Source organism: Camelus ferus, chromosome 3, assembly GCF_009834535.1.
Source record: "Camelus ferus isolate YT-003-E chromosome 3, BCGSAC_Cfer_1.0, whole genome shotgun sequence".
Taxonomy (NCBI): Eukaryota; Metazoa; Chordata; class Mammalia; order Artiodactyla; family Camelidae; genus Camelus; species Camelus ferus.
The window spans coordinates 114,697,626-114,769,714 of record NC_045698.1 but is presented as its reverse complement, the minus strand read 5'-3'; the positions used below and the strand labels follow the sequence as shown (position 1 = coordinate 114,769,714).

At 35.3% G+C, this 72,089-nt stretch overlaps 6 protein-coding genes and 1 pseudogene across 6 annotated transcripts; all 7 read right to left on the bottom strand.

The window, feature by feature from the left end:
• Positions 1 to 2,279: 2,279 nt before the first annotated feature.
• LOC102512259 (olfactory receptor 2L3) lies at positions 2,280 to 3,287 on the bottom strand. The gene has a single exon (XM_006178028.2). It carries the CDS (start codon positions 3,228 to 3,230, stop codon positions 2,280 to 2,282), a length of 951 nt encoding a protein of 316 aa, XP_006178090.1. The 5' UTR covers positions 3,231 to 3,287.
• Positions 3,288 to 14,734: 11,447 nt separating this feature from the next.
• LOC102522359 (olfactory receptor 2AJ1) lies at positions 14,735 to 15,679 on the bottom strand. The gene has a single exon (XM_006177993.2). The coding sequence runs from the start codon at positions 15,677 to 15,679 to the stop codon at positions 14,735 to 14,737; it is 945 nt and encodes a 314-aa protein (XP_006178055.2).
• Positions 15,680 to 24,313: 8,634 nt separating this feature from the next.
• Positions 24,314 to 25,277, bottom strand: LOC102512018 (olfactory receptor 2T8). Its single transcript, XM_032468868.1, is given in 2 exon segments — positions 24,314 to 25,120; positions 25,122 to 25,277. Coding segments are annotated over 2 exon segments (963 nt in total).
• Positions 25,278 to 37,815: 12,538 nt separating this feature from the next.
• LOC102522106 (olfactory receptor 2L5-like) lies at positions 37,816 to 38,807 on the bottom strand. The gene has a single exon (XM_014553543.2). It carries the CDS (start codon positions 38,805 to 38,807, stop codon positions 37,869 to 37,871), a length of 939 nt encoding a protein of 312 aa, XP_014409029.2. The 3' UTR covers positions 37,816 to 37,868.
• An 18,797-nt stretch (positions 38,808 to 57,604) lies between these two features.
• Positions 57,605 to 58,575, bottom strand: LOC102511777 (olfactory receptor 2AK2-like). Its single transcript, XM_014553537.2, is given in 1 exon segment — positions 57,605 to 58,575. A coding segment is annotated over 1 exon segment (945 nt). The 3' UTR covers positions 57,605 to 57,630.
• Positions 58,576 to 65,772: 7,197 nt separating this feature from the next.
• Positions 65,773 to 66,361, bottom strand: LOC102521865 (annotated as a pseudogene).
• Positions 66,362 to 67,510: 1,149 nt separating this feature from the next.
• Positions 67,511 to 68,658, bottom strand: LOC102511528 (olfactory receptor 2AK2-like). Its single transcript, XM_014553536.2, is given in 1 exon segment — positions 67,511 to 68,658. A coding segment is annotated over 1 exon segment (975 nt). The 5' UTR covers positions 68,486 to 68,658.
• Positions 68,659 to 72,089: the final 3,431 nt, after the last annotated feature.

The window sequence follows — 72,089 nt, the reverse complement described above, 5'->3', positions numbered from 1 at the left end:
ATTTCTCATAGTTTTATAAGTGAATTAACTACACCTTTCATTTGGAAAAGGGAAATACTGAGCCAATTAAATTTTAAAATATGTTTAAAAAATGATTTTAAACATATTTGATTCCTGAATTACAGTGTGTCTCAGTGAAAACGTCTTTAATTTAGAGTTCTCCGGGCTTCATGGAGCTAGATGTCTGTTTCTCTCCCCAGATTTGGGAAGGATCTTTTTATCATTATTACTTTAAATATGCTTTCTGTCCTCTTTCTCTTATATTCTATTATATCATATTATAGGAGCCTATAATATGATTCTGATGCTATAAATAGCACCCTGAAGGGAACAGTGGTACCTTCACAAGACTCGTTTCAGGATCATATTGGCCAGTCCTCATGACTGAAGAGTCTTCAGACATAATTCACCTAATTTCTCAAGATTTTATAGGTCTTTCAATTATTTTTAGTATTATCAGTTTAAAATGGATTGACTTTGTCTTTTTCTAGTTAAGAACCCTAGCTGATCATATTAGGTTCCAAATCCCATTTTGAGTCAGTAGGAAAATCTTGCTACAAAATATTCTAGTAAAGAGAAGGTGAGAACCTGGAGTGAGTCAGTCATTACAGCCATTGAGAGGGATCTTGAAAATGTTCAGTTAGAAAACATCAGACTTTTTATGATACATTGGTTTGTTGCAATGAAAGAATAAAAAGTTTATATTAGCTTGAAATTGTCATACTGACTCATCATTTTTGTGAGCTGTATCTTTGTGTCCCCCACAACATACGAAGTGCTTAGTAATTATCTGGTCATTGGTGTTAAGCAGCAATTGTCTTTTTTTGCTCTTTAAATATTTTTGTTTTAAGAAATATTTTTTTAGATTTCTCCAAATTTTAAAGTAATGTAATTAAGTGAGATGAGGGAAACTGTTGAACAGCAAACAACTGTTACATTTTTCCAGATTGCTATGATATTTTCATCGGTTTCTTGCGATGCAAAAAAAAATTCCACGTTAAATTTGGTGAGAAGCAAGTTATAACCAATTGGCGTTCTATGAGCTAAGCTTTTAATCAGTTAGTGCCCTGGTAGACACTAAATGCTTGACTGACATGAGTAAAAAGTATCCAAATTCAAATCACCACTTCAGATGTCTCTCACTCACTGGACTACAAATCTGTATAGTTATTATGGAAAACAACATGAAGTTTCCTCAAAACAAAAAAATATTGAACTACCATATGATCAAGTAATCTCACTTCTGGGTATATATCTAAATCAAATGAAATCACTATGACAAAGAGATATATACACTCTCCTGTTTATTCCACATTATTCACAATAGCCAAAACACGAAAAGAGTCTAAATGTCTATCAGTGGATGAATGGATAAAGAGAATGCGGTAAACACACACACAATGGGGGTACCATTAAGCCTCAGAAAAGAAGGAAATTGTGTCACTCTGACAACATGCATGAACCTGGAGGACATAAGGCTTAGGTATATACACCGGACACACAAAGACACATACTGCATGATGTCACTTACATGTGGAATGTAAAAATGTCAAACTCCTAGAAAGTACAACGGTCTTTACCAAAGGCTGGGGAATGAGGGGAAATGTACAAACTTTCAGATATGCAAGATGAAAAATTTCTGAACTTTAATGTGGAATAGAGTGAGTTTAGCTAATATCACTCTATTATATACTTGAAATTTGCCAAGACGGTAGGTTTTAACTATTCCCATCAAAAAAGGAACAATGTAAGGTAATGGAAATGTTAATTGGTCTGATTGTGGTGATGACTTCACAGTGTGTATGTATGTCAAGTCATCACACTGGAAACCTCAAAGTGATGGAATTTTTTTGTCAATTAAGCTTAATAAAACTGAAAAAAAGTGTACCTTAATAAAATATTCTTTTCTTTACAATTAGATCTCGTCCATCCTAAATCATTTATTGTTTTCAAGACCTAATTTAATAATATTGGGAGATTATAAAGTATTGCAGAACAGATATGCTGAATGTTGTCATTATGTTATACATTTTCATTTCCATTTTGATGTTAAACTTTTTTTTGCCCATAAGTTAACTAAAAATACATTTCCTTTACCTTGATAGGAAAAACAGATCACAAAGAAAAATAAAACCTATGCCTCAGAATATAAAATTATTATGTAAAACTTTAATTTTTAATTCTCTAGATTAATTTCAGTGATGTCACTTTAGGCATGGAATATTATTTCCCTTCATGATAACACACAGGTGAATAGATCTATAACTGAGGGCTGGGGACTAAGATAAATAGTTTGTATCCATTTTTACAAAACAGATTCTGTGAATCACTCTTCTCAGAGCCCCCTTCACTTCCTTGTTTCTCAGGCTATAGATAATAGGGTAGAGCATTGGGGTCAGGACGGTGTAGAAGACAGCCAGAGCTTTGTCCTCTGCTGGAGATCGAAGGGATCTTGGGCGCAGATAAGTGTAAGCAAATGGCACATAGTAGAAAGTCACCACAGTGAGGTGGGTGCTGCAGGTTGAATAGGCCTTCTTCCTCCCTTCTGCTGAGTGCATGAGGTAGACAGCAAGGAGAACATGGCCATAGGAACATGCAATAATGACAAAAGGCAGCACGAGGAATAGAGTGGTGCTCACAAACACGGTGTACTCGTAGACCCACGTGTCCATGCAGGCCAGAGTCAGCATGGCTGGGACATCACAGAAGAAATGATTGATGGCCCTGGACCTGCAGTAAGGGATGTGGAGGGCATACGTGGTGTGGGCACAGGAGTTGATAGAGCCCATTATCCAAGATCCTGTTATCATCAACACACACACTCTTCTGCTGATCCTGTTGGGATAGTGAAGAGGGAAGCAAATGGCCATGTAACGATCATAAGCCATAGAGACCAATAGTAATGCTTCTGCACCTCCTAAAGTCAAGAAGAAGCTCTGAACCCCACACCCAATGAAGGAGATAGACTTGTTTCCAAACAGATAATGGGAAGTCATTTTGGGGACAATGGTGGAGATGTAGTTCAGGTCAATGAAGGAGAGCTGACTAAGTAGGAAATACATGGGGGTGTGGAGATGGGTGTCCAGGAGGATGAGTAGGACCATGGACAGGTTGCCAAACCAAGCCATAAGAAAAAGGAGAATGATGAGAATGAAGATGAACAGCCCAATTTTTGATGGTAGGAATAACCCCAATAAGATGAAATCAGGTGTTTCGTTGTAATTTTCCATGGGGTATTCATTTAGTTTTCCCTAAAGACAGACATACATTATGTATAGAGAAATAAGTTGTTTTTAATTTATTATTTTAATCAAATTGTGATAAACAGATAAAACATTGCAGCTTTTAAATAAAGAACAATCTAACCTATTTTGGAAAAAGAAATATGACCAGCATCTGCCTCATAGTAAAATCTTGGTCAGGCAAACATCTGTGTCCAAAATATTTTATAGAAATCTGTGAATTTGTAAGAATAATATATTACTCTAATGACTTAATTAGGACACAAATACTTTATTTCCCTACATAAATTCAGGTTATCATCAAATTCAGAACTGATACTTTAAATGTATGCATAAAAAATCAATGTAAGTGCATAAATTATAGACCCATATTTGAATACATGTTCATGAACTTTACAGAATGACTTTTTTTTTAATTTAAGTCATAATATGGCCTGAAACTGCAGTCGTTTAACAGCTCATGTTACAGATCTATATTCCCTCTTAGAGTTCTTGTGAAATAATGACAAATCAAGCTTCACAGATGTCAAGTATTATGATGTGTTTCAGTTTTTCATAAATGTCATTGCCATATATCATTTATGCAAAGTTATTCTCTTCTGCCTCCTTACCCAATTTCTGAACGCAGTAGTTAAAGTAGACCCTTTTCTTGAGTTTCTCTACTTCAGTTTCACTGTAGATTCAATAACTCTGCTCAAGCTCTCCTGAAAGGTGTGCATTCTGTCCATCTGCTTCTCATGGCTTATAGAACATATTTTGCTTCATGATCCCTTTTCTTACTGGTTCCTCTTTTTTCCTATTTTGTTTTCTCCCGTATTAAAATTGCTTCCATTTCTCCTAAGTGTGGGAGTATAAGCATATACTTTTAACACCTTTCCATAATAAAACTCAACTCACACAATAACAAAGAAAAAAGAATAAAAAATGGGGAAGAAAGCTGAGAAGGGAACCATGGATGAAAGAGTTTAGGAACTTCTGGAAGTAGAAACTTTGAAAAATACCCACTTAAAGGGACAGGGGGAACTCCAGAGAGTCTGCTAAGTGGAAATGAATGAGCGTATTCGCCAGAGAAGTGTCCATCAGTGAGCAAGCTCAGGATGCTTTACCCAAATAGGGGCGGTGATATTTGCAGTCTTGTAATACTGCTCTGAGACCGAAGCTCATCAGAGTTTTGAGGAAAGTCTTCAAGTCAAAGAGACATATACACACACATACTGAGTTAAAAAAAATGACTGGGAAAATGTAAGAAACCTTACATGTACCGTGTTGCAAAATGGTTTTCAATGTTTCTGAAACAGATGGAGCCGACACAAGATAATTCTCCACAGTATCCTCTGACGGAATCTTACATGAAATTCCACCTCTTCTAGTTTTTCCACAACAGATTATACTAAAAAGGGGCAAAGAGTATATAGTTTGCAATACTTCAGTGACTTAAGAATTAATAATCTTATCATCCAATATTTAAGTAATACTTATTTTAATTGTGTAGAAGGATAAAGTGTAAGAAGTATAAGTTTTTGATGCATAAAGAGATTTAGAATACACAATATTTGTACATGCAACTTATATTGAATTCATAATAAAGGTAAAATAATAATGGCTAAAATTGAGACACATTAAGGCAATAACGTATTTTCTACATTTAAGGAACATCTTGAGGAAATTATTCAGGTATTCTTAGAAATGGTGGATATGTTACAATTATCCAGATTTTTTATGTATGCCTCTAAATTATATACCGTCATGAAATTCTGTGATACTGAATCAGCATTAACAGATAGAAAATAGAATAATAGGTAGACTGATATATTGAGAGATAAATAAAAATGATTACTAGTGTATATACTTTGAGATTGGATTCTGATGGGAGGTGAATTTACTCTACTTTATTGAACCAGCATGATAATGATAATTTACAGTCAAAATTAGATCTAGTACACTTACTAGAAATGTAAGCTTGCATAGTGAATTTAACTCTCTGAGCCTGTATAGTATGAATGAGCAAGTCAAAAACCACAATAAAATATAATTTCACACATGTTACAATGGCTGTTACCAAAGAACAAAGTTAACGATCTTTGTTGAGCATTTGGAGAAAAGAGAACCCTTGTTCACTGTTGGTAGGCATGTAAGTTGATACAGTCACTTTGGAAAGCAGTATAAAGATTTCTCAAAAAATTAACACTGGAACTGCCATATAATCCAGCAATCTCACTTCCAGGTATATATTCAAAGGGAATGAATTAGCATCAGGAAAAGACATCTGTCGTCTTACTGTTAGTGCAGCATTATTCACAACAGCTAAGTGTCCATCAATGAATAAATAAAATTTTTAAATGTAGAATGTAAAAGACATTATGATAAGTAAAGAAGCCAGACACGGAAAGGCAAATACTGCTTGATGACACTGATTTCTGGAATCTAAAAGAGTCCAGCTCACACAAGCAGAGAGTTAAACAGCAGTTGTCAGTGGCTAAAGGGAGTGAAAAATGAGAGATCTGGGTCAAAGACGACACTTTCCACCATGCAAGATGAAGAAATTCTGGGGATTTGACACAGTGAAATGGAAATGTAATCAACAATACGTTAATATACACTTAAAATGTGACAGGAGAGTAAATATTACATGATTTAAGCAGGAAAAAAAGATAACTAAGTAGGTTGATTATGTTAATTAGCTTGATTGGATGATTCTTTCAGAATGTGTACATATATCAAAACATCCACTTGTATACCTTAAATGTATACACTTTTTATTTGTCAATTATACCTCAATAAAGCTGGGAGAAAAACAGGAGTTATTACAAGATTGTATGAGGTAATGTACACTGGAAACAGAGCATGCGCCTTGCATAAGTTATCACTGAACTGCACCTGTGACATTTACCATCTTCATCATCCCCACTGCCAACACCACCAACATAAGCATATCATTTCCATCCACATAATTTTCATCTGTAAATTTCTCAGCAGTATTGGTCACAAATTGTTCTAGTGTACCATTCCTGCTGGGTTTTGACAAAGCATCCTAGATTGCAAACACTGATTTCATTACCATTTCACTGGAATTTTAGTGATATGCACAGAGAGTTAAAAATAAAATGCAAAAGTTAAACACAAAAAGCAATACAATTAGCACAATTTGTGTTTGGAAAAAAATGGATAACTGTAACACAATTTCTATGAGGACCTGAATAATTTCCACAAGATGCTCTGAATATTTTTTTAAATGTACTATTATTACCTCAGCTATGTCTCATATTTAGCCATTACTATCTCACCTTTAGTATAAGTTTCATTTTATATTTTTGTATAAAATTTGACAAGAAACAATTTAGTTGGAAATAACAGATTCATGTAAGTTAAAAGTGCATTTGCAATTATAAGTTTACCCTGGAATCATGTAACTACTGTGCTCATAGGAAAGCATACACACCCTCACATACAAATGCAAGTACACACCCTCACATACAAATGCAAGTAAGAAATATAAAATTCTACCTAATACAATCATTGTTGAGGATCTGGACTCATATGTTAGCTTTGTTCATCAAACTCCCTGTAAGCCCATCAAATATCTATATTCAATATGACAATATGATTCCAGCTAATCTCTTACAAAGACCCTCATTTCCCTTCCCATCCAGATAGAACATATCCGAAATGCTTCCTGTTGTAAAAAGTGCAGGAATTCACACTTAAAGGCCCTTAATATCTTCTGATTCTGGACTTGACCAACTTTCACTTAGATTAGGTCCCTAATTTCCCAAACTGATCATCTCTAATCTAGAATAATTTTATTCCAGACAGTAATCCACACTACCTAAAGCATTAATGCAGTAGAATCAACAGCTGGGTGATTACCTCATATGCTTGCATGAAAATAGCTTTACTCCTGGAGAATATAATTTATTTTACACATGCCGTATTAAATAATTCTCCACTTAGCCGAAATCTCTATCTTCAGAGGATTTATTACAGACTCTGAACACAATGCGCATTCCTTTCCTCCATCAATACTATTTATTTTCAAATTCAAGTGTTTTTCAGAAATATCTTGTTTCAGTTATGGACAAATACATTCTTCTCAAATTTGAATTTCCATTTGCATTTAAATAAAATTTTAGTATATAGTTTGTCACGTGGGCTCATTATTTTTAAAGTGACCATATTTTTATTAATATGGTATCATTTAGTATAGACCTTAGTGTTATTTACCAGAAATCCAGGAAAGACATTCATGAATAATACCAACTATTGACTATAATATTAATTTCACTATTTTTCTCTACTATTTCACAGTTGATTATTAGGATTAACACCACTTCTTTCTGGAATTGTTTAACAATTTGTGTTTCACGTTTAAAGAGAGTTTCATGTCTTAAAAATGCATACACGTATGTAAGCAATCCATTCATATTTAATTGCATACACACATATATATGATCTTTTAAACTAATTTCAATTAAATTCTTTTTTTTTCCCCAATTCTCTAAATACTTAGATGCCTGAATATATCAAAGGATCAATTGTTTATGTCAGTTCTTCATAAAAAGCAGTTATTAATTAATTCTAATAAAAACTCTCTTAAGAACTTGCAGAAGATGCTTATTAGTAAAAATAGAAATTGAATTAGTACCTGTGCCTTTTATTATCATCCCACTTTGATGCCACCACTGTATTGGATAGTTGACGGCGGTCCTACAATCATCAGAGGATCAAAATTATTTTTCTAAGTGGTCTTCTTTGAATATTTTACAAACAAATGTATACATTCAGCTCTTACTCCTGCACTTGACATTTTGGATAATTTTATGAAGAATCAGCAGCAGCCAAGATCCCTAAACTTCTTTACCTGGAGATGAAGGATAACGCTTATTTTGTGTGTGTGTTCACCTGGGAAAGTCCACTGAGACGTCACTAATGTAAGTTAAATCACTGATAACTCAGATTGGCCTCAGGCCAAGAACGGGGAAGGAGTTCTGATAATTTCTTTAAATATTTTCACAGATGCGCTAAGTGTCGATTTAGTGTGGAAATGAAGAGATGTATTTATTCAGACTCTTCCAATGTTATTATGTGTCTAAAGTTTTATGGAGTCATATATTTTATATTTTATTATTTGGTAAGTGCATTAAATACAAGCATATATCTTTTATTGGGCTTTATTTTATGTACTTCAAAAATACTATGATTTTTACAAACTGAAGTTTTCTGGCAACCCTGTGTTGGAGAAGTCTCTCAGTGCCATTTTTCCAATAGCATTTTCTCACCTCTTGTCTATGTCACGTTTTTGTAATTCTTTACATATTTCAAACTATCAACCAGGCAAAAGAATACAACTGACTGAAGGCTCAGATGGTGGTTAGCACTTTTTAGAAATAAAATATTTTTTTAAATTAAGGTATGTGCATTTTTAATAGACTTTATTCTTTTAGAGCAGTTTCAGGTTCACAGCAGAATTGAGCAGAAAATACAGAGTTGGCAGCCCTTCCCACCCACACACATATACTCCCCTACCCTCAGTATCCCTCTTCAGTGTGGCATATTTGGTACAACTGATGAAACAACATGGGCACATTATTATCAACCAAAGTCCATAGTTTACATTAAGGTTCACTCTTGATGTTGTACATTCTATGGGTTGTGAAAATGAAAAATGACATGTAGCCACCACTATAGTATCATATAGAACAATTTCATTGCCCTGAAAATCCCTTGTGCTCCATCTGTTCATCCCTCCCTCCCTCCCTCCCTCTCCCCAGACCCCTGGAAACCACGATGTTTTTATTGTTTCTGTAGCTGTGCCTTTTCCAGAATGTCATTTGGTTGGAATCGTACAGCTTGTAGCCTTTTCAGACTGGCTCCTTTCATTTAGTAATATGTCTTTTAAGTTTCTTCCATGTCTTTCATGGCTGGATAGATCTTTTTTTTCACTGCACATATATTTTTAATTTACATATATGTACTGTTCATTGTTTCTAAGAACGTTTAGAGCTTTAGCTTTTTAAACTTACGTAGTTATCAAAGAAATAAAGCCAACACAAAAGAAGAATTAATTCAAAAAGATACATCCACCCTGCTATTAATAGCAACATTATTTACAATTGCCAAGATATGGACGCATCCTAAGTGCACATCAATAGTTGAATAGACAGTGAAGATGCAGCATATACATATGTAATGGAATACAACTCACCCATGAAAAAGAAGGATATTTTGCCATTTGCAGCCCTTCATTCACATTTTTTTAACTTCAAAAACCAGAATTTTATAACTGGCAGAGACATTTCTATTACATCAAAAACCAAAAAATTACCTAGAAATAAGGTGGTTACCTATACTCTGAAAACCAAAATGACACAGAGAAATGGAAAGATTTCTTGTATTCTTGAAGAATCAACACTATCAAAATGGCCACACCACCCAAAGCAATCCACAGATCCAATGCAACCCCCATCAAAATACTCGTGACATTCCTCCCAGAACTAGAACAAACAATTCCACAATTTATAAGGAACCACAAAAGACCCTGAAGAGCCAAAGCAATCTTTTGTAGGTCTTTTTTTTTTTTTTTTCTTTTTTTTTCCTTTTGCTCTCTTTTCTTATGGTTTGATGACTAGAGAAGTTCCTTTAATATTTGTGGTAAAGCTGATTTGGTGGTGCTGAGATCTTTTAGCTTTTGTTCACCTGTGAATTCCATTTCTTTGTAACATTTTCAATTTCCTTCATCAGTGTTTTATAGTTTTCAGAGTATAGGCAACCTCCTTAATTAAGTTTATTTCTAGGTATTGTGTTGCTTTTGATGCAATGGAAATGTTTATGCCAGTTATAAAATTCTGGTTTTTGAAGTGAGAAAAAAAGTAAATGAAGGGCCACAAATGGTAAAATATCCTTCTATGTTATGTTATGTATTCCATTACATATAGTTGCTGCATCTTCTTTATCCTTTCATGTATTGATGTAAAATTAGGATGCTTCTGTATCTTGGCAATTATAAATAATGTTGTTAATAGTGGGGTGTATGTATCCTTTTGAATTAATTCTTATTTTTTGGTTGGCTTTATTCTTTTGATAACTATGTACATTTAAAAAGTTAAAGCTCTAAACATTCTTAGAAACAATGAACAGTACATATATGTAAATTTAAAAGTTCAATATATGGTGTATATGTATTTACATGCAACATATTGTATGTGTGTAGTCAAATTGTAACAATTCTACCTAATAAAACTGAAAAATGGAAAAAAATGATATACAGATGACCACCAGGTACAGGAAATGGTACTTAACATTACTAATCATTAGGGAAATTCTAAACAAATCCACAAGGACATATCACTTCACACCTGTTAGAATAGCTATTTTCAAATTGATACACGATAATAAGTGTTATCAAGGACATAGAACCTGAGGAACCTTTGTGCTATATTTGCGGGGGTGTAAAATGCGTCAACCTTTATGAAAAACAATGTGGAAATTCCTCAAAAATCAAAAATAGAATTACATTATGTTCCAGCAATCTCACTTCTGGATATATATCCAGAGGAAATAAAATAGGATCTCAAAGTGATATCTGCCCTCTGATATTCATTGCAGCATTATTCATAATAGCCAAAGTATAGAAAAAAGCTGTGCCAATCAAGACACCTGCACCCCAATGTTCATAGCAGCGCTATTTACAATAGCCAAGACATGGAAACAGCCTAAATGTCCATTAACAGATGACTGGATAAAGAAGAGGTGGTGTATCTATACAATGGAATACTATTCAGCCACAAAAATGGCAACATAACGCTTTTTGCAGCAACACGGATGTCCCTGGAGAATGTCATTCTAAGTGAAGTAAGCCAGAAAGAGAAAGAAACATACCATATGAGATCACTCATATGATTGGAATCTGGAAAAAAAAAAAACATAAATACGAAACAGAAACAGAAACAGACTCATAGACATAGAGTACAAACTTGTGGTTGCCAAGGGGGCAGGGGGTGGGAAGGGACAGACTGGGATTTCAAAATTTGTAGATACTGACAGGCATATGTAGAATAGATAAACAAGATTATACTGTACAGCACAGGGAAATATATGCAAGATCTTGTGGTAGCTGACAGCGCGAAAAAAGATGTGACAATGAATACATGCATGTTCATGTATGACTGAAAAAGTGTGCTCTGCACTGGAATTTGGCATAACATTGTAAAATGACTATAACTCAATAAAAAATGTTTAAGAATAAAATAAAATACTAAAAAAAAAACTGTGTCCATCAATAAATAAATGAAAAAGAGACTGTATATGTGTGTGTACATATATAATATTGGAATATCATTCAGACATTAGAATGGACATCCAACCACCATTTAAGACAACTTGCATGACCCCTGAGGACATTATGCTAGGCAAATACATCAGACAAAGACAAATACCATATGATATCTTTTATGTGTGGAATATAAAAAGCTAAATTCATAGATACAGAACATCAAATAATGGTTACTAGGGGATAGAGAGTGGAAGAAATGGAGAGATGTTGGTCAAAGGATACAAACTTCTAGTTATAAGGGGGATAAGTTCTGGGGATCTATTTTACAGCATGGTGATTTTAGTAATAATACTGTATTATACTCAGAAGTTCTAAGTAAATCTTAAATATTCTCACCACAAAAAAGATACGCTATTGGGTGATGTGTGATGGAAGTGTTGACTAATACTACGGTGGTAATAATTTTGCAGTATGTAAGTGCATAAAATCAACATGTTGTGCAGCTTAAACTTATACTAAATTATGTCAGTTTAATTTCAACGTATCTGGAAAACCTATGTATCATGTGATATATTGAATGTAAATGCTAGTATCTCCAGTCTATTTGAATTTCTCCTAGTGATACTTAACAGTAGTTTGTATCTGTCAATACTATTTTCCTAATTTATCCCTTTCCCTTCCTTTTTTCCCTTTGGAAACCATTAGTTTTTTTTCTAATCCATTAGTCAGTTTCTGCTTTGTATAGAGTTTCATTTGTATTATTTTTAGATTCCATATATAAGTGATATCATATAATATTTATCTTTCTCTATCTGACTTACTTCGCTTAGTATGACATTCCCTAAGTCCATCCACATTGCTGTGCATAGCAACATTTCATTCTTTTTATAGTTAAGTAATATATATATACACACATACACCACATCTTTGTAAAGCAATCATCTGTTGATGGGCACTTGGGTTGTTTCCATGTCTTGGCTATTGTAAATAGTGCTGCTATGAACATGGGGGTGCATATATCTTTTTGAATTAGAGTTTTTGTCTTTTCTGGATGTATGCCCAGTAGTGGAAATGCTGGAATTGTTCAGGATATTCTTATCAAATACTGTATTCACCCTTCTAGCTAAGGACAAGCACTGAAGTCCACCTTCATCTGAGGTTTCACTTCCTAAGGTTTTAGTTACCAAAGATCAAACATGGCCTGAAAATATTCAATGGAAAATTCTGGAAGTAAACACTTCATAAGAAGTTTTACACTGTGAGACCACATTCACATAGCATTTCTACAGTATATGGTGATAATTGTTCTATTTCTTTGTTAATTATTGTTGATCACTTACTGTGCCTAATTTATAAATTATATTTCATCATAGGTAAGCATATGTAGGAAACAAACATTACATTTAGGATTTAGTACTGTCTGTGGCTTTAGGCATCTATCAGGGGTCTTGGAACATACTCCCTGTGGACAAGGCGGGACTACTCTACCTTGATTTTACCACAAATAGTGTATATATGCACATATATGTATATACATTTATCACTACACTAACAAAGATTTTAAAACAAAGCAATAAATAATGGATATTTTAAGCAAAGTTTGTAAATTTTTCTTGTTTTGGAAACTTCCAGGAGAGGACAGAATGATAGATGTGGTATTGTTGGTTTGTAATATTATGTAATCAAGCATTTTGTTGCCCTAAATTCTTCTCCAATTAACCTGAGGTGGGGGCAGGGACAGAAATTGCTTGTACTTAGCAAAGTGTTGCTGGACCCTCTCTACATCATTTCTTCCATGCGGAGGTGCCGCCCTCTGCCTTGGACATCACAATAAAGAAAGATTCAGGGATGCTGGCTGTGACAAGGATGGAATTAAGGTATGGACATCCTTACACACAGTAGTTGCTTATTTTGTTGTGCAAGAAAACATGGGTTTGAGCATTTGAAAACTAAGTCATTTCTATATTTAGAACCCATGTTGATAAAGATTAAATGGTACTTGTTAAATACCTTTTAATAAATGTTAGATACTGACTGGTATATGTAAAATAGATAAACAAGTTTATACTGTAGAGCGAAGACAAATACATTCAATATCTTGTAGCAGCTCACGGTGAAAGAGGATATGAAAATGAATATATGTATATTCATGTGTGACTGAAGAATTGTGCTGTAGGCCAGAAATTGACACAACATTGTAAACTGACTGTAACTCAATAAAAAATAAAAATAAATAAATAAATAAGTAAATAAATCCCGTGTTAATAAAATTAAATGGTACTTATTAAATACCTTTTAATAAATGATATTCTTATGACATTAATGTTTAATTAAATACTATTAAATGAATATATTACTAGTTATAATTATTATAAATAATATGCATTGAATAAATATTATTTATTTAATAATAGTAATCATACATTTAATTTTTTCCTATTGCATTGAGATAAACTGACATATCATTGTATTAATTTTAGGTGTAAAACGTAACATTTTGATATATGTATATATTGCAAAAAGATGTCCACAATAAGGTTAGATAGTACCCATCACCACACATAGGTACAATTTTTTTTCTTCTGATGAGACCTTTTAAAATCTGCTCTGTTAACAACTTTCAAATATACAATATAACCTTGTTAACGATAGTCACCATGCTGTTCACTCTATACCCAGGACTTATTTATCTCATAACTTCAAGTTTGTGCCTTTTGTTCACCTTCACCCTTTGCACCTATGAATTTTTATAAAATTTTGATAAGTTATTGTAAGCTTTTAAATATCATTTAACAGTTTCATACAAATATAGAAAGTATATATATTTCCCTCTCTCTCCATATATATATGATATATATATATATATATATATATATATATATATATATATATATATAAAATGTGATTTATAGAAGATAATTTTTACAAATTCATACAATTTTTGCGGGAGAATAATGGAAGCATGAGTCACCTTTTACTTTCTTTAAGTGGCTCTGGTGATTATAATTGATAATATAAAGGGATAGATACAATATTAGATATATGTAATTATAAAACAAAAATCTGGGACAACTTTAGTATTATCAGGGTTTTGGAAACATCCATTTGTTTCCACACTTGATGAGATTAAAAAAAAAAAACTTTAATTTTTTTTTCCCCAAAGATATGAATAACAGATACCTCCAAATATTTAATATAAAAACACATACTTCAAGCATTTTCCCTATAATTTTTTATGGAAAATTTTACTTTTGAGCATATTTTTCATTGCCTCTAAAACATCTCTATTTCTGATGCTGTAGATAATTGGGTTGAAAGAGGGTGTGAGGATGGTATAGAATATTGCTAGGAACTTATCCTGGCCTGGAGTGTGGTACTTTTTAGGTCTCATATACGTGAAAATAAATGGCCCGTAGTACATTATGACCACGATCATGTGGAAGAAACAGGTAGAAAATGACTTTTTCCGTGCCTCAAATGATTGCATTTGGAAGACAGTGAGGAGAATTTGGACATAAGAGGCAGAGATAAGAGAGAACGGAACAAGCAGGAAGATGATGCCACTCACATAACCTCCTTGCTCGTAGCGTGTCGTGTCCACACAGGACAAAACCAACATGGCAGGGACTTCGCAGAAAAAGTGATCGGTGGTTCTTGAGGCACAGAAGGGAAAGTGGAGTGTGAAAGCCGTGTGGACTATGGAGTTGACTGCCCCAACAAGCCAGGATCCTCCAGCCATGAGGACGCTGACGTTGTCATTCATAAGAATGGGATAGCGCAGTGGGTGACAGATGGCTATGTAGCGGTCATAGGACATCGCCGCCAGGAGGAGGCACTCACCACCCAACAGGGTGAGGGATAGGAATATCTGGAAGCCACAGCCTGCAAATGAAATAATTCTGCTTCCTGCCAGAAAGTCAGTGATCATCTTGGGAACAGTGTTGCTGGTATGCAGGATATCCATAAAAGAGAGATGGCTGAGCGGGAAATACATCGGAGTGTGAAGCTGAGATTCCCTGCGGATAAGGAGAATCATGACTGCGTTTTCTGTTACAGTCATAATAAAAATGATGAAAATCAAGGAGAAGAAGATCAGACTTGTTTGGGAAGAAGAGAAGAGTCCCAAAAGAATGAAGTCACTGCTGAAAGTCTGATTCTCACGTCCCATAATGTGTTCCTCCTTTGACCTAAAAATAAATAAATGAGTAAATGAATCAACAAATAAACAAGAGGTAAATTGAAAAGGGAGCAAAATTAGCCTAAGTCTCAAACTCCTTTACATTTAATTGCAATCAAATAAGCATATTTCTATTTTGCAGTATTTTGCAAGTAAACCCAAGACTCTCAGCCAGCTTTTGAAGTGGGCATGTTTTACAAGATGGACATTTACTTGTTGAATCAACTAATACCTTTCTTCATTATGAAATAAACAAACCCCTTAATTCTATATTTAATGCCTTGGAATGTTAACAGTGTTTTGCCATAATTATAAGAATTTTAAAAGATCAGCGTAGGAATGAGTTTTGCAGATGTTTGCATGTGTAAATAGTTCTGGCTCTTTTGAATGCTTTGACCTACAGCTCAGTAGAATTTAAGATTTAAGGTTGTGGTGTCTCCCATGAACTGGTTGATTATAAATTACTCTCTAAAATCAATGAATATTACTGACAACTCAAATTTAATATATCTGTATCTAAAATTGTTTACTTTTTCCCACTGTCTAGAATCATTTTGTCCTTCAGGTTTTTTTTTTTTCCTAATGATTTGCTTTGATAGAATCATCTTAATTCAAAGCTTAATACGTCACTTTAGTGTTAAGAAGAGTGGACAGTGTCTATTCACATTGAATCCCCATTGCTACACAGATCCCCTGGCCCAATGTAAGTTCTCAAATGCTTATTAAAGAAATTACTGACTTATGCTTCTATGGCTTCTCATATTAATGTTTTTTCAATGAGGCCTCAATCATATTTACATTTTTAAAGAGTTTGTGTTGTCTCCACAAGAATGTGTATCTATTCCTTTGTCTTCAGATATTGGATGCACTCCATAATATATCCCCTAACTCATTGATCATCTTACTTTTGTCACATTTCCCACACCCTGCCCCCACACCCATGAGGCATCTACGATTTTTACAACCACCTATTATAACTCTTGGCTTAACCAGTCAATCAGGCATCTGGAAAATCCTCCCATGGTACTGGAAAGATAGACAAAACATTATTACAACATCTAAGATCTTCAATGAAAGTTGTTCTAGAAGCCAAAGTGCAATGATTCAGTTGTCAGCTTCCTTCCTCTAAGCTAAAAAGTTGAGAAAACTCATGTCACATATCACATAGCCTCTTCCACATACATACAACTCTTACCCAAGGGAAAATATTTCTCTCTCCATCTAGTATCAAATTTTCCTTGTTTAATAAAGCTAAATTTCAGAAAAGAGATGTCGCATGTACTTTGTATTGCTGTATCTTCTAAACGCCTGGAAGCTAATTGTAAAAAATGCTGTAATTTTTAGATATACACACAGTCATATCTCAATTCTTCCTCATAAGAAAAAAAAAGACTTGTATTCTTTATGCAATGAATACACTATTTATTTATTTATACACTACTTATTATAATACTTGTAATATTCTTACCACTTTGCATTTATCAAGGTTCTCAAAATACTATATATCCATTAAGTTTGGCTTCACTAGAATCAAAATACTTTTTTCATTTTTCGACCATATTTCTCCATAATATAAATTAAGCTCATAGAATTTTTCTAGAGGTCAGTTATTCACAAATCTTGTTATGATTTAGATTTAACTAGAGGCCAGTTACTCACTAATTTTGTTAAGATTACACATTTATAAGTTAAACGATTGTTTCTATGCTGCTATATTTTGTCTTTACATCAAAGATTTGACTATAAAGGCAAACAAAAGAGAAAACACGAAATCCTTTCTTTCTGAAAAAACTTTTATTTTGAAAGTTGTTTGACATGGAAATCCTTGGCAATGTTAAGTCTGAGGTGCACATTTGTATTTGATACCATTTGACACTACCATTTTTATTTTTTGAGCTTTTCTATAAACTTATAATATCAGTGACCCACTTGACATAATAATGATAAGCTCTATCATGAGACTTCAAATATCAGACTTGCTTGGTGTACAACTGACTCAAAATAACTGGTTGTTGCTAATAATTCAATTAACTGCAATGGAGTTTCATGAAAGATGCAATCGTCAGACATTGAATTGTCTTAAACACGGATGGAATAAAATCATTACTCATGTTTAAGAAGTTGATAGCCTGGTGGTCAGTGTACTATTGACTCAAATAATTATATTAACAAAGTAGAAATATAAGCTAAAATTTCCCCAATGCTTTGAAGAGATAAACAAGAAAATACAATTCACGTGCATATTTTTAAAATATTTAATTTTATGTCTCATCGTAATACAGAACACTAATGAGAAATGACATCATACCTGAAATGAATTTCTATTAAATCAGGATGATGGTGTTACCTTTCTCATAGGGTTGTTTTGAAGATTAAATAATTCACATTAAACAACATATTAAATAACACACTCACATATATACGTGCACATACACGCACACACGGAACGAAGCCTGGCACATGGTAAATACCAAAAACAATGATTATTATTGTTTCTGTTATTACTATTGTTTCTATAATTAGTCTGTTCTTATGTTATATTATATCTATAATTAGTCTATTTCTATATTAGTCTATTCTTATCATTACTGTATTATTTCTTTATAATTTCAATATGCACTTAAGCAATTATATTCAAAATAAACAGAGAGAGAGAGGGAAAGAACCAAGTTATGCAAGAATATTACCATGTTAATAGAAGTAAATTTCAATAAGATGAATCTGAAGTTCAAGTTTACTCACTATCTGTTAAAACTGATCCCGGAGGTTCTCTGGGGGAGAATTCAACTCAACATGTTCAATGAAAATGAGTGGGTTGGCTTTCTCACCTGTCTACACACAAACAGGTGTATATGAGAAAGTGAAGCAATGCTTCTTATTCTGAAATCAATCAGCTGAGCTGCTCACAATTTCATTTTATAACAGTCAGTGATGTTTTCATTACACATGTCTTGCCCTTAGACTTTTCAGGGCACTGTATCATGCCTCAAGGAATCATTGCAGGGTGATCATAATTCTGTGTCTTTTTGCTGCCTCTCCATTTGTGACCAGTGTCTCACATCCGCATGAAATTCATCATGTGCAACACTGAAACTCCCAAGTCCCCTGAAATAATAAATTGCATCACTATGTGTAATGGCCCAGCCAGCAATCAGAAAATCATCTGACTTCTCTTTGTGTCTGCCTTTTCCATGTGCAAATCGCCATCTCCTACCTATTTAACCCATGCAAATGCCTCTCCTGGGATCCTCCTTCTCATGGGCTGCATACCATGAGTGGCCGTGGTGGATTTGAGGCATTCATTCTACTCTTCTCTTCTAATTAAATAGACCATTATGGATGTAGCAAGACCCGCATAGTTTTGCGTGCTTTTCAAATCTCCTTGAAGCCAGCAGTGTGTAGCCAATGGAGTAAATTTGGATGACAGAACAGTCTTGGGACTGGAGGCACACGCCTTTCTTGTACCTTCATCTTACTAGTTGGAATTTGCATGTGATGATGCGTGGTTCTGCGTTCCTCCTGGAAGAGTTGTACAGGGAACAAAGCCCAGGGATTCAGGAACAGAAAGCTGGGAGCCACCATACAATTTACTATTGATCATGACAATGTGGGGGTATTGGTATGAAATAACTCATCATCAAATTGTCCCAAAAATTGATTTTAGAAGGGAAAAATCAGAAGAATAATATTTGTGATAATTATTTGCCATCTTAACATTCCTATTAGATCATAAATTTTTGAAGATCATGAATTTAGCATAATTCTGGTATGTTTTATTCAAAATGTTTAACATGTGTTTCAAGAGATAGAAACTGGAAGTATTATAATATAATGATAATTAAAGTAATTTTCTGCCTCCAACTAGCCCCCACATAAATATAATTTGCCCTATATCAGGTTATTCTTTTTAGAGCAGTTTTAAGAATCCAAATAATTCACTGGTTTACATTCCATGTACATTCCCTGAAAGAGAGAAAAAAGGAAAAGAAAGAACAGAAAAAAAATATCTCCCATCTTTAGTTTTCATTTCTAATAAAGCTGAAATACTCATTTTATATACAGCATTGTCTTTCTTGCATTTTTGCCCACACCCACATCCTTTCTCCCATATAAATGTCTTCCCTACCATTTCTTAGGGCTTTGTGGACTTCCACCCTCTAATATTTTATGTTAAATCCTTCTTCTGTGATTCCCTTTTTCTCTTTAGATCTTTCTTCCTTGGTTTTCTTTCCTGCTGGGAACTAGATAGCTCTGTCAGGATATCGTATGTGATCAGTAGCTGCGTTGTCAATGTCTAGTTGTGCTCTCTGCACACTGAACATGACCTCTGCATCTCTTCTTCACTTGGTACCCGAAGTCTCCCAAAGCCCACAAGTCTCAAACCATTCCACTTTATCAGTAGCCCCCGTCCCCAAGACAGAACATTCTTGCTGAGTCTTTTCACATCTAACACACTAGCCTCACCAGCACCTCAAGGATACAAGCAACACCCTCCACCATGGTGACTGGCTTTTTGCTCACACCATTCAGGAGTCTGCTTCGGTATCACTTCCTCCAGAGTGATTGAGAGACGTGGGGTGATGCCTAACTCCGTGCATTTGCTTCATTATAGCTAAGGGTTTACAGGGAGGGGCGGGACGAATGTTTTGGGAGGAGGAAGGACACATGTAGCCTCTGGGAGACAAAAGAGCTTCCCCTTGATAGGGCAACATGGGAAACCATGTCTCCATGGGGAAGCCGAAGAAGGAAGCAAAGGAAACATGACGAAATAGTTTGTGTGGAGAGAGGTGTGGTCACTGAGACAGACCAGGATTTCCTCTGGGTGCAGCAGAAGAATCCTCTTGTCACAGGGATAAGGGATCTATACCAGCATTGCCTATACAAAGTGAGATTGAACATTTGATGCAGGGGAAACCAAAAACTGCCTTCTCTGACCACTTTCCTGTAATTCCTCCTTTTCTTAGCATATTTTATTTCCACTCTTCAGGGCCTGAGAGAACACTGTCTGTTAGAGGATCTATGCACAGCCTGTCCCTTACGCTAGGTAGGCGCTCCAGGACAGGCCACTTGGAGGGGTTTCACTTGCTGCAAAGTTGAGAGTCTTCTGGGTGTTTGGGCATCAATAGAGAAACCCAATTATTCCACAGACTGCCTATTACATGGAGGCAAACTGAAAAGATGGACTTTCTGTACCTAAGTGATTCTGCTTGTTTTCATTTTGAATAGATTCATGAGTCCATCAAAGGATCAGCCAATAAATTAAGTGTGTAAGTGAACGGAGTGTTAAAACACTCAGTCAATGCACTTCCTTAACACATAATTATTTTGGCAGCTAAAACTCATTGGGCAGTTTTAAATGCCACACAAGATTTCAAGCATCTTCCATTCATTAGCATGTTACAATTATTACTTAATCATCAAGAACTGCATGGGACCCACAGGCATCAAGCAGCATTTTCAGGGCTGTTCAGGTTCATCAAGAATTCAAGTCCTGAAGTTCTGGTCTCCCATTTCACATTCTAAAGTACTGTTTCCTGAAAACTTCTTCTATTTCACCCAACAAAGGGTCTCAATTTGCCAATATCTTGTTCTTTCTTTAGGAAAGATAAAAAACAGCTAGTTCACTTAGGTGTGTGAATTGCAGGGGCAAGGGAATGCCCCAGTCCTACTTTTAAAACTGGCCCTTTCATATACATAAGCTTTTAAAAATCAAACAACTGAATTCAGATCTGCGTGAAGGTGGGCAATGGATTTTGCCTCATAAATGCTTCCATGTTTCAAAAATCAGGATGTAAAACAAACAATGTTGCCTGCCACACCAATTCTATAAAGATCAAGGCATTAAGACACTTCAATTGCCTCCCAACAGTGTTTCCAGAGGACAATTCAGGACGGAAAAAACAGGAAGTATTCTGTGCTTTGGCTATACTGGCCTCTACATAGTTAAGATATGTATTCAAGAAAATGAATTTCAGATGACCCTAGATTCTTGCATCTTCCTATACATTGTGTCAAATGAAAAAAAAAAAATGCACAGCCTTAAAGTTGAGAATCATATTTCATTTGGCAGACTTCCTGAGGATTTCAAGCCGAGGAGATAGCCCTTCAGATAGCTCTAAGGGACTGCTCCAAAGAGGTAAGGGAGGAGCCAGGATATATGGCAGTTTTTACAACAAAGATCAGGTAGTTGGAACATCCAAAGATTACTATTAAAGAAAACCAGATATCTCAAGATAAGGAATTTAGCACTTTTTTATGTATGGGAAAATACCAGAGTCTGGGCTCACTGAAATCACTTCTTTGATGCGCACCTAGCTATCTAGGGCCAGCATCCTGTTCTCTGCCATCCTGAGTCCCTCAGGGCACATGGTTGGGGGTGGCTAAGTGGCTGACTGCTTGATGGCGGGCATCCTGTTTCCATCCTGAGTTCCCTCAGGGCTCACCATCAGGGGTCTACTGCAGTGTGATGGCTGCAGCATCCTTTGTTTACTGATATGTGGGCAATATTTTGTATTCACAATAGAAAAACACTCAAATCAGTAACCTGAGATGCCTGTTCTTTGTAATTAACTGTCATCTTTTAATGCTTTGCTACATTTCCCAACCAAAAAAAAAAAAAAAAAAATCACATATAATGTCACTCCACCTTAGTGGATATTACTTTAGTGGATTAGTTAATAGTAACTTAAGGGGACTATTAAAATATTTACTTAAATTATCTATTGATCAACGTATGACTATGTTTAGAGGAACAAACAAGGCTTAAAATACAGCAAAATGGAATTTAATGGCTAAATTCCATTATAGAATCTGAAACACAGCATTCAGGTATGGACAAATACAGCAACTAGCCTTTCTCCTAAATCTCTAAGTGCCACTTGCAAAATATCCCAGGAACCTGCAAAACTGGTTCTGTCCCATGATCCCTGATATCATCTCCTGTCGATCATTCTCCCTTTTAATTCATGTGAGATGGAGAAAACTATTTTGACTAAACTGCGATTCAAAAATTCAAAAATTTTAAACCACTGTCTTATACTTGACTTTATATTCAAATGCTTTATTTTTGGAGAGCACATGCATACACATTTGTAAATATATAGATGTACTAAACAAATATATACAGAACTATTTTCTTTGCAAAACCAATGGCATCTTTAAATGTACCAAAGAACTTGGCTGAAAATTATTGTAAGTATATCTTCATTTACCAGGAAAAGATAAGAAATATGCCATGAACACCCAAACCTTAAATTTTGTAACCTAATTTTTTCCTTCAACTTTGGGCAAAATGTACCTACAAGAAAAAAATTCCTTCAGATTTCAGTGGGATGATTCCACCCATGGAACTGGAATCTTTTGTTATAATGAAAAATTAAAATAAACAAACAAACAAATATACCTACAGTTTCAAGCCCAATGAAGGTGGTGGAAGAGATTCATTATATACACACCCAGTTCAAAAAGAATTAATATTGAAGAGTTAAATAATAACAGAAATGTAAGAAAATATATAATAATAAAGATAACCCAAGATAATGTTATTTAAAAATGCCAAATATTGCTATGAACATCATATATTATCAATAAACAACCAAATTGTCTGTGCCTTAAAATGTATCTATATTTTTTTTCCAAGTCATAATGGATGATTCACAAGAAAAATACACAAATAGGCAATAAATTAATGCAAAAGTCCACAGCGTCATTACACATCAGGGAAATACAAATTAAGACCAAATGACTCACTACATGAGACAAAATGAGACAAAATGCAAAAGGTTAGTAATACCCACAGTTTCTGCCAATTTGAAGCAACTGCTACTCAAGTGCTTTGCTGATGGGACTTTAAAATCAGACACCTACTCTGAAAAACAGATTACTAAAAAGTTAACCATAAACACATATGCTCACACACACCAAAAAATGGCTAATAGCAGTTTTAGTCATAACTGTTCCAGATGGAAAAGAGCCCAGATGTCTATCAACAAAACAGCGCCTAAAGCAATGGGGATACTTGCCAACAAAGAAGTGTGATTCAGCAATTAAATAAACAAAAGCACACTGCTGGTAGAAGTAGAACTGTGGAGAAATCTTCAAAAACATATTAAGCTGAGAGAAAGGCACAAGATGCAAGAAAAATGCCTACTGTATGTTTTCACTGCTAGGAAATTCTAGGAGAGGTTAAGCCAATGGAGAGATACAAATGGCATCAATGTTTGCCTCTCAGTTGAGGGGTTTTATCGGAAAAGGGCATTTGGGTGTGGTTTGCTATGGGGATAAGTTACGAGTGCATGGACTGTTGAAACTGATTGAAAGGCACCCTTCAGATGTGAGTGTTCTGGTGTCTGTAAATTATACCTCAATTTTAAAAATCAACAAACTTAACATCATTTGACCACTCTATTTACTCTTTGAACAGATATTTATGCTGAGGGGTGGTGTAGACATATCTTAATAGTGATTTGCGATGAACAGATTTTTAACAATCCACAGTTTGATTTGCTGATGACAGAAGAGTAAATCATCCCAAAGCTGAAGGTCCACCTGCATTTTGAAGCAAAGCAGAAATAACAGGCAGAGAAATGATGTATATATAACCTCAGTCAGGAAAATCCGCTACATTCACTTCTTACAACTTCGAACTTTGGGGCAAATACTTAAGGCAGCACACTGATCCATACACTTTCTCAGGGCTCCCTTGACCTCACTGTTCCTCAGACTGTAGATGAGGGGGTTCAGCACAGGGGTGAAGACCGTATAGTAAACTGACACCACCTTATCGTGGTTCGCTGACCTGTAGGATTTGGGTCTCATGTAGGTAAAAATGGCAGCTCCAAAAAAGAGTCCCACCACGGACAGATGTGAGGAGCAGGTGGCAAAAGCTTTCTTGCGGGCTTCGTTAGAACGCATCTGGAGAACGGCAGCGAGGATGAGGCCGTAGGAAGTCAGGATGAGGGAAAGGGGGACCAGGAGCATCAGCACACAGCAGATGTACATGACGTACTCAAAGGCTGACGTGTCAGCACAAGCCAAACGCACCAGAGTGGGGGCCTCGCAGAAGAAATGGTCCATCTCACGTGCACTACAAAATGAGAAACTGAGGGTAGCAGCAGCCTGCATGAGCCCGTCAGCTGCACCCAGGAACCAAGACCCCAAAATCATCCTCAGGCATGACTGCCTACTCATGAGGACTGAGTATCTCAGTGGGTGGCAAACAGCGACGTAGCGGTCGTAGGACATGGCTGCTAAGAGGAAGCACTCACCCCCTCCCAAACTGAGGAAGAAGAAGATCTGCAGCCCACAGCCAGCCGGGGAGATGGACTTCCTGTCAGTCAGGTAGTCAGCAGCCATTTTGGGCACGATGGTGCACACCAGCAGCAGGTCCATGAGGGAGAGTTGGCTCAGGAGGAAGTACATGGGCCTGTGGAGCCTGGGGGTCCAGGAGAATCAGGACAAGTATGAGGGCGTTGCCCACTAGGGAGGTGAAGGCCATCATCAGAACCATCACAAAGAGAAATAAATGGGCTCCTGTGTGGTTAAAGAGACCTAGGAGAATGAAATCTGATGTCGTATTCCAGTTTCCCATGATTTCCAGCAAGATGGAGAAATAGATGAGGTTACACGTACATATAACATAGCAAAAAAAAGTTTAACTCTATTAAAATCGGTCAATTCTTGTTGACATCCATTCATCTAGGGAGGCATTTTTACTTTGCAAACAAGAAAACTTACATCCTTAGTCCTAGGAACTGTGAGTACCGAGGCTGCAGGTAGAAACATAAGTTTACTTAGAATTGTTAGTGCATTTAGTTTAACTTTGCCAAGCTATGCATTGAAAACAGTAATGATCTTCTTAGAATATGTTCCCCCAATATAACCCTCTAACACTGAAGGGAAACTGTAACTGTAAAATGACGTTTTGTGTAATGAGATCCGTCCTGGTCAAAGTCATAGGAAACATAATCTTTACTGCGTGAAGAAGAGAAAATAAAACTCCTTACTTCTTCACCCAACCACAGAAATAAGTGGTTCTTCTTCAGTTCTAAGAGGACCTCAGTCCTTAAAGGTATGTTTATCTCTGATCTTCTGGAGCTGAAACTGCCCTAGCTTGTTGAATAAATACAAACATACCTGCAGAGGTGAGGAGGATGCTAATTCAGTATCAAAGATACTGGTGTGATTCAGCGATGTTACAGGGCAGAGGGAGTCCATCTCTTCCACCTCCCTTTACCCCCACTTTTTACATTCATCCCATACTTGACTGCCAATCACGATGGAGAAAGGAAGTGCGAAAAGGTTCACTCAACCCCTAACTCCACTGCTTCAACACCACCACTGTACTGACAGCATTCTACTTGAGGGTTTTAGTTGGTTGTTTTAAAGTTAGATGTCATGGAAATACACTTCCTCCTTGTCAAATGTATTTCACATTTGCCAAAACTGTGTAATCTGCACAATCTCATATATCTAACATGCATTTTGAACCACTAGTAACTATATGCAATTTCTAACTATAGATCTCAGTACTGCTCTTCTGAAGGACTTCAAACCCTTCTAACTTTTTTTTTGACTCAAGACCTTATATTCCATTATTTCCAGCTCTTTTTATTGTTGAATATTGACAGAATTTTAAATCTATTTAAAAATTAGTAGGTAACTAAGTATAACTGGATGGTGTTGGGCAAGTGTGTTAAACTAATTTTTCGATGCCATCTTACCCATTTTTAAGTTTACTGTCAATACCGTGGCATTAAATATTTTCATATATTTGTGAACCCATCACCAATATGAATGCTCAGGACTTTTTTCATCTACTCAGACTGAAATCCACTGAACAAGAACTCCCCATTCCCCCTTCTCCCCAGGCCATGGCAACCACTGTCCCACTTTCTGTCTCTATAAGTGTGACTATTCTAGGAACATCAGATAAGTGAAATCATATAGTATTTGCTTTTGCTTTTGTTTTTTGATTGGTTTTTTTCACTTGTCATTATGTCCTCAATGTTCATCTATGCTGTATCAGAATCTCCTTCATTTTAAGGCTGAGTAATATTCTTTTGCATGCACGTACTGTATTTCACTTATTAATTCATTCCATCTATGGATACGTGTGTTGCTTCCAAACCAGTTTTGTAATTAAGTATTCATTTAGTGGGATATTTGATAACATATATTCATTATTTTTTATTTTGATAAGGTAAACATATATAGCCTAAAAATACAGCAATCTGAGATAACTTTCTGCTTAAGTCATGCAAGAGAATTTCACATATTTTAGGTAATAATTACAACTTACATGAATTTTCAATTTAGAAAAACACATTTACTTTTTTTTTTTAAATTTTATTGAGTTAAAGTCAGTTTACAATGTTGTGTCAATTTCTGGTGTAGAGCACAATTTTTCAGCCATACACAGAAAATACATTTTCTAATGAAGTTTCTACTTGTGTTTAATATCTTATCAAATATGAAATAATTAGGTCAACTTTTCAGCAGACATGAGTAATATATCTACACATTTTTTTTTTAGGTGAAATAAATGTATAAAATAATCAGTCAGCACAAATGTAACTGACTAGTCAGCATACTAATAGCATTTAGATTACTTAACGGAAAGGTCAACTAAATGCGTCAATAAGTGGTACATAATTATGCTTTCCTAAGATGTGACAGTGTTTGATTGATTGTTTAATTAAAATTCTTATCTACCTTTTCATATTACGCAAGTGAGACTAGTTGCTACTAATTAGAATGTTTGTAAACCTATGCAAAGAGGATTCTCAGGAATAATTTCTAACAAATTGACAACGGATACGAAGTGTGGTAAAAATCCTAAATGAGGAATTAAGTCATCTTGCAAATAAAATATTTACAATGACACTAAGTGGAATCATAAATCTCACCTCTAACTACAGGAATAGGAATGTTTAAGACTGCAAAGATAAGTATTTCCTTCTTTCTCTTGATCATGGCTTCAGAACACTAGACATTTTTTGTCTTTTCTTCTTAGAACGGTGCTAAAATTGTGATGTCTTTAAGTTATAAACTCATCTCTTTTGCAATGCTACCATAAGGCACAAAATATCCTTTCTGTTTATTTTTTCATGGAGTAACCATAGACTATTTAGAAAACTGCCTATAATTTTTCTTTCTATATTTTTCTGATCCTTGTTGCCCTCACTTCACATTAAAACTATAATTTCTCCCCAGGATACTTGGATGATTAATCAAACTATTCTTTAAAGAATAAAATAGTAGCAGTCAAATCATCTATGTGACAGAACTGACAGATTCTTACAAGTGTTTTGACCTGATGTATGTGTCAGCTAACATTTGTTTTAGTTCTGCAGCTTGTAGGGTAGATAATAGAATGGATTTTATTTGTAAAACTATACGGAGAAGGTGGTAAAACTGGATTTTTCTGGAGTTCAAATTTCATAAACAAAACTAATATTTTTTAATGACATACTCACATAAGATAAAAATAAGGAACTCCAATAGCCTGGGTCTGCATCCCCTCTGAGCGGCATCCTCCTAATGTCCCTCTTGGAATGGAGAAAGCTTCTTTTAATCTTGCAGCTTCAAACCTGCTCATATTAGTGTTGGGAGTCACCTATTAAGGGGTGGGGCCTATTCCCATCTTATGTTAAAATTACTGTCCTATTACTATGTCAGAGCTGCAAAACCATGACTCTTTGGATACCAAAGATACTTAATTTTCAAGGATTTTCTAGATTTCCAGAACTTCAATATACTTTCCTTACATACATTCAGAAGGTTATAATTTATTAAAAATAAGAAAAAAAAAAAACACTTATAAGAAAATGTGAAATGTAAGTAGATGTCTTCGGAAAAGGCTGATGATTTAAAAATACATTAAGCAGTGGCTTAATCTGTTTCTGCCAATACTTGTTAAAACTTTGATACACAGGGAAGATTAAAGAGTGTGTCGTTGAGAGACAACCTTTGGTCAAAAGTAGTAATTAAATTAATAACGCCTATGGTAGGATTTATCTATTTTTTATTTTTGAATCTTGTTTGATAGAATTGCTATGAATTATGTTTCTATTAATTTGTTTCTTTGTAACATAATTTTATATTTTACAGGTTTATTTGTGTCTGAGTAATAAAATGCTTGATAATTGCAAGGACAGTAACAGCAGATTACATCTTTGAAGCCAAGAGCCGTGCAGTTTGATTCTATCTGGTCTAAGTTTTATGATTTTATTATTATATAACTTTATATTTTCAGTTCCCAGGGAAAGCGTGGTTCTTGGCTCCATTTTTACCACTCTTGTGACCTTGTCTTTTCAAAGAGCAACTATAAGCATCATATAACATAACTATAAAAATTTTTTTAAATATCTCTGTCTCACGGAATAGTTGATGGGAAATGCTGGAAGGAAGTACACGCCTGTTACTCAGATATTCTCATTAGTGCTGACCAGGTAATTTCAGACTGACTGGTTAAGCTTATATTTCTTGGACAGGCTGAAACTGCAATTAGAGTAGATATTAAGTCTCAGTTTGGTGACATGTGTTTAGCACAAATACCCAACTTTTGTTTGTCTCTTGTCTTCTTTTTTCTTCTTCTTTTCTTCTTTATTAACAAGACTTAACTATGAAATTATGGAAATTTAAGACACTAATTACAGGAACTGAAAAGTAAAAAGGATATTTAGAAATATTTAGGAGGTAAAATTATGATGATTTTGTGATTACTTATCTATGGAAATGAGACAAGAGGTCAGGTTGGGGCCCAAATATCTCATTGGCTCTAATTTATATGACACATATGTGTTTACTCCTTATAATGTATAATAAATAATATATAATCATATATAATAAATAATCCAAAAGCATTTAATGACTGATAGTCATTTGTTCCAAGAAGCAGCTTTTTTTCCTCCTCCATATTTTAAAAGTGAGAAAATGTGTAGCAGAGGTTACCTAAATCTTGCAATAAGAAGACAATTATTTTTTTTTCACATAATTGACCTACACTTTGTTGTATGAAGACACTACTCATTCATCAAAATAGGAAGAGAGGGAGACATACTCTTTCCCCTTTCCATAAATCAAACTTTGTTAATGAATCTATAAGAAAAATCTAAAAGCACACAGTGTGCATTATAGAAGCATCCAAATAGATACCATTTGATTCAAAATTTGCCTCTTCCGGAAAAAACACATGGAGACTAAACAACATGTTATGAAAAACCAAAGGGTCAATGAAGAAACCAAAGAGAAAGTCAGAAAATATCTCAAGACAAATGAAAATGAAAACACAACTCTCCAATATCTATGGGATGCAGTAAAAGTAGTTCTAGGAGGCAAATTGATAATGATATAGGCCTCCCTCCAGAAAAAAGAAAAATATCAAACCATTTAACCTACTGCTTAAAGGAATTAGAAAAAGAACAAAGCCCAAAGTGTGGCAATAATAAAGATTAGAAAGAAGTAAATAAAATAGAGAGACAAACAAAAACAATAAGAATATTAGTGAAACCAAGAGCTGATTTTTTGGAAGAAAAATACAAAACTAATAAAACTTTAGCAAGGATCATCAAGAAACAAAGAGAGAACCCGAGTAAACACAACAATAAATAAAGTTAAGAAATGAAAGAGGAAAAATAACAATATCACGAGATACAAAAACTTATCAGAGAATACTATAAATAGTAATATGTCAACAAGCTTGACAACGTAGAAGAAATGGACAAAAGCCTAGAAATTTACAACTTGCCAAGGTGAATCAAGAGGAAACACACAATTTGAACAGAAGAATGACTAGTAGCAAAATTTTTAAAAAGTCAAGTAAACAGTGGCCCCAAACTGGACAGCTCACAGAGGAATCCCGCCAAACATATAAAGAAGACGTAATATCTATCCTTCTCAAAGTATCCCCCCCCCAAAAAAAAAAAAAATTGAAGAGGACAGAGGATGGAACACTCCCAAAATTATTCAACAAAGCCACCATTTTCCTAATACTGAGACCAGACAAAGATACTATAAAAATATTACAGGCCAATATCTTTGATGATTATAGGTGCAAAAGTCCTCAAAAATATTAGCAAACCAAATACAATAATATATTTTTTAAAAAAATCATACACCTTGATGAAATATGGTGTACTCCAAAGATGCAAGGATAGTTCAATATTTGAAAATAAATCAATGTGATACATCACATTAAAAAGGGGGAGGATAAAAATTACATCATCAAATAGAAGCAGACAAAGCATTTGACATTTTCAACATTCTTTCATGACAAAAACACTCTTCAAAGTTTTATAGAGGGAACATATCTGAACATCATGAAAACTGCTTATGGCAAACCTAGAGCTCACATCATACTCAATGGTGTGTGAACAAAAAATACTGCAAACCATACCATATGTAAACAAAGAGTGCTGAAACCATCAAGTCATCAGCGGCTGCCACCATCCCCCAGTGAAGACAAGCCTGCAGCCCCAGCCTCTGCAGCCACTCACAGTGGTGCACCCTGAGGGGACTCAGAATAAGAAAGGACAGGACACTGGTCCTAGATAGCTAGGTGCTTGTCAAAGGAATGAATTCAGTGAGCCCAAATGTTTGCTTCCTCCATACATAGAAAAGCTCTAAATTCTTTAACTTGAAATGCCTGGTTTTCTTTAGTTAACAAGTAATCTTTTATTGTTCCAACTACCTGGTCTTTGTTGTAAAATTCCTATATATCCTGGCTCCTCCACTACCGCTTTGCAGCAGTCGTTCAGAGTGATCTGAGAGGCTGTCATCCCAGCTCGAGTCCTCCCGCCAAATAAAACATAACTCTTAACTTTTAGGCTGCGCATTTATTTCAGCCAACAGGTGAAAATGTGAAAGTCTTTCCTCTAAATTCAGGGAAAAAAAGTAAGGATGCCCACTTCCCCTCATGTATTTAACATCATATTGAAAAAACTCTCCACAGCAACCAGACAAGAAAGAGAAATAAAAGTCACCTAAACTGCAAGGGTAATAGTAAAATTGCCACTATTTGCAGATGACATGATACTTTACATAGAAAATACTAAAATCTTCACACAAAAAAAGAAAGAAAGAAGGAAAGAAAGAAAGAAGGAAGGAAAGAAAAAGAAAAAAAAAAAGAAAGAAAGAAAGAAAGAAAGAAAGAAAGAAAGAAAGAAAGAAAGAAAGAAAGAAAGAAAGATGAAAGAAAGAAAGAAAGAAGGAAAGAAAGATGAAAGAAAGAAAGAAAGATGAAAGAAAGAAAGAAAGAAAGAAAGAAAGAAAGAAAGAAAGAAAAAGAAAGAAAGATAGATCTGTTAGAAACAATAAATGGATTTCTGTACATTTGCAGAATGCAAGATTAATGTACAGAAATCTGTTTTTCTCTATACCATTATGGAATATCAGGAAGCGGAAGTAAAAATAAACCTTGTTTAAAATCACATCAAAAAGAATAAAACACCTAGGAATAAACTTAACCAAGGAAGTGAAAGACCCATCCGTAGAAACTATTAAACACTGGTGAAGGAAATTGAAGATGAGATAAACAAATGGAAAGGTATCTTGTGATTTTTGGATTGGAAGAGGTAACATTGTTAAATGGACAGAATATCTTTAAACCCTTGGTGTCTCTGTCACTGACCCCAGGCTCTTTCTTTGGTCTTGAAGCTGGGCAGGTACAGGCCTGGAAGGCCCGAAGGGTGCAGCTGGACAGTGCCTCTTGGGCATGAGTATTGTTTTAGGCTGGTTTCAGGAACAGCAGACATAGAAAAGCTCTGAAAACTGGAGAAGTTAAACACTTGAAAGAGACATTTACATTTAAAAGTGAAATCTCCGTTTGTGAGGGTCTCCCCTATTTTGTGCCCCGATGCAGAGAGGACTAAATTTCTAGAAACTCCTATCAATGCAAAAGGCCGTGACCAAACATGCATAACAAGTGCATCCTTGTTTTTGTGCCTTTGCTGGTAACTTGTGTGAATGAAAAATACTGCAATCCATATCGGTAAAGGAAGAATGCTGAAGCCATCAAGTCATCAGCGGCTGCCGCCATCCCCCAGTGAAGACAAGCCTGCAGCCCGGCCCCTGCAGCCACTCACAGTGGTGCACCCTGAGGGGACTCAGAATAAGAAAGGGCAGGACACCGGCCCTAGATAGCTAGGTGCTTGTCCAGGGAGTAATTTCAATGAGCCCAGACATTTGCTCCTTATCACAACATAGAAAAATGCTAAATTCTTGCAGATGTCTGACTTTCTTTAATAACGGTAGTCTTTTAATGTTCACTACTTGGTCTTTGTTTAAAAGTCCTATATATCCTGGCTCTTCCACCATCTCTTTGGGGCAGGTCCCTCAGAGCGATCTGAGAGGCTGTCATCCTAGACAGAGTCCTCAGAAGTGTCGAGCGAATAAAACATAACTCTCAACTTTAAGGTTGTTTATTTTATTTTAGTTGATACCTCCCATAGCTGGCTTTTACTTTTCACCACTTTTTTCTTTTTTTTTTTTTTTTGGTCTTCTTTAGCTTTAAGGGGATGTCTTGGGCCATTTTAGGGAGGACTGAGTTTTCCTGGGTCTTCCCCATGTATACAGGAGATATATATGTTAATAAATGTGTTTCTTTTTTTCTCTATTAACCTGAATTTTGTTCATGGGGCATCTCAACCAAAATATTACCTAGACGGGCAGAGAAAACAATGTTTTTTTCTTTCCTACACTATTTTCCTGTAATTTAGGGTACAATGTTTCCATCTTGCTTTTCAACAAACTAAGTCCAGAGATACGGTGTGGTTCCCCTAAGCCATGGAGTGTCAGGTTCAACAATTATGGTGTGAATCTTTCTGTGTCCCTCATTTCTTCTTGGTAGGAAAGAGGCTTCATTCAATCTCCAAGACATTCCCTGAGTCCCACAGGGCAGATTCAAACATTTGCTAATCTGGGAATGGAAGGAGTGCAGAAACAAGGGAGGAATAATCAGGAAACAATAGTGCAGCCCTGAGGCAAGGTCCTGATGCCTCCTCAAGGAATATACACAACAATATCTTTCAGTTCTGCGGGAAATAAGGCTCTCCCCAATCTCTGTCTCTTGTTCCTGATGGCACAGAATCTTCAGAGATTATTTTTGGTGGAGGGGAAGACACTGGATTCATCAGGTTGCTGGCATTCTGATTAAAAGCAATTTTCTTTTTTGTTACTAAGGCTCTTGCCCCCAGCATCATACGCCTGCCCCTCCCTCAAATAGAAACCAATTATTTTTTTCCTAAGTCTCAGGCGGCAGCTGCAAAGAGAAGAAACAAGAACTGGTTAGAACGAACTCAGCCCATGATTGCAAAGAATTAGACCCCCAGTAGACCTTGACCCTCATTATGCGCTCATTGTAATGTATTAGTGTTACGGAAATGACAGGCCAGCCAAAAAAGAAGCACCACTCGGAGGGTTGGAGTACTCAGATTTATTATGCTGACAGGCTCAGAGGGGCTTCTGCTCCGAGGCTCTGAGCCCCTCCAAGACGTGTGCATGAGGTTTTATAGGGTTAATTACAAGCTTGGGGTGTTCGGCCAATAGGCGTGGAACAGCTTTAGCAGCATCGTTATCACAAAAGTAGAGGCAGGGAGGCAGCAAACTGACATTCCAAGGCCAGATATGTCTCTTTGAAAATCCAGCTGGCTAGCAAAAAAAAAAAAAAAAAAAAACATGGACAGGGAATCAGCAAACCGACATTAATTAACTTAGATTTACGAGTTAGCCCAGCAGAGCTCAAATCAGTTATCCAACACTTGTTTCACTTAGATTTGTGAGTTAGCTTGTTAGCCCAGCCCGGCTTTTCCTTCACATTAGCATGTTAATGACGTCCCCACCAGCACCGTGACAGTTGGCGGTTGCCATGACAACAGCTGGAAACACCCATACAAAGGCCGAAGTCAAAGCAATTGGCTTCATCACACCCAGAAGGAAGTCATAATGACAGAAGCCTCCCTTTAAAGTCCACAGAGTCCAAGCTGTCTTTACTGTGTGGAGGGCATGCAAACCTGGAGCTGTCTCAGTGAGTCAACTTGGCTAATAGCTCCCCGACTTGAGTGCCTTTCTTTCTTCCCTTTTCCTCTTCTGAGCAACAAAGCAGGCATTCACTTTGCCTCTCTGCCTCTGCTGTGAATTCTTTCACAGCCGGCAGCCAGGACCTACTCTTTCTTTGGCCTCCTAATTTTGGGGTCTCTATCTGCTAACCCCTGTTTAATTCTACATTCCAAAGATTATTTCAAAAAACAGCCTATATTACCATTGTTTTCCAGATTTATATGAAGCTATTCTCTTTCTACTCACTCATTCTACTTTTTAATAACCTTTGTTTTGTTGGAGGTTTACAGGGACACCATGAGCTGGCCCACGTGGACAGCTGCAAGGACCAGAATGCCTGCGGCAAGAAATTTGCAACAATCAACCACACCCCCCTCCCTTGTTTTTTGTATAAAAGGAGCCTGTATTCTGACTAGAGCAGGATGGTTGTCCAAGACATGAGTCTGCCATCCTCTAGATCTGCCGGCTTTCCAAATTAAAGCTGCTATTCCTTGCCCCAGCACCTCGTCTCCCGATTTACTGGCCTGTCGTGCGGCGATCAGAAGGAGTTTGGACTCAGCAACATGCCAGTGCATGTGAGCAGAGAAGCCCTACTGGGTAGCATCCTTACCATGGAGTGTTTGTTTGTTTGTTTTTAGCACGCAGTTTTGGTATGCATATAGTCTTTTAAAAAAACCTGTTACAACATTATAAAGCAAATATCTTTTCATGTAAATACTCTTTTCATGAAAAATTTCAGAAAACAAGTATTAACTAATTTTAATATCAACTTACCTTGTAATTGCAGATACGATGATTAAATAAACAAAGAGGCATTTGAAACATAAAACCAAAACTTGCAGGACCCTGTGGGGGCCCTCCTGGGCACAAAAGCCTTTCTGTGTCCCAGTTTCTTATTTGCAGGGAAAAAAATCAACTTCCTGGACTTTCCTGAATATTAAAGGGCAGATGTAAACTTGCTAATCAGGGATGTAAGGGAATGGAGAAACAAAAGGGGAGTGATCAAGAAATGATAGTGCAGGGTGGGGAAAGGTCTCAGTTCCTCCTGAAGGAATATAAGTAACAATATCTTTGGGTTCCTCTGCAGGAACCAAGGCTCCCGACCAGGCGGGTGATGGTAACTTCAAGCTGAGCATAAGATTCTTGAAACACTTCCCTGTTACCTCAACACCAACCAATCAGAGGAAAGGCACACACCCTGCACCTCGACCCCAAATATTGCCTATGAAAACTTCTCCCTGAAAACCATTGGGAACTTTGCGGGTGTTGAGCACAAACCACCAGTTCTCCTTGCTTGACCCTTCAATAAACCTTTCTCTGCTCCAAACTCTGAGGTTTGGTTTGTTTGGCCTCACTGTGTGTCGGGCATACAAACCTGAATTTGACAACAAAGCCATTTCTGGTTTCTTATACAAAATTTAAAAAAGAGAGAGAGAGAGAAATCGTTAAAATGACATTGATTAAATTTATTTTTAAAATTAAATTCAGATTTACATGAAATAGAGTTGAATGAATCAATGGGTTCAAATTGTTTAAAAGATAAATCATTTAAAAAATCTCCTTGAGAATCACAAGTTCTATGTTTACTAAAATTTATATTTTGGTATAATTTGTTAGAAATTGAGCTCAACATTGTATTCACAATCTATAAAGATTCGTAATAGTTCCAGTAACATAAGCAGAAAGATTCTTTTCAAAATTAAGAAACATCAAAAGTTAACTGCAACCTAGTATTTATCACCAGTGACTGAAAACACATTCAGTTACATTTATAGCCAGTAAAGTTTCTAAGGCAACAAATTCAGATGAAAATAAATTTGGAGAAAAGTAAGCCCTCAAAATATTACAGCTAATAAAGATATCACATTATAAAGTATTAGTTTATATTACAGATAAAATTCTGACACAAAATATTATTAGTTGTTTGTATAGCATTTCATAACTAATGAATTAATTTTGGGGAAAAAAAACTATATTTGAGTACCAATGATGGCACCCTATACTGCTTTCTAACAAGAGATCTCATATTTTTATTTTGTGCTGTGCCCTACAAATTATTTAGGATATGGCCCTTGCATTCCCTGCCATACCTAAGAGGGAAAAAACATTTCTGCGCTAATCACTGATGGACAGTGATAATATTTCAACCAGGAAGTTCACTTGGGCTAATAGATTTTTATTGGATACAGTGTTGGGATCTGCTTAGGAAAGTAACTAAGCCATAAAATGAATGTCTAAAACTGGTTCATGAACGTTAACTGCCTCCAATCTGTTTCAGTAGAATTACGGGACATAGTGAGTGGAGAATTAAAATCTCATCTGAGAGATGTTATCGAATACAATCCAATGCAAGAATTGCAGTGACTACTTTGGATGTAAACTAAGTACGTGTGGAGTGTGGGGAATGGTTGGAAGAAAGTCCTTGATATTTCCAACATCTAGTAATTAGACAAAACTTTGACCCGCTCGTGATATAATTAACTTTACAATTTCTTTCATCTCTGTTGGTCTCTCTGGGTCCTTACTGCTGATCCCCAGGTATTCCTGCTATTAAATCCCTTCCCTGGGATGCACCACTCTAAAGGAAACATAAACTTGTCATTTCCATTCAGCATGGTGTAAGGACTTCAGAATCCCCCATGAAGTCTTAGCTAAATCTCTTAAATACGGTCTTCCTATATTGAAGGAAAGGATAACTGTTTTGTGTATTTAGGGCTACTATGAAAAGAAAAAGAAGTCTTCTGACATTTAATTTGATCTAGACATTCAGAAAATTTAGACATATTGCAAAATAAATGGAAAGTTGTAGAACTGTGGATGCTGAAAGACAACTTCAGTTAGAGTGTCCACTTTTCATTACATGACAAAGAACAATTTTCATTGAACACGTATCAGCAAATATTAAAAGTTTGTAAAATTAATAAGGAAAAAATACCATGAAGAAAACAGAATGAGGGTGGAAAATATATATATATTTGCAAGATAGTTTTGTCGAGACACGAGTGATTGTATTCTCCCTTGAATTACTCTTAGTCCTTGCATTTAATAATAAAATAATATTTTAATCATTGTATGTTGATTAATGGATTTATATCTGTCTCCTGGTACCCATTAAAAACTTTGTTTACATTTTCACAGAGCAGATTCTCTGAATTACTCTTTTCAGGGCCCCCATCACCTCCTTGTTTATCAGGCTGTAGATAAGCGGATTGAGAATTGGGGTCAGGATAGTGTAGAAGACAGCCAGAACCTTGTCCTCTGTTGGAGTACGCAGAAATTTTGGGTGCAGATAAGTATAAACAAAAGGTGCAGAGTAGAGAGTCACCACAGTGAGGTGGGCGCTGCAGGTTGAATAGGCCCTCTTCCTCCCTTCTGCTGAGCGCACGCGGTAGACAGCAAGGAGAACACGGCCATAGGAACATGCAATCCCAGTGAAAGGCAACAAAAGAAAGAGGCTGGTGCTCACAAACACGGTGTACTCATAGACGCACATGTCCATGCAGATCAGAGTCAGCATGGCTGGGACATCACAGAAGAAATGATTGATGGCCCTGGACCTGCAGTAAGGGATGTGGAGGGCATACGTGGTGTGGGCACAGGAGTTGATAGAGCCCATTATCCAAGATCCTGTTATCATCAACACATACATCCTTTTGCTCATTCTGATGGGATAGTGAAGAGGGAAGCAAATGGCCACATAACGATCATAAGCCATAGAGACCAAGAGCAATCCTTCTGCACCCGCTAAAGTCAAGAAGAAGAAGCTCTGAATTCCACACCCAATGAAGAAGATAGACTTGTTTCCAAACAGGAAATTGGAGGCCATTTTGGGGACAATGGTGGAGATGTAGGTCAGGTCCATGAGGGAGAGCTGACTAAGTAGGAAATACATGGGTGTGTGGAGATGGGTGTCCAGACAGATGAGAAGGATCATTGAGAGGTTGCCAAACAGAGCCACTAGGAAAATGAGAACAACGAGAATAAAAAGAAACAGGCTAATTCTTGAAGGGGGGAACAATCCCATTAAGATGAAATCAGTTGATGTCTGATTATAATTTTCCATGTGTCATTCACATGATTTTTCCTAAAGCAGACACAAGAGAAAGGAAGTCATGTTTAAAACAATAAACTGTGTTTAAGCTATTATTTTAGTCAGAGTGTGTCACTTAAAATTTTATAGCTCTGAAATGAATAACTACACTTATTAATTTTGGAAAAAGAAAACTTATCTTTTGATCCAGAGATTAATATTTAGAACAGCAAACATTTTTGGCCAAAGAGTTTTCTAGAAAACCTTTAAAGTTTTAAAAAAAAAAATTTATATCATTAGGTTAAGTATGTTTTATTACCTTACACAAACTCAAGTAACATCAAAATCAGATACCATATTCAAAATATATTCATAAGAAACCAATGTAAATGCATAAGGGAAAATTTCTTCTTCATATTCAAGCCCTAAGTCTTACCTCTAAACTTGCAGCATCCTATCAGCTCATGTTGAGAAATGACTCTTCTTTCTTGAGTCTTCTTTGCACACAAATGTCAAATCAAGCTTCCTTGAGGTCAAGCAACATTATTTAGTTCATCTGTTGTGAAATCAAAATGAACCCATATTGTTAAGTACCATTTATACAAAGTTATTTTCTTTTGACCCTTTAGTGGGATTCTAAAATTTGTAGTTTAAGTAAAGCCTTTGCCTGAATATTTATATGCCAGACTCCTTGGAGCTTTGATAAATCTGTGCAAGCTCTCACATATAAGCATATGTTTTATGTTTCTCTGCTTCTGTAACACTTACACGATAAACATTGCTTTATGGCACTTGGTCTTACTCATTTATCTTTAACTTTTATATCTTATTTTAATTTAAAGCCATTTCCAAATCTAGACAAGAAAGCTTAAGGACTTGTATTTATAGTCTCTATCTATTAAAACCCAACTATCATGATGATTATATATATATATGTGTTATAAATTAAAAGAAAGTGGGTAAGCATAAGACATAATACGAGACGGAATAGTTTAGGATACTTTAAAAGAAGGAATCTGGAAATAGAAATAGTCAGTCACTTAAATGGACAAGAGAAGATGACATCCTAGGAGTCTTCCTGGAGGAGGAGCATTCTTCTTCATGGTGGAAGAAGAAATTCTTCAGAGACATTGTAAGTAAACAAGCTACACAGAGTGAAATACCAAATGGTATTTTAGTGGTAATAACTATTCCAGAGCCAATATTGTTAGAAATTTAAGAAAGTCTGCAACATGAAAGAGGAAATGGATACATGTACATAGTTTATTTGTACATGAGACACAGACACAAATACAAATACATACAAACACACTCAGAAAAAAGTATATAGTGATGTAAAATGACTGGAAAAATGAGAAAATTGTGTTTTTAAGAGATAGGATTTATATATTCATAAAGTATGAGACATTATCATTCTACACCATCTATATATATATAAAATCTCCTTTATATCCTTAGATATAAAAAAGAACATGTCAGGTAACAATCTCTTGCAAATCAAAAAAGTGATTAAAAAAAATAAGTGAAACTTTTGAAGGCAAAATGAAAAAAATCTACCAGAATTTAGAAAAACAACAACAAAAACATGATAGAAAATTGGCCATTTAAAAAGGGTATCAGAATTGGAGAATTAATATAAAGGAACAAATAAATGCTTGTTGTCACTCCTAGAAATGCATACAGTAAAACAACAATGGATTTAATAATATCAAAGAAACACATTTTTCAGAATTTATATAAATTAACCACCATATTCAAATGGAATGAACAGAACACAGGAAAATAACTGAAAAACGTATTATTGAAAGATATTGTCTTGAAAATTCGAGATGTCTTTTTGACAATATTTTCTGAAAATTATTAGTGTTGCCCATAAATGTATGTTTCTCAATGCGACTTATCTGGTAAAATACCAATAATGGGAAGAACTGTTTCATATCAAAATATGAACTAAAATATCACCAGTTTTTTATAATAATGTGTATTTTATTATTTCAGCAATATATGCTAGAAAATGGAAAAATGCTGTCGACATAGCCACCTTGGACACAAAGAGCAATGTACCTATGTTGAAAGGATGGAGAAAAGAGAAAAAGAGCTGGAGGTGGTGGTGATGATAACGGAAGTTCTTCATCCACAGTGGCCAGAGTAAACAGTCAACAGATGGTATTTGTAATCTATTAATTATTAGAATATAAGCGTATGGTGAAAAATATATTGGTACATAGAAGGAAATGGGTTAAAATAATATAAAATATTTGCCATGGGGATCAGGAAGTGTGGGTTATAAAATAATTATTTTTTCTTACGGATTGTTGAGATCCTGTTCTTGCTTTACTTGGATAACATATTAAAGTGATGTAAAACTGATGTCACAGTTAAAAATTTAACTCACAACTAACATTTTATTCAATGGTGAAAGACTGAAAGAGTTTCCTTTAAGATCAAGAACAAGGCAAGAATGTCCACTTTCGTCACCTCTAATTAACATAATACGGAAAGTACTAAAAAGAGCAACTAGGCAGTAAAACAAATTAAAGACATCCAAACTGTAAAGACTGTAGTAAAATTACCCTCTTTCAGAAGTGACATTATTTTATATCTAGACTACTAAAACCTGTTGGGACTAAGAAATAAATTCAGCAACGTTGTGGGATGCAAAATCAGCTGTATTTTTATACACTAATAATGTATAGAACTTAAGCAGAATTTAAGAAAACAATTACATTTACAATATCATGGAAAAGAATAAAATCCCTAGGAAGAAATTTAACCAAAAAGGCACAAAATTTGTGCACTGAAAAATCACAAAAGATCACTGAAAGGAATTGAAGGAGACGCGTGCATGGAAAAGCAGTCTCTGTTCGTGGGCTGGAAAATTGAATATTGTTAAGACATCAATACTACCATAAGCAAATCACAGATACAATCAAATGACTATCATAATCCTAAGAGGACATCGAAAACACAGAACAATACATCCTAAAATTCATATGAAATCTTAAGATACACAGAATAGCCCAAACAATCTTGTAAAAGGAAAACTTACTCTTTCTGATTCAAGGCTCACTACAAAGCTACAGTACCAAAAACTGTGTAGCACTGGCATGAAGACAAACATACAGGAACAAAACTAAATAGTGACACTAGAAAAAAACAAAACCTTCACCTTTGTGGTCAAATGATTTTTGACAAGTATCTCCATTTTCTTTTAATCCAATGGAAGAACAATAAATAACCTATCTCTCTTTACAAAACATTTTCAGTCTCTTTTGTTTCCTTTTGCTTTTCAATCTCTTTGATTTTCAAAATTTCCCTTAAAAAAATTGCAATGCAGGCATCAACATAAAGACATTATGCAGAGAAGGAAAGACCTAGCAGGGAAAAAAAAAAAATCTGATGACGGTTATGCCATAAGGAGGAAAATCAGACCTTGAATCTGGACTATGTCCTACCACGAAGAGAAGATAAAGATTTCAACTTTTATTGACCTTCTTTACAGATTGCCACATAGCACATGTCAGGATATATTCCAAAATGAATTTTTTTAAAATTCTGACCACTATCTCTTAACATTGATACCACCACTGACATTTTATTGATTACAGAAATGAGATTTAGAGATTTGAAGTGACTTTACCTTAAAATATATTTTTTTCGAGTTGGATTCCCAGATTGAGCTATCTTCCTGTCTGTCTATCTGACTATCTAAATGCATTCCCTGTCGGCCCTATCTTATCCCTCAAATAGTAAATACTTTGATGTAATAAATCTGAACTAAGGGTGAGTCACTTTTTATTGAACAATATAACAAAAAACTGAAAAGAAAAAAAGGAAGAACGAAATTGAAGTCATTAAAACTGAAATTCTATGCCAGTAGTAGAAGGTCAAGAATATATATGAAAAGTATCTTAAAACACAAAAGTTATTTCACTGTTTATAGTTTACACATTTTGACATATTCTTCTATTTTCTCAGATATATTAGCTTTATGGAATTTTCACTTGATCCCACAAGAGGCACACACACATTATCTTTAAAATTGGTCTCTCAAAGCTTCTAAATGAAATCCAATTCCTGTTTTGCTCCCAATACCAAATTCTCTCTACTTAGATGTCATTTGCAAAGGGACAATTATCTGCTCTGTAATTCAGATGATAGACATATTCTGTACCAGTAAAATCATCCAACTGTTGCCCAGGTTTCAAAATGAATTGCATATGACCATCTTTTAAAGTCGGTATGAATCAATTTCATTGCAGACCTTTTTTTCTTATGTTCATATTTAGACTTGAAATTTTAAAAAAAACCCTTATTTTAGTGATTCATGTTTCATAAAACACAGTTTTTAAAACTATAGCTTTATTATGGAAAATATTTTTTAAAAAGCTAAACCACAAATATATGAATGACTTATTCAAGACTTCATAGTGACCTAGCTGGAAAACACGGAAGAATGTCCTTCAGAAACTAGACAATACAGAATTTTCCACTGAAGCACACATTTTTATACCCTAAACTCTCCTTAGTTTTGATCAAACTATTCTCAAGGAAATGTTCTTTTTAAATTTAATTTATTTTTTATTGAAGTATAGTCAGTTTACAATGTTGACAATGTGTCAGTTTCTGGTGTACAGCATAATATTTCAGTCATACATACACATAGAAATATTTGCTTTCATATTCTTTTTCATTATAGTTACTACGAGATACTGACTATAGTTCCCCGTGCTGTACAGAAGAAACTTGTTGTTTAGCTATTTTATATATAGTAGTTAGTATCTTAAAACAAATGTTGATTACAAAATAAGGCAGGTGTGTTTAGTGTGAATTTATCAAACAAGCCTTCTTAAGTTAGATTTGCTGGATGTGTTTTAAGAAATTTCAGATTAATAGCACAGGGAAATATATTCTATATCTTGTAGTTGCTTACAGTGAAAAAGAATATGAAAATGAATATATATATACATATATATATATATATATCCATGTATGACATTGTGCTGTACACCAGAAATTGACATGACATTGTAAATTGACTATACCTCAATAAAAAAATAAAATAAATTTTAAAAATTAAAAAAAAAAAAGAAATCTCAGATTAGACTTTTAAAAGCCTCTAAAACACAAAGACACGCTCTACTAAGATTCACAGAAATTTGGATCTCTTCCTCTCTTCTCAAGATTTCTGAAGTAAACTAAAATGCTGGACCTTCCCCAAATTGACTTTCCTTACACATCACACGTAGTGCTGGGAAACCAGTAAACCAGGTTATCAGGTCAATTTTACCAAGAGGTTTTTGAATGAATTAGCTACAAGGAGTTAATTGTAGTTTTAAAAAATTGACATCAACCTAAATGTTTATAATAAGATTTATATTCCTTTGCCATCAAGTATCCAGAACTTAAAGCATGGTAAAATGGCTTTCATAGAATCAGAATCAAAAGCCAGAAAAGTGTCCTCTGACGTCTAGACAGCCATGGTTCTCCACAGTACCCTTACAAGGAAACCTACATGAAATTCTACATCCCATCACGTTTTTCCACGTTAGGTTCTACTAAAGAAGAGACAAAGGATACATAATGGCTTATTTTATTTTACTGACTTAAGAATTTGAATAATAGTATTTACTACTCAAGTAATGTGTATTTTCAAGTTTTGAAGATATATAGTCTGAGAACAATCATTCTTTTATACTTTTTTATACTTTTAACAGTATAAAAGGTCTACAATACACAGAGGATATTCATCTGTGTGTATGCTTGTTTCTTTCTAATTCATATTATTCAGTAAAGTTCTACAGTGGTGAATCAGCATTATTAAATGAACAGGTATAATTAACTAGGTGTATTTCCCAAGGCAGGAAGTGGTTATAAGAATATGTCCTTGAAATTTTGTTTTGTGATGGCATTGTGTTTATTCTGCTTCATTTCACAATTACACTAGAGAGATTTTAGGTTTAAAACTAGATACAATTCTACCTTAACTACTTACAAGAAATGTAAGCTTAGACTAATGAATGCAACTATCTGAACCTGTGTTTGTTATGCAGAACACGTACAAAGAAACATGGGCTATTACAAGCAATCTGTAAGATAAAACCTAAAAGCAGTGCAAAGCCTGGGTGTAAAACATCATTGAGGAGTAGCTGCAAAGTTTAGCATCTTTATCAATATCATTGTCATAACCATCACTTACATTCACCTCATTCATCATCAGCTGCAAATGCATGGTTACATAGTTTTCAACTGCTCCTGTTTGTTACACCCATTTAATTCTCAGAAAACTTCTGCAAGGTTGTTTATTCAAATATTTTTATTTTTTCACTGGAAATTTATTGATGTGTGTAAGAAGTAAAAAGGAAATAAGTAAAATGAAAAGTTAAAGGCATGAGATCTTTCAATATGACATAGTTCGTGCTTAACAGCAAAAAAAATGGATAACTATAACAAAATACATGGTTGGTTAGTTACGTGGAATACTTCTAAAAATTACCCTTCAAACTATATATATATAGTTGAGATATATATATATATATATATATAAAATACACATGTGGATACAATGAATCCTCCTTTATTTAATGAATATTGTTTCCCTTTCAATTTCTTTCTTTAATACATATCTCATTTCAATTATGGTCAAATAAATTATTCTCATATTTGAAATACAATTTTAGCTCATAGAAATCACAGAAATGTTTATTCTATGATTTGTCATAGAATATCACAATTATTTTGATTTATATTTCAGCACATAGGCCCTTGAACTATTCCCCATAAATCCAGAACAGTAGTTCACAGACAATATCAGCAGATGCTTTTATTAATTTTACGATATTGTACTATTATTTCACAGTCATTCACCATCATTTCAATCGTCAGAATTGTAAAATGACAAGTTTTAAGCTTAAAGAGAGTTTTCTGTCAAAAAAATACATTAATGTTTGATTAGCCCCTCTACTTTTTATTTTTAAAGCTATGTATTTTAATATAAATTATTAATATATCTGGTTAAACCAATTTCAATCGAATAATTTCTTTTTGGAGTTTCCTGGGTAATGAGTTGTCTGGCTATATTCCTTGCTTATTATGAACTGAAGTACTTAATTCTGAATTAAGGTCTCTTAAGCAGTTGCTGAAGAGTTTCTACTCTTCTGTGATAAATAAAAACAAAAATACCATTAGGATTAGTACCTTGTATTATATCCGTACTTTCACAAACTCACTGACAGCAATCCAACCCTCACTGCATAAACAGAGTTTTTTTCTGAGTAAACTTCTTTGAAAAACTTCTACACAAACATACACGTTAATCCTTTATCTCTACAGTCAACCTGCTAAACACATCCTTGAAAACGCAGAAGCCAACAGTGGTTTGATTCTAGGCCTTTTTTACATGAAGATTCCATTTTAAAAAGTATTTTCATTCACTTAAGAATGTCCCCTGAGACTTGGACAACATAGGTCAAGAATGGCTATTAGCCAAGTTTGGGGAAGGAGCTGTGATAACGTCTCGAGACTTTTTCACAAGTGTGCTAAGGGTCAATTTAGTGGGGGAAAGAAACAAATTACGTACTCAGATTCTTCAATATTATTATGTCCCTAAACTTTTTAAATCATGTATTTTAGATATTGTTGCTCAGTAAGTGCAAAGTAATGATATGTCTGCATTTATTCATTTATTATCCAGTTTTGATTATATTGGCCAAAAATTAAACAAATCAAATGGGATGTGCTTAATTTAATAAAGACATATAAAGAGATCACACATACGGGAGTTATCTTTAATTTAAGAGCCATGAATGGGAATTACATTTAGGGCATGTAGAACATTGGTCATAAACCCTGTGAGCTATATGGGAGGTTTCCACATACACTGTTTCCCCTATAATGTCATCTTTTCAGGTGTCCAATGGGTCAGGGAACGTACATGATGGAATAAAGGTAAGTGGGCATGTACAGTTACTACAGGCCTCTTACTATAGGTCTGAACTATCTTGTGGCATAGGATTTTAAAAATCCCACTTTTTTCCTGCAGGCTTGCTTTTTTATTTTTTGAAGCCAGTTCTTGAGCCTGCAAAAGAAATTTCTTAACAGCTTTGTCAGAGGTATGTTTGAACTGAGGACATTCTGGAAGTTGGGCAGGGGCATGGCTTAAGGGAGTTTGTGGCGGTGCAGCATCGGACAGTCAATCCCCTTCGGCTTCTGTTGAATCAGATTTGAAATGCCTTGTCTACAAGGGCTTTAGAAGTTTCTCCTCCAATTGTTCTTTCAATTTCCCTTAAGGTATTTGTGAGAGGAGGGGAAATGCCCTCCTAATCCTCAGGACAGCCCTATTCCTTTTGAATTTTGCCTGGTTTTAAATCTTGCTTGAATTTGTGACAATCTCTTTTAAAATGTCCAGATCCCTTCCAATAAAATCCGGCGCAGTCATTTTAAGTCTAGCTGGAATTCGAGCAGGTTGGTTTTGGAGGGTCGCTAAACTGCTGCGCATGCATTGGCTTGGTGATTCTTTCTTTCTCTCATTCCTGTAAAGTTTTAGGAAGTTTGTCAGCAACAGTGACAAGGGCATTAGTATGCATAGTAGCCCGGTCAAGTTCATGTCTTTCAAATAGCCATGCCAATTCTTCGTCTAATCCTTTTTGGGAAAAAAAGGAACTTATACTGGATCTTTCTGGTGGTTCAAAAAACTCTCTAGATCCCTGCCAGAGTGTTGTATGAATGTCTTTTCAAATCTTTCAAAATAATAGAAAATATTCTCTCCTGGCCTCTGTTTGCATTGATGGCCCAATCTTCTGTGGGAAGATTTTTGGAATAGATTAATTAAGTTGTGGGCAACTTCTCTACATTTCTGGCAATCTGTAGCCTCATGTTTATAAAAATCCTCTGTAGGTGTCTTCCAATGTATCTCTTGAAGGTGTTCTTTTGCTTGATTTCAGAGACTATTAAATGTATGGTGTGGTATAAGTCTGAATACCCAGGCTCTTAAGTTCTTACTGTAAGATCAAATTCTTAAGTAAAACTCATAGGAACTTGTAAGGGATTCGTAAAATCCTTAGTTACATTTCTAAGTTTCCTCCTCATATGAGGGGTGTAGGTGAGAACAGGTTCCCGGAGCTGCTCTTACCTTGGAGTTATTTTTATATTCTACCTTGGACTTGATAGTTTTTCCCCCCCTGGTATCGGTGCAGGGGAAGTAGAAAGGTCAGGGCAGGCTCTAAAAGGAGAGGATATAAAGCAGCCAGAAAAAGAGGTGAAGGAGGAAGAGGGGGGAAAGAGAAAAAAATGGCTTCTGAAGGTTTCCTAATTTAGTTAGGATTCCCAATAATTTTCAGTTTGTTTCGTGTAATGAAGCCATTTTATTATCATCCTGTTTTGAACCTTTTGGGTATCAATTAAAATATGCCTTCCCATGCTGGCTGTTTGATTTTATAGCTGACTTTTTCTAATGGGGTGCACAAAGAGATCGATTTAAGTAAGTCAAAAGTCTCCCATTTTGAGCATCTTGGGGGTAAATTATCTTTGGTCAGTTTTTCCCATTTACTTAAATACTTGCAAGTGTTTGTCTGTACGTGTTATACATAAACCCAGCTGGAGTTCTCAGAGGTGGCTGTCTCTTTGTCCTTTGAGGCATCGTTTCCCTTTATTAATTTGGTATCTTAATTCAGATAAGATCTGAACAACTTTCTAAAGACAGTGTGATGGACTAGGTGTGTGTTGCCTCTGAGTCAGCTCCCCAAGAAGTTACCCGTAGTTTGGTTCAACTCTCTTATGTGTCTCAGTTTCTCCCTTTGACAGTCTAAAACTGCCTTTGAGTGCTCAGGTCATTAGGTGATAAGCTTTATTGTAAAGTGAGCAGCTATTAATTAATGGTTGTGGTGGGACCCTCTGTGGAACCCCCGCACATCATGAGAATTGATCCTCAGATACTTTGCTAGGTTCACAGTCACCTGGGAACTCCTTGTGGCTGGAAGGAGCAGAAGTCCTCTTTCTTCAGAGCTAAGCAGTATCAGTATCTCATTTAATTAAGAAGTAGTTTGTTCAGACCATATATCAACTTGTTTTTCAATCTGAGCAAAATTTATCAGCCATTAGCCACCTGTGTTTCCCTAGGATTCCTGCCTAGATCCCCCTAGGTCTCCGCATAGGAAAATGCACCAGTGCCCCTCAAGACTCCAAGTCCTAAGCAAAAACAGCTGGAATAAAATAAAGACATCATTTAAAGCAATGATGTCCGAATGTTCAGGAGAACTTGCCAAAGCACCTGAGGAGAATCTTAAACTCAGTAGGTGGTTAAACTAACATGTTTTAAGTGCTTAATTCATGTGCATCAATTTTTGTGCCTTTTGGCTTCTCGTATTCCCATTAGCAGTAGCCTTCACCTCAAGTACGCCTTAACATACCATTAGTAACCAAAGAGAGGTTTCCGCAGACTGGTCAAGAGAAGGCCTTGTGCGCACGCAAGCAGTTTCCATGGAACTGGGAATTAGGGAAAAGATAAAATCAGAAGACTCCAAATAATGCTGACTGTAGACGGATTCAGAGCAAAAGCTGGACTATATAGCTGCTGCCAGCAATCCCCAACATGGAATATAGGGGCAAGAAATGGAGTTTCCAATAAAATGAGGAATTGCAGCCTAAACTATCAATTGTTTCTAATTATGGAACTGACTAGAAATCCAATTAGATTGGCAGCTCAATGCAAAAAAAAACAAAAACAAAAACAAAAAAAAGTGGAGCTCAGAACCAAGGGTAACTTAGCCATCTCCCAGGGAAACAGTGAGAAAGACAGAAAGCTCAAAAGGGTTTGTGGGCACCACACCTGTGCGTCTCATTGTTCCTGAGGCCACTACCACTGTCCTTCAGATCACATCACCGCCACCAAGTCAGTTAATACACAAACTCTACTGAGGATATTTGAAATTCTAATTGGCTTTATTCAATGTTTCATGAATCTGGCAACATCCAATCTAACAAGTAGAAGGGAGTTTGAGAAAGTTGTGCAAAGTGGCACACTTTTGTAGGCAGAGAAAGGGTAAAAATGTTATCCCAGCAAAGAGTGCATTGTTTCAGGCAAAGTTACCCTTTGGAAGAAGGTGCAGATCTACCAGGCAGATTCTCGCATTAGTGCTGCCAGGTAATTCCAGACTGATTCGTTAAGATTACATTTCTTTGAGAGGCTGAAACTGCAATTAGGTTTGGGATTAAGTCTCTGTTTGATGACATGGGCTTGCCATAAGTAACTCCATTTTGGGCCTTTTGTCTTTTTTTTTTTTTTAAATAACAAAAATTAGCTAGAAAGCTATGGAAAGTTAGGACATTAAGTACAGGAAGTAATGAGAAAAAATGATATGTAAGAGACACAGTTAAAATGATTTCATGATAGTTTGGCTTTGTGAAAATGAGAAAAGAGTTGAGATTAAGCTCAGAGGTCTCATTGGTCCCAATGTATGACACATATGCATTGGTTTCCCCTGCAAAGTAGTAAGTACTCAGGAAATATTTAATGACTGATAAGTCATTTGTTCCAAGAAGCAACTGTCTTTTTCTGCCTCCAAATTTTAATCACAAATAAAATGTATTGTGAGTTGACCTAAATTTTAAGACTGATGACTCCAAAGGCATGTCTATATTAATCAAATCAAAAAGCTTAAGTTAGCTTCAATATCAGATATCTGTTCAGTACTGGATAGTTCCCAGATCACATAAACCTAAAATTTATTCTGGCCAGTTTCTTTTAGATTTCTGAGTATTTTTAAAAGTACTTAATTTCCTTTATGCCAATTAAATTAAGCTTTTTTTTTCACATTAATTTTGGCAATGCCATATATTTATAACACACATACAGATATACACAAACACAAAGAAACAGAGACTTCATGGATCCGATTCCAAAATTTCAGCCACGAACCAGGTACAACAACGTAAAACGAATCAGTTAACAAAAGAGGTTGGATTCAAATTGGATTCTGACAGATGGAACAAATAAAGATCACCTGTCTAGACTTTTCACTAACATTTGTGGAAAAGACACTTAAGATTTCCATTGGTCCTTGACAAGTCAAATTCCAAATTCCCTACCCTCTTTGGTGAAATTTTTATTTTAAAAAGATGGGAGAGATAAGGGTTCCAGGAGAAAAACCACGTAGAACATTTGCATGTCAAAGATATAGGAGGAGAAAGGCACGTTCCTTCTAGGATGACGTTGTTCCCTGAAGGCCAAGAAAAAAAAATCCAAAATGCTCACAAGCCTCTAAGCTAAGTAGGGAAGGTTCTCGGGATGGTAAAAAGATTTATGGGCTTCGGATTATTTCTGGACTCACACCTCTGGCACTGCGAAGACTAGATTTGTAAAACAAGAATAGTTGTTTTTCCTCAAACAACTGAGTGACCACCTCAATGATATCAAAGGACTGACACACACAGTCACATATATTTGAATGATTTATTTTCTCTCATTTAACTTAGCAGAGGGGGCCTCCTCTCAAAACTTGTATCAGACCCAATACCAGCTACAGTCAGTTTAGGCAGACCCGTGGCCTCTCGTTTTGGTAATCTATTTACACATACTTGTGACAATCCCCCCCTGGGTTTCAGAGAATCTCTAATTATGGCCCTCAGTTTAGCCTTTGACAATCCCCCCCTGGGTTTCAGAGAATCTCTAATTATGGCCCTCAGTTTAGCCTTTGATCTGAAGTTCTTGCTTACAGCCACATGTGATCCCATTTCTAACAGTAGCCTGATGATTTTCAGCCCACGTTTTAGTCAATCTTATTCCTACCCCGTAGACACCTTTGACTTGAATTTCATCCTAGGTACACAGAGTGGAGGCACTTGTGGTCTTATGAGTCTCTGGGCCTGTCCACTCCAAGGCGAAGAGATATTGGGAGTCTGGTTGCAGGGGAATTCAAAAGAAAGCATCCTTTAGGTCGAGCACTGTGAACTAGTTTGCATTCTCTGGGATTTGGGTCAATATAGGGTATGGACCCTGGAGTATTAGGTAAACTGGGACGACTGCCTCATTAACTGCTCTCAGGTCTTGGACAAACCTGACTTCTCCTTTTTTTTTTTTTTTTTTTTTATGGCAGAATGGGGATAATATATGGAGTTTTGCGGGGTCACAACAGCCCATATTTTAATAACTTGGTTATTACAATTTGGATGCCTTGTTGGGCCTTGGGTCTCAAGAGGGACTGTTTTTCCATGGGTAACCAGCATTGTATTTTAACAATATCTGAACTGGGGGCACATAAGTAGCTCTACCAGGGACCTCAGTGTCCCAAACAGAGAAGTCCTTTCACCATTTAAGTCCAGCAGAGATTTGGGGCTGGGGCAGGCAGCAGCGTGGGCAGGCAGCAGCGTGGGCAGGCTTGCTCACAGGGTCTGCAGGCATGTGGGCTTGATGTTTGGGTCTACATTAAAATTGTGTGCTCACTTGACTTTCTTTTCTCCAGGGGAGAGATCTAAAGAAGAGGAAATGGGGGATGGATACACCTCAAGTGGTAGAGTGCATATTTAGCAAGCATGAGGCCCTGAGTTCAATCTCAAGTATCGCCTGTAAAATCAATCAATCAATCAATCAATCAACTTACGCTCCCACCAAAAAATAAAATAAATTAAAAAAAAAAAAAAGAAGAAGAAGAAGAAGAAGAAGAGGAAAAACCTGTCCCATGAGTCATGGTACTAGGTAAAGAGTGACTCAGGTAGAGTAAAAAGCTCCTTCCTACCTTCTTCAATGCATCTTTTCCAATTTCAGAGTTCCACTTGAGTCTATAAACTCTCCTCTGTAAAAGCATGTTTTTGAATGAACGATTATTTATATTCATGTTTCTTTGAAGGGATTCAGGCTGGAATCTTCTATTCCACCATCTTACTGACACCATAACCATGTGTGAACAGATCAAGACGGCCCTGTGTTCAGTCAAAGAAGCACTGAGCAAGTCCCTCACAGACCACCAAATGCCAGCAAATGCAGATAAAAATTGGATTCTGAAATGCCCCTGTAATCTGAGTGCACTGAAAAGAGGTGGGTGTTGTGGGCTTTTGAATGATGGCCATTCTGACTGGTACGAAGTGAGGCCTCATTGTAGTTTTGATTTGCATTTCTCTGAATTAGTGACATTGAACATTTTTTCATGTGCCTGTTGACCATTTGTATGTTTTCATTGGAGAATTGCTTATTTAGGTCTTCTGCCCATTTTCGAATTAGGTTATTTGCTTTTTTCTTAAACTGTATGAGCTGTTTATATATTCTGAAAATTAAGACCTTGTCAATCTCTTCTTTTGCAAATATTTTCTCTCTTTCCATAGACTGTTGTTTTGTTTTGCCCATAGTTTGTTTTCTGTGCAAAAACTTATAAATTTTAATTAGGTCCTATTTGTTTATTCTTCCTTTTAATTCTACTTCCTGGGTAGCCTGCCCTAGGAGAACATTGCCAAGATTTATGTCAGAGAATGTTTTGCCTATGTTTTCTTCTAGGAGGTTTATAGTACCTTGTCTTATGTTTAAGTCTTTAAGCCGTACTGAGTTTATTTTCATGTATGGTGTGTGGGGGTATTCTAATGTCATTGATTTATACGCAACTGTCCAATTTTCCCAACACTATTTGCTGAAGAAACTGTGTTTACTCCGTTGTACATTCTTGCCTCCTTTGTCAAAGAATAATTGACCAAAAGCCTGTGGGTTTATTTCTGAGCTCTCTATTCTGTTCCATTGATCCATATGTCTGTTTTGTTTCAATACCAAGTAGTTTTGATTTTTGTAGCTCTGTAGTATTGTCTGAAGTCTAGAAAGTTTATTCCTCCAGCTTCATTTTTTTCTCTTCAGTATTGCTTTGGCAATCCTGTGTCTTTTAGGTTTCATATAGATCTCACTGTGGTTTTGATTTGCATTTCTCTAATAATGAGTGATATTGAGCATCTTTTCATGTGGCTGTTGGTCATCTGGATGTCTTCTTTGGAGAGAGGTCTATTAAGATCTTCTGCCAATATTTTGATTGAGTTGCTTGTTTTTGATATTAAGGTGTATGAGCAGTTTGTATACTTTTGATATTAGTCCTTTGTTGGTCACATCATTTGCAAACATTTTTTCCCATTCTGTAGGTTGTCTTTCTGTTTTGTTGATGGTATCCTTCACTTTGTAAAAGCTTTTAAGCTTAATTAGATTCCATTTGTTTATTTTCTCTTTTATTTCCATTAATCTAGGAACTGGTTAAAAATGTGTTTCTGTGATTTGTGTCAAATAATGTTCAGCCTATGTTTTCCTCTGGGAGTTGTATAGTATTGGTCTTACATTTAGGTCTTTATTCCATGTTGAGTGTGTTTTTGCACATGGTGGTAGAGAACGTTCTAATTTCAGTCTTTTACAGGTAGCTGTCTGGTTTTCCCAGCACCACTTGTTGAGGAGACTTCCTTTTTTCCATTGTATATTCTTGTCCACCTTGTTGTAGATTAATTGACCATAAATATGTGGGTTTATTTCTGGATTTTCCTGTTCCACTGATTTTCATTTCTATTTCTGTGCCAGTACCATATTGTTTTGATTACTGTAGCTTTGTAGTATGGTCTGAAGTTAGGGAGCATAATTCTGTCAGTTCTATTCTCCTTTTTCAGGACTGATTTAGACAAATTTTAACATTCTTTTCCAGCTCTGTGAAAAATGTCACTGGTAATTTGTTAGAGATTGTATTGAATCTGTATATTGCCTTAGACAGTATGGCCATTTTAACAATATGATTCTTCCAGTCCGAGAAGACATACATCTTTCCATCTATTTTCTTCCAGTCCGAGAAGACATACATCTTTCCATCTGTTTATGTCATCTTCAATTTCTTTCATCAGTGTCTTATAGTTTTTGGAGTACAGATCCTTTACCTCCTTGAGTATGTTTATTCCTAAGTATTTTATTCTCTTTTGTGTGATGGTAAATGGAATCGTTTCCTTAATTTCCTTTTCTGCTACTTTGTTGTTAGAGTATAGAAATGCAACTGATTTTTGTGTATTAATTGTGTATCCTGCAACTTTACCAGATTCATTGATGAGCTCTAGCAGATTCCTGGTCACTTCTTTAAGGTTTTCTATGTATAATATCATATCATCTGTGAAAAGTGACAGTTTTACTTCTTGTTTTCTGATTTGGATTCCCTTTATATCTTTTTCTTCTCTGACTGCTAAGGCTAGGACTTCCAAAAGTATATTGAATAAGAGTGGCAAGAGTGGGCATCCTTGTCTTGTTCCTGATCATAGAGGAAATGCTTTCAGCTTTTCACCATTAAGTATAAAGTGAATTGTGGGTTTGTCATATATGGTCTTTATTATATTGAGGTATGTTCTGTCTATGTCACTTTTTAGATAGTTTTTTTCATAAATAGATGCTGAGTTTTATCAAAAGCTTTCTCTGCAGCTACTGAGATGATCATATGGTTCTTATTCTTCAGTTTGTTAATGTGGTGTATCATACTGATTAATTTGCAGATACTGAAAAATTCTTGCATCCATGGGATAAATCCCACTTGATCACAGTATATGATCCTTTTAATGTATTGTTGCAGTCAATTTGCTAGTATTTTGTTGAGGATTTTTGCATCTATAGTCATAGGTGATATTGGTCTATAATTTTCTTTTTTTGTGATATATTTGTCCGGGTTTGTTATCAGGGTAATGGTGGCCACATAGAATGAGCTCAGAAGTGTTCCTTTCTCTGCAAATTTTTTGGAATAGTTTGAGAAGGATAGGTACTAATTCTTCTCTAAATGTTTGGTACAATTCACCTGTGAAACCACCTGGTCCTGGACTTCTGTTTATAGGGAGTTTTTAAATTACTGATTCAATTTCAGTACTGGTGATTGGTCTATTAATATTTTCTGTTTCTTCCTGACTTAGTCTTGGCAAAGTGTACTTTCTAAGAAATTGGCCATTTCTTCTAGGTTTTCCTTTTTGTTGGCGTCTAGTTATGATCCCTTGTATTTCTGTGGTGTCAGTTGCGTCGTTTCCTTTTTCATTTCTGATTTAATTAAATTGGGCCCCCTCCTTCTTTTTCCTGATGAGTCTGACTAAAGCTTTATCAATTTTGTTTATCTTTTCAAAGAACCAGCTTTTAGTTTCATTGATCTTTTCTGTTTTTTTAATCTCTATTTCATTTATTTCTGCTCTGATCTTTATGGTTTATTTTCTTCTACTAACTTTTTTAAATTGAAGCACAGTCAGTTACAATGTGTCAATATCTGGTGTGCAACACAATGTCCATGTCATGCATATACATACATATATTCATTTTCATAGTCTTCTTCATTAAAGGCTATTACAAGATATTGAATATAGTTCCCTCTGTTATACAGAATAAACTTTTTTTAAAATCTATTTTTATATGTAGTGGTTAACATTTGCAAAACTCAAATTCCCAAATTTGTCCCTTACCACCCCCTTTCCCTGATAACCATAAGATTATTTGCTATGTCTGGGAGTCTTGTTTCTGTTTTGTAGAGGCGTTCATAGTGTTTATTTTCCTTTTTTTTTTTTTTTTTTTTAGATTCCGCATTTGAGTGATATCTTATGGTATTTTTCTTTCTATTTCTGGCTTACTTCACTTAGAATGATGATCTCTAGGTCCATCCATGTTGCTATAAATTTCATTATTTTATTCTTTTTTATGGCTGAGTACTATTCCATTGTATAAATATACCACAACTTCTTTATCCAGTCATCTTCATCTTTTGATAGACATTTAGTTTGTTTGCACTATTGTAAACAGTGTTGCTATGAACACTGAGGTGCATGTGTCTTTTCAAATTAGAGCTCCCTCTGGATATATACCCAGGAGTGGGATTGCTGAATCATATGGTAAGTTTGTTGACAAAATGAAAATAAAATATACAAAATGGGAGAAATATTTGCAAGTACTATGAATGATAAGTGGTAAATATCCAAAATATATAAAAAGCTCATACAATTCTATATCAAAAAAAAAAAAGTGAGTAGAAGACATGAATAGACATTTTTCCCAAGAAGACATTCAGATGGCTAGTGGGTACATGAAAAACATATTCAACATGACTAAATATTAGAGCGATGCAGATCAAAACAACAGTGAGGTATCACTTAACACTTCTCAGAATGGCTATCATCTACATGTCTACAAATTACAAATGAGGTATGGAACTAGCCTAAGTGTCTGTTAATCTGTTAATGGATGAATGAGAAAGTGTATATATATATAATGGAATATTACTTCAGTCATAAGAAAAAAAGGGAAGTCCCGCCATTTGCAATAACATCGATGGACCTGGAGGGCCTTATGCTAAGATAAGCCAGAGAAAGAAAGAAAAATACTGTAGAATATTACTTATATATGAAATCTAAAAGAGCTGAGCTGATAGAAACAATAGAGCAGTGGTTATAAGGAGACTGTGGGGCAGTTAGGGAAATTGGAGAGCTGTTGGTCAAAGGGTACACATTTGCACCAAGAAGATGAGTAAGTTCTGGAGCTCTGATGCACATGATTGTGATATATACTATAAATGCCTAAGGGAAAATATCTTGAGTTTTTCCACCATAAAATAAAATGATAATTATATGATGCGATGGAGGTATTAGCTAATGCTATGTTGGTAATTCTAATATTTAAATGTATTAAATTGATACATTTAACACATTTACACATCAAACTTATACAATGTTATGCACCAATTGTATCCTAATCAAAATATTAGACCGAAAACAAAAAGACCATTATTACTCCATTTATTTCATAGACACTTCTTGGAATATACATGTATGCAGTATTTTTAGAGTTCATATATTTCCAAACACAAGCTTTTTAAGTTGTTTGATCTCAACCAGTAAGAGGTTCTTGCAGTCAAATTTTCTGTACAAATATACATAGTCCTATCAGTCTCCTCAAGGCCCCGATGACTTCTTTATTCCTCAGGCTGTAGATAAATGGGTTCAGAAGAGGTGTGATGATGGTGTAAAACACCGCTACCACCTTATCCTGTTCAGGGGAATGCATGGAGTGTGGCGTTGTATAAGTGGAGAGAGTGGTCGTGTAGAACAGACTTGCCACAAGCAGGTGAGAGGAACAGGTGGAAATAGCTTTTGTCTGTCCTTTTCCTGAACTCATCTGGAAAACCACAGTGAGCACACAGGCATAGGAAGTCAGAATTGCCATGAATGGTAACAACAGAATAATAAGTCCACTCAGGAGTACTGTATATTCATACTCGGAAATGTCCTGACACACCAATGGCACCAGGGATGGAATTTCACAGAAGAAGTGGTTGATGAGTCAAGATGGACAGAAAGGAAGTTGAAATATATATACTGTAGGTATTAAAGAGCTCAGAGAACTACTGGTCCACGCACATGTGACCAAGAACCAACAGATCCTCTTGCTCATGAGCACAGGGTAACGTAAAGGATGACAGATGGCCACGTAGCGATCATAAGACATGAACCCAAGAAGAAGGGCTTCAGTTCCGCCAAGGACCAAGAACACAAATGTCTGAATCTCACAGCCTAGAAAAGTAATGGTCTTACTATTGGACAGAAAGTTAACTGCCATCTTGGGCACAGTGGTGGAGATGTACATCATGTCGATGAAAGAGAGCTGACTGAGGAGAAAGTACATTGGAGTGTGGAGTCTGGGGTCCAGTCGAATGAGAAGAATCAGTGTGATGTTCCCCATCAGAGCCACTGAAAACAGGATGGCGATGGCAACGAAGAGGAAAGAGTCCATTGGACCATACTGGAAAAGACCGAGAAGTGTAAAATCTGTTTCAACCGTTTGATTTCCTGTTTTCATGTCTTAAATAAAAAATACAAAAGCAAATATTTAAAAACTCCATGTAACAATACTGACTTCTCTTAAAGAGAGAAAGGTGATAATGATCACTTACAAGAGAACTTTCTTGAATCACCTTAGGTGAATAGATCACCCTCTATTCAATACACCAAATCTGTATTTATTAAATAATAGCCACTTAACAAATTATGAAATAAAGAAAAAAGGCATTTACTGAAAGTAAAACTAAACATACTGAAAACAAAAATCAGATAAGCATTGAGATGATTTGTCAACATAAATGATTTTCCTCCTTTGTAAGTATCTTCAAGGTAACACACTGGAGCTGTGGTATCTTGTTATGAACATACTCTTCTACTTAATTCACCTATAAAAATAATAAAATTTCCATGACAGATTTGGTCAAATATATTATAATTTTTTAATATTTATTGTGTTTCTCCATTTTGAATTTATATTGGCTATGAATTGGAATAAAGAGTATAATAAATTAATTAGTATTTATTCCTCCCTGTGAATGTAGAAGACATTTAATCCATTGAGGAAAAAAATATGCCAGACATTAGGAAAAACCTGAGGATGATTTAATAAAATATAAACTTAAAACTTACTAATTTAACTTTGCCTCTAGTAGCACAGTAAAAATTATTGAATGATTGATTCAAAGCTAACAAATTTAATTTTTTTTCACCTTTTCTTTTCTGACACAACCTGGCCTTTGTGTATTTCCAGAAAAAAAAAAAATAATGTCTTAACTAGAAGCCCCTTGATTTAAAAATATTCAATAAAATTACACAAAAATATTAAATGTTCTTAGCATTTATTGTGTATCCGTATTATGGGCACAACACACTCAGAGTTTCTGAAACTCTCCATATGAGCCAAACTGACTTTCTCCATCAAAAGTTTACAGCTATTCTCGATCAAGACCACGGATGACTGCCAGGCTGTCTACATAAGGAAATGGGAGGGATGAGGCAAAGTAAGCAAGCCGACTAACATAGACAGATGTGTTACAGTAACAGGCTGTTATAGTGAGAAATAATAAGGGTAATAGTGATCTTTGGACAAAAAGATTTTAATAACGGTGAGTAAAGTGAGAAACCATAGGACAGTTTGAGAAAAGCTTGGAAGGTCTTAAAAATATGTCATAATGAATACAAGAACTCATGTACAACTTCTTTCCAGTTTCTTAAATTATCATGAAATATGTCAGATCAGAAAAAGAAACTCATATATAATGATGATATTAACCTAAAAGGAGAAATAATAAAATACTTCAGATTTATCTAAAATTAGCTGCCTATGTAAAACTGCATTTACACACAAAATAAAATACCTCCCATGGTCAATTGCAAAATGTATAACAAGACGGAAGTATATGTTAAGGAGGTACCTGTAGCCACCTTGTAAATTTGAGAGCACACGCTGATGGTGGTAAATGGGGCAGAAGGATAGAAAATTCCCATGGGAGACCTCCTAAGCCAGAAATGTCAGAGAGCCTAAAAATTACTGGATCAGAGTCACTGCTTTATAGCCTTCTCTCTCTCTCCTTCAGAATCCAAACTCTTATGGTTTGAACCTAGCTGTGTTGTTTAATATTGACAGAAGAATTTTAAGTTGAGCTATGCATGAAGGAAACAATACTTAGTAAAAGGTTACCACTTAGTTCTCAATCAAGATAGGGAATGAGAAAATTACTGAGAGGTTAGTTCAAATTTGAAAGGGTTAAATAAGCCTCCTTATAAAACTATTGCAAACAAAGAGAAAAAATTCAAAATATTTTCAACAACACTAGCCAACATTGATACCAAAATATGACAACGGCAAGAATTGTTGAAATTACTGCTGAATACGCACATCTAAATACAATTATGCCAAGCAGAACTCCGTGATGTAGCATAAAGTTATATATATAAAATCATCCAGGTTGATATAAAACAAAGACAAGCCCTACTAAAAATTGCACAACAATATGTTAAGTAAGATATTATACACTTTAATGTACTCGAAAGTAATTTGATCTAATTGAAACCAAATCTTAATAAATTAAACAGGCTTATCATTATATATAATGATAAAGAACAGCATTTATATCCAAAACAGTAAACACAGTGATACAAAGTAAAAATGATTACTTGTTTAATTCAGAAAAAAAAAATCCAGGGAGCATTATAACATTAATATAATACCGCTTTTAATATCCTAGGCCAGGAAATAAGATGAAATAAAATGGTAATCCCAGAGAAAGACAAAGCTAATATTTGTTTTGTGAAAATTACTAAAACTAGTAATATTCCTATATACTATCATTCTCTTCCTAGTAGTCTAAAATACTTTCAGATTACTAATAACAAATAATGAGAATTAAATATAATAATGCATATGTTTATAATAAGACTGGCTTTTTTAAAATAGAGACAATAGCAAATATTGCTTTTGATTTAAGGAATAAAATACATATTATCGAATAACATTTCTTAGTAAACCAATTCATGGAAATCTATCCTAAGATGAAATTTTCACCAGAGATAGATTATTAAAATTGTGGAAAATTGGGCCTGATACAGGTGTCTTACTACTTTCAGAGAGTAGGTTACGGATGTTCAGGGCTTAATCAGAACCTTTACACATAAGACAACTTTTTTTTTTAATTTTTTTAAACATTTTTTATCGATTTATAATCATTTTACAATGTTGTGTCAAATTCCAGTGTAGAGCACAATTTTTCAGTTATACATGAACATATATATATTCATTGTCACATTTTTTTCTCTGTGAGCTAAGACAACTTTTAGAAAGTGTCATTACCAAGCTACCTCCCTTCAGCTCTGACTTGTTTTTGACTAACTGACATCCTAATCACACTCAATTCCCCATGATTTCATTCATATTGAATATACTCTAAATTTCTGTCCTGTTTAAAACATGTATTTTTTATTCTCTTAATTGCTTTCCAAGAAGGACAGAATTCTTAGACCTTTTGCTAAGCATGTAGAAAGTTACCAACCAGGTTTCACTCACCTCAGATGCCAAAGATAATATATAAATGCAGTTAAAATATGGTTTTAAAACAAAATCAGAACCTTTGGCAGGGAGAGAGGAAGAAATGTTAACCTTTCTGTTCACTATGGTGGATTTGAGAACTAATTTCCTATTATTAGCTACATAAACAGAAAATCACAAATTTCCACCTAAACAAGTTTATGAAAGAAGCAATTAAATTTTTCACTTATTTCTGCATTACACAAGCTCTTCAAATTCTTAGATTCCCCCACGTATATTTTTGAATTGTCGCCCTCCAACTTACCCTTGAGTTTTGACTCCTGTTCTTATTAAAAATCTTTATTGTAGAGTTAATTTAAAGGTATCAATAGCTGACTCCAGGAGGTAGAACAAGGGAAAAGGGCAGAAGTGAAAGCCATGGATATAGAAAATATGTTACATTCTCAGTATTTACAGGCAGCAATAAAACAACGTCTCAACAAACGGAAGTGTTAGTAACAGCTAAATTGCTATGGAGCCATGCTACTTACAAAACATTTTATTTACTAGAACTGCCATTCTCACCATGCATTTGTATTTTTTAAATAGTTTACCTATTTTACATATTTCATCATTCCCCAAATATTGTTGCATAGCATTATGCCCTAAATTTAACACAAAAACTTGAAGATAAAATAAGGAAGAAAAAGATGTATTCCCCATTCCAATCAGGAATACAAGGATGCCCAAAGGTCATACTCTCTCAGGTACAGGATACACAAGACTATTGAAACCCAGCCCTAGCTCACTGCACCAAGCTACTCCTCAACCCCTTTGCCCGCGTAACCTTGAGTTGATTCAAATTCAATATAGGACCAGATAAATCTCAATAACATCTTTATATTATTTTTGCAGAAATCACATAATATCTGTATAACCTAGCCAGCTTAGAAATAGCCAAAAAAATATGTGCATGTAAGAAAAACAATAAAATTTAACTATACATAAACATTGAAGTAAAATACAACATTTTAAATATGTCTGAGAGTAGACACGTTTTTCTTTTAAACATGAGTTTCAGTCAACTCAACAAAGAACTACAATTTCTTCTGACTCGCTTTAGAGGAATCAGCAGTCTGAACAGTCTTGATACTGAGTGATTTTACTGTGAATGAGATTTCTTCGCCTTCATCAATTCATGCCCATGATGCTCACCTTGAAAACATAGATTATCCACTAGATAAACAGATATATCAATCATCTTTCACCTGATAACACATTTAAATTAAAAGGGAAAGCTCCTTTCCACTGAAGTATATTGCGTCTTGTACTGAGATAAAGCTCATTCTTCTAAGATACTTTACTTGAAATAAAATATTAACTGAGGAATGAGAGATGGAGCTGCAAAATTAGATATAAAAATTGACTCCCTCCTACCCCACTTAGAGGTAGTAATTAGAGAGTCGCAGCAATTAATTTTCTGCTAATCTTTTTAAATTCAATTGTATTGCTTGAGGATCATAGAAAGATCACATAAATTCTTAATAATTAATCTAATTTATCCATGGCACTGCTGCAAAGAGACATAAAATAGATATTTCAAAATCTATAATTTCAAACACATTTTAGTAATAACTATGAGCACACAATGAATTTGTAAGATTTTTGTTAGTTTTGCCTCAGACCATTAAACTTCAATCATTTACAAAGAAAAACTCACGGAGAACAGAATTTAAACAAAATGGTTGTTTTTTTCAACCTTATGCAAGACTTTAAAGGTGTCAAATTAAATGGGCTCACTGCCTAATCATGATAGAATCTTACGTCTTGTTTGCAAAAGACCTTTAGGGAAAACTCAGTCTCCAATCCTCAATTAAACACATTGGCTACATTGAAATGATGCTTTATTAGAGCTACTTCCTGTACTCAAAAAAATTTAAGTGTGAATATAAAAACTTGATTTTTTTTCAAATGAAAACAACCATATAAAAATTGTTAACTGTTAGATTTTAAAATGTATTACTTAACTCTATTTCATTATATACATACATATATTAGAATCTATATAATAATAACCAAGTGATATATAATTTGATATATTTTAAACAAAACAGTATAATACTTCAAGGAATTACATGACTCAGGAGATGTTCTACGTTAAAAATTACAATAAATTTTTTACTCAAAATATCTTGAGAAGATTGTCATAGTCATGGTAATGGAAGACACACTTCTGTGAGTCCAGTAATCTGAATCCCTTTCCACAGGTCCAATAAAACTATTGTAACCATTAAAATTTTATCCAAGTATCTTATCATAATTGTACTAATTCAATGGCTTCCTAATTTTCCCATTTCAATTCTCTCTGCAAACACAGCAATGGTTGCCAATTACTGGATTAAAAGCCTGAACTCTCACAATGGTCAACTTCATATATCAAATTCTGGCTCCATTTCCTCTATCCACCAATTTAACCCTTGATTTTCTTTGACCTGCCACACATGTTCCCTCCTCAGGGCATTTTCACTTGCTTCTTTCTGTGCCCAGAATATTCTTCACCAGAACTCTATTTATTTACTTGTCTTATTTCAGTCTTTGACCAAATTTTACTCTCATATTTGCCCTTTCATGGACAAGGTGTTGAATGATTAAAACTTCTAGCCAAGAATACTTAGTCTGACAAAATTAACTTTCAGACATAAAGAAAAAATAAAAGCTTTCCCAGGGTAAGAAAAGCTACTAGAATTAGTTCATAATCACTAGAGTTGCTTTGCAAAAAATGCTCAAACTGAAAAGCTTGTGCACAGCAGAGTACAGAGACAACAAAGTGAAAGAGAATCTACCGAGTGGGGAAAAAATGTTTGCAAACCATGTATCTGATAAGGAGTTACAATATATGAAGAACATATGCAATCTAATTTTGAAAGGAAACAAAAAACTCCAATTAAATTCGGTCAAAAGACTGGAAAATAATTTATCCAGAGAATAAATGTGAAAAACCAACAAGTTCATACCAAGATGCTCAGCATCACTCATTATCAGGGTAATACAAATCAAAACCAAAATGCCACAGCATCTTATTCCTGTTAGAATGGCAGTTATCAAGAAGACAAGATATAACAAGTGTCGAGGATGTGGATAAAAAGGAACCATTGCGCACTGTCATTGGGACTATAAATTGGTACAAGTACTATGAAAAAAAAGCACAGAAGTTTTTCAAAAAATTAAAAATAGAATTCATATATGATGTGACAATCTCACTTCTTGGAATAATCCAAAAGAAATGAAAAAAAAAAAAGGGTACTGAAGAGATATCTGTACTTCAATGCTTACTGCATCATTATTCGCAATAGCTAAGATGTGGAAATAATCTGTGTGTTGGTCGATGGCTGAATGGACAAGGAATTTGTGGCAAATATGAAAGCAATGAAATATTTTCAGCCATGAATAAAAAGGAAATCCTGCCAGTTAGGACCATATGGATGGAACTTGAGGGCATTTTGCAAAGTGAGAAAAGCCAGACAGGGAAAGACAAATACTGTTTTTGACATTACTTATGTGAAAAAGCCATCACTGTAGAAACAGAGGTTAGGATGGTGGGTTTCATGGACTGGAGGCTGGGTGAACTGGGGAGATACTGTTCAAAGAACACAAACCTCCAGTTGGAAGATGAAGTTCTGGGATCTAACGTGCATAATGTTGATTATAGTTAATAATACTGTATTATGTAACGGAAAGTTGCTAAGAGAGTAGATCTTAAATTTTCTCACCTCAAAAACAAAATAACTACGTGACATGATGGAGGCGTTATGAAGGTGCTAATGACGTGGTGGTAATTGTACGCACAATTAAGTGACTTGTACAGAAAGTTTTTTGGCGATTTTATTCATAATAGCAAACATCTAACATCAGTTAAAACAACCGTGATATATTCACACAGTGGGGATGCTACTCAGCTATAAAACAATTACATTATTGAGGCATAGAAAGTATGTTTGGATCTTATAAAGTTCTTGAGCAAATGCAGCCAGACACACAAAAGAGAAGTTACTCTTTGCTTCAGTTAATAAAAGTTTTACTCAAAGAGAATGGAAGTCAAAAAAAAAAAAAAAAAAAAGATTACCATTGCTGGGACAAAGAAGGTAACACCAGGGGAGAATAGGGAACCCAATGATGGAAATTTTTGTTTGTTTTGTTCTGTTTGTTTGTTTGTTTTCAGGGAGAGCAGAGGCAGTTGCCTTTCTTGGGGGCCATGGGCCGGCTGGCTTCACTCAAAGGCCAGGCACTTGATCTTGAAGTTGCCATTGGCAGCCAGGTAGTTGGTGGCCTCTGGCCATTGGGGAGCTTGAATTCGTACCCATCTGGCAGCTTGATGGTTAGATCTGCCTGGTGGAAGGAGATGCACACTCCACGACACTTGCAGGCTGGAAGGAGAAAACAGACTCCCCACTGCTCGGCCCCCCCAGGCCCCACTGGCCTTGCTGTTACACACGATGGTGTGGGTGTCCCCATGTGTGTGGAAACGTGGGTTGAAGGGCAGGCACAGCTTGCTGCAGTCTTTGCCCATGTTCAGCACGAAGCTCTTGGCGTCTGGGGCCACCTCGCCCTGCACCGTGAGGCACTCCCCAGGTTTGAGATTCAGGGTGCTGGTGACCAGACCGCAAGCCATGACTGAGGAGAAGGGGACGTTCCTGGGACTGTGGCACCAGCTGTCTGAAGACGCCGCCGGAGAGATCTGGGAATGTTCTTGCTGTGGTTTCCTCCAGCTGTGTTTTGCTAATTCCATTTCTTCCAGTTGTGCAGTCCACCATCTTAGCCTAAGCGTGAGCTCTTTGAATTTCCTCACGTCTCACATCTGATACGCCTCAAACCTCAAACGTCTGCCTGAAATTCATCTGTGGAGTCTGGTTACTTCTTGCTCCTCCAAGATGATCACTTGGGTTCAAGATATTATTTTATCACAATGAGGCTACTGCAATGCCTGAAGAGCCCATTTCGGTCCTCTCTGCAAGACCCAATAATCATGTCTCACTTTCTTAGAGTAAATGCCAAAATGGTATACTGGTCTACCTTACATTACAAATTCTGGCTCCATTAGATCTACTCATTTCCTACAGCCCAGTAATTTACATCTTGATCTTCTTTGACTTTTGCCAACCATCTTCTCTACTCAGGACACTCTCATTTGCTTCTTCCCCTATTTAGAAAACACATTCCCAAATATCCATTTAACTCACTTTCTCATCTCTTTTCAGTCTTTGACCAAATACCACCTTCTTAGTTTCCATTTTCCAGACAGTTTTATGCAAGATTGCGAGTTCTATATCAAAATGTCCTACTTAATTGTTATGACAGGTAATTCCTTTTTGAGATAGCATAAAACTTTATTTATTGAATGTCTACCCATGCTGAAACTTGAGCTTTATGATATCAGAAATATCTGTCACTTTTTCATCTCTGATTACTTCATTATCACCAGTTCCACACATATTGTTAAAGTATTAAACATATGCTGAATGAGTGGATTATGTACGTTGCTCTGTATTAAAGTTTAGTCACTTAGAGATTCTCTTAACGGTGTGTGTTAGGATAAATTATATTTCCTATGCATTGCATCTCAGGTGCTAAATGTCCAATTTAAAATATTTATAATATGGAAACACTAGGTTAACAGGGTTGAATTCTATTTCATTAAAAGTTAAATAAATTGGATAATGAACTGTTTACCTAGCTTCTATATTGAAAATTGATCTAGTTCCAATAACAGTGCTTGAGGTAATCCCAAATCAGGAGTAATTAAGACTTTTACCACTTTAATTATTTTGTAAACATTTCTTAGAATTCATATCTTTCTACCGTTTTTTTTTTTTATAGTTTACATATTCCAAAACAGTATTGTAGGCACAACACGTTATGTTGTTCAGTCTCAGTCAGTAAGTAGTTCCTAGAGTCACATTTTCCATACAAATAGTCTCCTCAAGGCCCCCATAACTTCTTTATTCCTCAGGCTGTAGATAAATGGGTTCAGAAGAGGTGTAATCATTGTGTAAAACACAGCTACTGTCTTATCCTCTTCAGGTGAATGCAGGGAGTGAGGCCTGGTATAGGTGGAGAGAGTGGTCATGTAGAACAGACTTGCCACAAGCAGGTGAGAGGAACAGGTGGAGATCGCTTTTGTCTGTCCTTTTCCTGAACTCATCTGGAAAACCACAGTGAGCACACAGGCGTAGGAAGCCACAATGGCCGTGAATGGTAACAACAGAATAATAAGGCTGCTCAGGAGGATCGTATGTTCATACTGAGAAGTGTCCTGACACACCAATGGCAATAGGGATGGGACTTCACAGAAGAAGTGGTTGACGAGTCGAGATGTACAGAAGGGAAGTTGAAACACATACACCGTATGAATTAAAGAGTTGACAGAACTACTGGTCCACGCACACGTGACCAAGAACCAACAGATCCTCTTGCTCATGAGCACAGGGTAACGTAAAGGATGACAGATGGCCACGTAGCGATCATAAGACATGAACCCAAGAAGAAGGGCTTCAGTTCCGCCAAGGACCAAGAACACAAATGTCTGAATCTCACAGCCTAGAAAAGTAATGGTCTTACTATTGGACAGAAAGTTAACTGCCATCTTGGGCACAGTGGTGGGGATGTACATCATGTCGATGAAAGAGAGCTGACTGAGGAGAAAGTACATTGGAGTGTGGAGTCTGGGGTCCAGTCGAATGAGAAGAATCAGTGTGATGTTCCCCATCAGAGCCACTGAAAACAGGATGGCGATGGCAACGAAGAGGAAAGAGTCCATTGGACCATATTGGAAAAGACCGAGAAATATAAAATCTGTTTCAATAGTCTGATTTTCTGTTTTCATGGCTTAAATAAAACTACCAAAGCTGACAATATTTAAGAATTCCATGTAGCAATACTGACTTCCCTTTAAGAGAAAAAAATGATGTTTATTAAATGTAAGAAAATTTTCTTGAATCACATAGGTGAGTATATTTTCCTCTACTTAATACACTTGAAATCTTTGTGTATTAAACAATAGCCACTTAACAAATTCTAAAATAAAAAATTACTGAATGTATAATTAATTATATTTTGAAAATTAAAGTAAGATACACATTGAGCTACTTGCCCACATAAATTGTTTTTCTGCCTTTGTAAATATCTTCAGGGTGATACACTGAGCTGTATTCTCTAGCTGTGAGCATAGTCTTCTACTGAATTCAATCATATAAGTAATGAAATTGTTGTGACAGACTGTCATATATAATTTTTAAGTATTTACTGCATTTCTCCATTTTGACTTTATATTGGTTAATAATTTGTATAAAGTATAATAACACATTTAGCCTTAATTAATTAATTAGTGTTTATTTCTTCCTGTGAATATACAAGAGATTTAATCAATTAAGGGGAAAAAAATACACCAGACATGAGGAAAATCTTGAGTATGCATTAATAAAATATAAACTTAAAACTTACTAATTTAACATTGACTCAGGTAGCATTTAAAAATGGTTGAATCGAAGCAAATTTAATTTTTCTCCTTTTAGTTTCTGACACAAACCTGTCGCTTGTGTATTTCCAGAGCTAATAATGTCTAACTAGACACTCCTGGTTCAAAAAATATTTAATAAAGTTACAGGAAAAAATATTAAACATTCTTAGATTTATTGTGTAGCTCTGCTATGGGCATGATGCACTGACAGTTTCTGAAACTAAATATGAACCAAACTGATTTTCTTCATGAAAAATTTATAGCTATTCTCAATCATGACCACGTATGACTGCCAGGCTATCTACATAAGAAAATGGGAAGGATGAGGGAAAGTCAGCCAACTGACAGGCAGATGTGTCAGTAACAGACTGCTATATTGAAAAATAATAAGTGTATTAGTGATCTTTGAGAAAAAGTTTTAATACAGATGAGTAAGTGAGAAACCAAAGGACAGTGTGAGATAAGCCTGGAAGATCTTACAAGTATGTCTTTGTAAATACAAGAATTCATCTATACCTTCTTTCCAATTTATTTCTTAAATTATCATGAAGCATGTCGGATCTCAAAAAATACATATATAATAATAATATCAGCCTAAAAAGAGAAAGAATCAAATATTCTGTATTTATCTAAAATTACCTGCATATATAAAACGGTATCTAAACATAAAACAAATTACCCCCTAAGATTAATTGCAAAATCCAGAACAGGAGGGAAGGACACGTTGAGGAGGAATCTGGACCCACCTTGAAAATTTTAGAGCACGTGCTGTGGGTAAATGGGACAGAAGCATAGAAAATTCCCTTGGCAGTCCTCCTACACCATCAAATGTCAGAGAGCCATAAAATTACTGGATGCAAGTCAATGCTTCTCTCTCTCTCTCTCAGAATCAAAACTCTTCTGTTTTGCACCTGACTGTGTTGTTTAATGTTGACAGGAGGGTTGATTTTTCAGTTTCAGCTATGCATGAAAGAAATGAGAATTAAAGGCTACCACTTACTTCTCAATCAAGACAGAGACTTAGAAAATTACTGATGTATTCGTACAAATTTGAAAGTATTCGTTGTCTTATTTTAAAGCTACTGCAAAACAAAGATAAGAAAATCAAAACAGTTTCAATGAAAGCTAGCCAACATTGGTATTGAAATACGACAAAGAGAGGACTGACAATAATCACTTCTGAATTAAACATGCAAATCTGAATATAGTTGGGACAAGCAGAATTCCATGATCCATCATGAAGTTATAGTTATCTGTAATAGCCAAGCTGCTGTAAACAAAGTCCCACTAAAAATAAACACATCAGTGAGTTAGGTACTACATGCTAGAATATGTTTCAAAAATAATTTGATCTAATTGAAACTAATTCTTAATAAAATATTATTAAACAGGCCTATCATAGATCCTTACTCCAAAGCACAGTGTTTATATCTGAAACAGTAAACACTGATATAAAATAAAGAAGAATACTTGTTCAATTCAGAAAATTAAAGATGCATTTTCTAACATAACTGCAATATTTTTAATATCCTAACCCAGGAAGAAATATACAAATAAAAATAGCCATAACAAAAAAAGACAGAGGTAATGATTGTTTTTTGAATATTACTAAAACTAGTAATATTCCTATAGACTATCATTCTCCTCATGGCAGTCTAAAATATTCTCACATCACTAATAGAAAATTATGATAATTAAATATAATGATTTATATGTTTATAATAAAAATCAGCTTATGGTTTTAAAAATAAATGCAATAACAGATGTAGCTTGTGGCTTGTGATTTATGGGATAAGATAAACTTCATCAGACAGTACTTCTCAGTAAACTAGTTAATGGAAATAATCTGACCTAAACTTCAAAGTTGTATATGTCAGATTATCATCTAATTATGGTAATGAATACCTGGGATTAAATGATCAAGCTTAAAAAATCTGAAAAATGTTGACAAGAGAGCAAGAGGAGAAATCCTACCTATGGGATTTTACAGAGTTAAACTATTAAAACAGTGGAAAACTATTCAGCCATAAAAACCAACAACATAACACCATTTGCAGCAACATGGATGCTCCTGGACAATGTCATTCTAAGTGAAGTAAGCCAGAAAGAGAAAGAAAAATACCACATGAGATCACTCATATGTGGAATCTAAAAACAAACAAACAAACAAACAAAGCATAAATATAGAACAGAAACAGACTCATAGACATAAAATACACACTTGTGGTTGCCAAGGGGACGGAGGGTGAGAAGGGACAGACTAGGATTTCAAAACTGTAGAATAGATAAACAAGATTATACTGTACAGCACAGGGAAATATACACAAGATCTTATGGTAGCTCACAGAGAAAGGAATGTGACAATGAATATATATATGTTCATGTATAAATGAAAAATTGTGCTCTACACTGGAATTTGACACAACATTGTAAAATGATTATAAATTAGCAGAAAAATGTTAAAAAAAAAAAAAAAAAACAGTGGAAAACTTGTCAGATATTCACCTCATTACTTTCAGAGTGTAAGCCATGGGTGACCTCGGCTTAATCAGAATCTTAACACACAAGGCTATTTTGTTTAAAACACATACTTATTATTCTCTTTATCTCTTTTCAATCAGGACAGAATTCTTAAGCCTTTTTATAAACACATAAAAAGTTATCTTATTAGGTTTTCTCTCATCTCTGATTCCGAAGATAAAATATACTGTGGTAAGTATCAAAAACAATTAATGGTGCAAAACCCTCTCCATAAAGTTGAAGAGCTAAATTTTTAGGCAATTCTACCTATTATGTATTATAAAAAAGCAATCATTTGATAGATGAAGGAAAGTACTACCATACATGTTAAGTTCAGAACCACCTAAAAAACACCCTGCATCTTCTTACCCCCAGAAGAAAGAAATCTCCCATGTCCCAGCTTCCTGCTCCAATACCCAATCACTTCTCTGACAATTCCTTGGAATTTTTACCAAATTCCAAATGAGAGGTTCAACTGACATTAATAAAAAAGAAA

Coding starts and splice junctions, on each gene's coding strand:
- LOC102512259 (XM_006178028.2), bottom strand. CDS start 3,230: ATGGAAAATTACAACGAAACACCTGATTTCATCTTATTGGGGTTATTC.
- LOC102522359 (XM_006177993.2), bottom strand. CDS start 15,679: ATGGGACGTGAGAATCAGACTTTCAGCAGTGACTTCATTCTTTTGGGA.
- LOC102522106 (XM_014553543.2), bottom strand. CDS start 38,807: ATGGAAAATTATAATCAGACATCAACTGATTTCATCTTAATGGGATTG.